Consider the following 72,089-nt stretch of genomic DNA (forward strand, 5'->3'; position numbering starts at 1 on the left):
AGATTTTCTGTTTGTGATCGCAGACTGTGGAGTTTAATGCTAGCATGTGATTACGTTCCTGCGAAAAAAATAGATAAAGCGCAGACCTGTCATCCCCTCCCCTTTTCTTCCATATGACGTGCAATCCAATAATTATGCCGTATCACTGGTGTGTAATGCCATATCCCTTTCAGTCCCGAATTTTTCGTAGCGTAGAAAAAAAAAATTTTCAGTGCTCCTTTCTAGCTAAGAGGCTATTGAAAAGCATGCGAGAAAATAAGGGAGACCGTAGGTGCAATGGTTTTCACGGGAGAATGATGTCCAGTATGCTGGACACTAGGATTCATTTGTTCCACTTATGGGTACACACATTCTGCTTTCTTCCTTGAAAAAATGTTGCTGTTGTTCCTGTCACAAGTTAATTGTCTTTTAAAACATAAAAATGGTTTGTTTTGACTTGAGAAAAAGAAAAAAATTATCGTTAACTGTCGTGCATAGCGATCAGCACCACGAAGGGGTAAGAAGCTAGGAGGCAACGCGCTGAGCGTCCACAAGCCAACGTCCTCCGACGCCGCTGCCTCCTCGTGCTCCAGGCTCTTGATAGAATTCCCACCGTGCTCCTGGTTCAATTTTTATGACTGGGTTTCAAGATTTACAAGTGACGTCCTTCCTAGTTTCTTTTCTCTCCTCCATGTTTAGCACAATGAGCGCCAATTGCATCCCGGTGTCCAGTGCACTGGACATGAATACAATCTCGCATTGCGAGCAAACTTCTGATTACAAAAGCTACCTTTTTGCAACATTGTTTCAAGAGGGCATAAATCAGCTCGCACGATTTAAGTTACTTGAATTGCGCGAAGATAACTCCTCAAATAATTTTCTATGCTTGAGCACACCATGCGCGCGCGTTTCCTCTTGATTGACACCACTACTCTGATGCGCCCCCATAAGAAAATGGGGCTGAAGAAGGAACTACATTCAAAAAGATATTTCTCGCCTCTTACACAAGCTGTCAAAGTGGTTTCGGCTTCGATTGTGGGTTTGCTTGCTTTTCTGCTCCGCTTTTTTTGTTATGTCCAGTACACTGGTCACTGGGTCGGAAAGGGATATCAACTGCATGTGCAATCTATCTTACTCTGTGTAATCTAACTTCAATGCCACTGGTCCCAAATGTGCGCGCATGAATATTTGTCGACACAAAGCTCTTCCCCGTAGGGTAAATTATTAGTTCAGGGCCCCATTGGCTCGCCCCACTCCACTTGCCCGCTGGCTCAGCCAACGCTGCTACTGCGTCTCTGAGCTGGTCAGCGCAGTCTCCCAGGAGGAATGTGAGGGTTAATGAATAGGGGTTAGCCCGGTGGATGTGGACATTCCCAGGTGCAATGATTCACTAAGCGCTTCGCTCTACAGTAGGGGCAGTATGAAGGATGTTGTGAGGGGTGGAAGAGATGATGTATGATAAAGCAGGGAAATGCATCATTCTGAAGCTGCCGCCACGCAACAGCTTCCTATCGGTTGGGTGATTTGTGTGGTGATGGGAATAATATAAGGCCTTGTCTCTAATGAAGCATTTAAGTGTAGTTGAATGGTTATGTTGGTGCGTCTTCCGCGTGGGATAGCTCTTCCGATGGCGCCTGGTTTGTGAGCTCTCGAGGTACCGCATTAGAACGTTCATAGCCATGCAGAAAGGCGTGTTCAGGTGTCTAGACGATACACAGCCTTGTAACAATGTACGATACTGTGTGTGTAGGGTGTGACTGTTGCTTTCGCTATGTTCCTGCAGGCGGCGATTTGTTGGTCCAGTGCCGGTATTCCTGAAAAGTGTATGATGGCGAGGAAGGTAACAGCCGCCTCCGCCGTGCCACTGTCCACAGCGCCAAAATGCTTACAGAGACAATATTTTCCACTACGACGAGACACATGGCCCATTTCTCTGGATACCGTGCCACATCTGTGTATGGGAATGGTGCATTAGATGTGCCGTCGCCTAGGACTCGCATTACAGCTTGAACTCATGCCCTTCTGGCTTTACTTCGGTCAGGGTGCATATTTCGAGCAGTTGGTACTACTTAACTTTTGTTTTTTCTAATGTCAAGTGTAAGAGTGTTCGGTTCTTGTTGCGGTTTGTTTGGCATGCTGTATCCCACCGAGAAAATATGAGACAAACCTAGATTCCCACTGGAGGCGTTCGATTTGGCTGTTACGATGTTCTTCAACTAGTTCTCGTATGGTGTTGTGGACTCTAAGTCGTATAAAGAGCTGAGTTGATGCGTAATGAGGCAGTCCCAGAGCCGCCTTTAGTGCTTTGTGGATAACGGTGTCCATCTGGTTTGTCTCGATTTTAGTAATGTTATGGTACGGCAGGTCCGGTTGTTATGAGAGCTGGCACTAATCGGAGCATATGTTTTCCGAGAAGTGCTTGTCGGTGGTTCGTAATGCGCCTAATCATATCAGTTACATGGCCGATTTGTTGGCGCGGTGGTTGGAATGTATGTATGGTCTTGCCATTGCGTTATATGTGAAGGCCTAGTATGCGGAGCCTATCCCTTACAAAAATATGTTTAGATAGTCTATATAAAGTTTGTAGACATCAGTCTATAAAATTAATTGACGTTCTATAGCTGAGTTCTTTAGACTGGTCTATAGACAGTCTATGGAATAGTGGCCACACTCGTTTTTATAGACCAGTCTACAAGAAAGTCTAAGTCTATAGATTGGCTATAGAAGGTCTGTAGATTAATAAAAATTCATGCGTTTAAACCGATGTCTGCAGAAAGTCTATAAACAAAAGTCTATAGGCTCATATAAATGTACCTTGGTTTACTTTTGTCTATAAAATATCCACAGACAAATGTCTGTAGATTATCCATAGGCTATTCCTATGACCCAGTATATCCGCGATGCGCAGCGCCTATAGGGGCGCCACTGAAAGCCGCGTAGCGGCGGCCGTTGGAACCGCTCGCGGGTCGCGTAGCAGACGCCTCATTTGCGCGCGTGCGATTCGCCGGTTGTGCGCGTCCCAGATAATTACTTTTGCGGCAACAGTGTGCGCAAAGGAGCCGCACTTTATAATAGTGGACATGTGTCCGATGTCACAGCTGTGTGGGACGATAATGTCCCCATACGCGACAAGTCTTTGTCACAGACAATCGACAACAAGCTTCTCCTACGAAGTGGAGCTCATCGTAAGTACACCGCTTTCTTTATAACGTCCCGATCACTAACGCCTGCATGCGTTGACGCGTGAACCAATGTTTTTTCTCGACACAGTAGCTTCGTTTACGTGCCATGTGCTGATATAGTAGATTTTGAGGGAGCGCTGTCGCACCGGCGTATAGATTTCACAGGGTCGGCCACGTGAAGGGTCAGCGTTGGTAAAACTTTGAAACCAGCACGATAAACTTCTGAAAAAATAAACGATAAGCTTGTCATCATAGGTGCAGAAGCGCGCAGCGAACATTCTGCACCGATGATCGCATTCCAGTGCCATCAATAGGTAGAATGCAGCCGATTTCCTAAGCACACGTGTGATTCCATGGCGCTTTTTTAAAGGAGCCGTCACCTGCCCTACATTCTCCCGCACTGCGCTTCGCGCCATTCGTTTTTCAAGAGAGCCAAGGTATCGCGTCTTATCAGTAATAACAACCTCATGTGAATTGTAGTGTCTACAATGCAGGCGAGGCGACCAAGTGTAAACGTAGTAGCATTCGCTGAAAACGTAGCGACAAAAAAGAAGAAATAAAAACACGGTAATCGTTCTAACACTGCCGTAAATAAAGCGCGATTGCTTAGCTTCTACGTCGTAGAGCCGCAATCCACCGCCGCCGTCGCTTTCGCTCATGAAATAGCACCGGAAACCTGTAGATGTGCGTTCCTGGCCATTTTTTGTGTGTGTTTGAGCAGCCGACAACGCAGCAGTTATTTTTCGACATCGCTGAGCCCCGCCAGAATCGTTAAATCACGATGAAAAACACATCCAGCCGTGCACTCGCGTATAGACGCTCGCGGGAACACTGCTCGCCGGGCCCCGCGAGCGCGTCCGAGGCGTGGCGGCAGATGGCGTCGTCGGCGCTTTGCGCATCGCCTATAGAGTGTCTACGGACTTATTACCTCACAAATATACTGTGGTCTACAGATTGCCTAGAGGCAGTTCCTGTAGATTAGTGATGTATAAATTCATCACAATAAATTCTGGAAAAGAAAACGAGGCAAAGCACACAGAAAAGAATGACAAGCACAAGCACTGACTTACAACAGTTTTAATCAGAAAAAAAATACAAAAATATAAAAACTTACGACAAAGCATGCGCGAAAAATAAATGCAGACCCATTTTTGCATACAATTTAACGAAGCTACTTCTCCGTTAATAGAACTTTTACTAGACAGACGATGTATTGTTCATCAAACAAAGAAAATATGGAGTGGCAGGACCAATATTTGCCCCAATTTTTCTCACACAGATACAGCAACAAGGAGAGCATGCACTCGCTTAACAAGTTTAATTGAACTGAAGCTGACATCCACCAACGATAATTTACATATACGCGGTGTGCTACTTCGAATGAATTAAATTTGTAGTTGTATGTGTGTACTTACTGTTACTACCAGTTCAAAACGTGTTTCAGACAAATGAATTGCCTTAGTGTGAGCCTCGTGCACAAACCTAATGAACGAGCGAATGGGAATTTTTTCGAGGGCCTCGTTTCTTTGTTAGACACAACCAAATTAATCGAACAGACAATTAAGCCAGGGAACGCATAGCGGACATTAATTGTCGTCTTTAAAGGGGCACTGAAGAGCAAAACAATTTTTCTCATATTAGTAAATTACTCTTTCACGATACCAAAACCACCACGCTTGCTGCGTGAAGATGCTTAGTAAGCACGAAAATACGCAAAAACAAAATGTGGGTGGCGACGCCACTTTGAAGTTTCCACACCATACGCCGTGACGTTCCATGTTTTGACGGCGCCTACTAGAGACTACGTAGCTCCTAATCGGTAAAAATGAAGTACATTGTCCTCTGAGGAGGCCAGAGACTTGACATACCAAGTTTAGGGTAATTTTATTGAGCAAATGGCGCCAAAATAAGATAAATACACTTTGAAATCAGTGACGTCACGCGGGAAGATTTCGCGGGATTTCGCGGGAAATGAAACTTTGACCTTCGTTTTCTCCTCTATTAATATACCTATGGTGGCGAAATTAACGACATTAGAGTTCTCAGAGCCCAAATTATCGATGTAAACAGATTCATTGCTTCTCTTTGGTGTCCCTTTAATTGTAGTGTAGTAATAATGGCGTAAGTTGAAATTGATTACAGTGGACGAATTCTCACCCTTTCCGTCGGTGGGATCTGAATCCACAACCTTCTAGTTACACGTCTGGCACTTCCCCGATTACTCGTTGGGTACTTATGTATTTGTTATTCCTAGGAGTCTCAGCCAGCACCGCACGTAGCCCAGGTGGCGAGTTTGGGACATTCATTTTTGACAGAAGGCATCACGTGGTACTTCATCTTAGCACCACGTAATAATAATATTATCTGGGGTTTAACGTCCCAAAACCACGATATGATTATGAGAGACGCCGTACTAGAGGGCTCCGGAAATTTGGACCACCTGGGATTCTTTAACGTGCACCTAAATCAAAGTACACGGGCCTCAAACATTTTCGCCTCCATCGAAAATGCAGCCGCCGCGGCCGAGATTCGATCCCGCGACCTTCGGATCAGCAGTCGAGCGCCATAACCACTAGACCGCCGCGGCGGGGTCTTAGCACCACATAAAGCTTACCAATAAACCATCGCATGCTAACTTGATGCTTTAAGTCTACCGGGGCGACGCCCTCGCTGAATCTACGAAAGATCTTTCGTAGATCGAAAGATCTTTCGATCGAAAAGATCCCCTTCGAAGGGGATCTTTTCGATCGTTTTGGCTGTGTATAAAAAAGAAACGAGGCCCTCCAAAAATCCCCTTTTTAACGCGGTAGCGTTAGAGAGCTCGTGTCGCAGAAATTCCGCTGTCGGCGTCGGCACCGTTGGTTGTGAGCGAAAAATCATCCGTGAGCGAAAAATCGAGAAAGTAGCAAATAAAATAAACGATAAGATCTCCGGTCCCAATGAGGATCGAACCCGGGCCGTTCGCGTGGCAAGCAGGTGTCTTACCACAAAGCCACGATGTTACTTGCAGCGGCTTCGGAAAAAAACACTACATAAATGCCATGTAGTCAAAGGAGTCTCGACGCATTTTGTTCGGCAGGAGTCACGACGAAAACGAGCCCATTCGGCGATTTGTAGGCGCATTCGCGAGGCCATCAAACTACGTCGAAAAACGCTGGGATAGTGCAGCCATCGCCGCTAAATACACACACGAACTTTGAAACAGCTCTAAAAATGGACAACTATGTCCATCTAGCGGAAAACATATCAAGCCAACGCAGCAAACGCTAGATAATGTGCTGCCATCTGTGAGGCATTGTGAGAAATATGTCTCGACTTTTCATGGCATCCGAGAGGGCCGGCGCGCGGCGTGTATCTCGGAGGCCATGTGACTCTTGCTTTAGATCGAAAGTCTGTAAAATTCGCGCGCGTGCGTGCGTGTGTGTGTGTAACAATACACATTAATAAGTATGCACTTAGTGGTTGAAGTGTGCACTAGGGGCCGGATTTCGCTATCGCGTTCAACTCTTAAAGGCGAAGCTTAAGGGTCCCCCAATTTTTTTTTCTTTCATTCACCGCGAAGTCCTTGCCCCGGCTGACTTATGCCTCAAGTTCGCATGCGACGTTTTATCGGTCAGCTGCCGCCTCATGGAAAGATCGCGTGCCACGTGACAAACTCTGGCAAAGAAGAGTGTTCCACACTCACCGCCTTGAGTACGAATGGCACTGGCTAACACTCCAAGGGACTACACATACATAAATGCCCAGCAAAGCGTACGGCGAAGCGCTTTCCGTCGTATCTCAATCGGTTGAGCATCGGGCGTTTAGATACCATCAACGCAAAGGGCGATTTTCCGTTCACTTTATTCCATTTCAATTTCGGCCATTATTACTACACTACAGTTAAAGCCAACAATTAAAGTGCGCTATGCTTTCCCTTGGCTAATCGATTGATTTGGTTGTGTCTGTACACACCCAAGAGCTACGATCCGCGACAGACAGACTAAAATCTTTAATACAGAACTATTACGTCCATTCTTTGCAAAAACGAGCGCCGCACCGTAGACGGCGACGCAGCTACAAACACATAGCCTCTGAGCAGCATGGCGTATGCATGACCGCGCCGTGTGTGTACATGTGTCTCTCTATCTGCACACCCGTCTACTTTTATAAAGTTGATTTGCACGTTAGTTAACTATAACCATGCTTATAACAATAATTGATGGGGTTAATCATCCAAAAACCACGATTATGAGCGACGCCGTAGTGGAGGGCTCCAGAAATTTTGACCACCCGGGGTTCTTTATACGTGCACCTAAATCTAAGAACACGGGCCTTAAGCACTTCGCGAGCCCTCAAGCAAAGCGACCGCCGCGGCCGGGATTCGATCTCCGCGACCTGTGGGTCAGCAGTCGAGCACCTTAACAACTATATATTTAGACCACCGTGGCGGGTAACTATGCTTATTGAACGATAACGTCTGTTGCATTTCCACCATAGAAAGGGTACGGGGCGACCACTAATGTTTAAAAGCAGACTCAATTTTATAGTGACAAGGCATGTGCACGTCATTTCATGCAAGGATGCCGCAATGCATACAGTCAAGGAAGAAGGGCGAAACAACACAAGGCCTGCATAACACAAGCATAGCATCGCGCAATGCAACGCGTATTCTTCAGGCTGTTTTTAGCTCTAATCGACGCACACGGCAACGGCTCCGCGGAAGCGTATAACGAACACCACAGAAGGCAGAGACACTAGTACAAGGCATACTTTCGTATCAAACACTTCCTCTTGCACACCATCTCTATTATGGCAGCTCGCCGCTCGGGCAATCTTGCATACACAAAGCCGTCATACACAGTCACGCGATTTGGCAACGTTCTTGAACTCACCGAAGAGCGATATTCGCTGTGGCGACAGTCTCTTCAAAAGGCGCGCGCTTGTGATCTTGTTCAAAGCTTCGCGCTCGTTGGGGCTACGACAACACATGGCCGTCAACGATTCCATGTCAAACAACGATGCGTCCGTCCCGACACGCGGTGTAAGTACGTGTCCATTCCACGACTTCCAGCGACGATACCGGCACGTAATATTAATCAACGTGGTGAAAATACATGCGCGCAACAAACTTAATTCGGCATTACACACTGCGCTGCAAGAACTTCTTTTACAACGACCCTCAAATGCGTCAACTGCCTGAACGGGCTTAAACGTCAGTGCGCCTGCGCGCCCCCTGGTTTGAACTGATTGGCTCTCGCTCAGCGAGCGATTTGAAACTGAGTTGCAGCTGCGCGCCCTCTTCCGTTCGTTTGCCGCACCGGTTCTCGCTTTTCTCCCCTTCCTTATCGTGTTCGCTCGCGCGCCTTCGCGATTCAAGGCGAAACCCAATATGCGGAAAAATTCACGCCACAGCGACGAGCGATGCTATGAGCGACGAAACGAGCCGTTCGCGCGACGTGTTGGGTGGTCGATTTCGCGCGATCGCTCGCTTTTTCAGATTTGGAATCCGTCGCATGTCCGTCGCTCGTCGCCCGGAAGTGCTGTGCTCAAGCAGCCAATAGCAAAACACCGGAATAAGATGCATCAGTGACGTAACAAGCACCTGAAAGAAAACAATCAGTTGCTGCTGCAAAAGATTGGCCACTTGGAACAGTACTCCCGCCTCAACAATTTGGAAATAAGAGGTGTTCCAACAACGCAAGGAGAAAACTGCAGAAATATTGTCGAGCTTCTCGGCGACAAAGTTGGTTGCGATCTTAAACCCGAGGACATCGACAGTACACACAGAGTACCAACGCGTGACGCAAGCAACAAGAACATAATTGTTCGCTTCTGCTCGCGCGACAAGCGCACCGAGTTTCTGCGGAAGGCTCGTAAATCACGCCCAAAGACGGATTTGCTCGGTTTTTCAGGAGCGCAAGAAAAGCCAATCTACGTTAATGAGCACCTGACGTCTGACAATAAGCGGCTGTTTTCCAAAGCTCTTGCTCTCAAAAAACAAATGAAGTGGGCTTTTCTGTGGACTGACAGTTGTGCTATCAAGGCAAGGCAAACTCTGGATAGTGTGGTGCACAGAATTTCCTGTGACGCTGATCTGCATGTATTCAACGCTTAGGCGCGAAATAACGTTAACCTTTGAAAAAAAAAACGAAAATGTCTTATTTGCTTCCGAGTGATTTTAATAATATTCCTCCGCAGAGCTGGGGTTTTTCTTTGATACATTTCAATGCTCGTAGCCTTTCTAAGAACCATGACAGTATTAGCGCTCTACTAGCTTCTCTGAAGCATCAGTTCTCTGTTATCTGCTGTTCTGAAACTTGGCTGTCACCAAGTCACGGTGACTTGTATGGCTTTCCTGGTTATAACAGCGAATATTGTCACCGAAGTAATGATCCTCATGGTGGTTCAGCCATTTTTTTATCAAATAATATTCAGTATAAGAGGCGCTATGATTTAAATATAAATGTTGTGAAATGTGAATCTGTTTGGCTGCAGCTTGATTTGCCGGGACTTTGTCACAATCAACGAAAAACTATTCTTGCCGCTGTCTGTCGGTCACCTTCCTCTGAGTCATCTGGTTTTTGCAATGCTCTTCACGATTTGCTTGGTAAACTTGCCGCTGAGCGCAAAAATGTAATAATTACGGGTGATGTGAACCTTAATTTACTCGATTGCTCTAGCCATTCAACCCTTGAGTATACGACTTCTATTTATAGTTTTGGGCTTCAATCGCTGATATCTGTACCGACACGCTGTACTGATGATGGCTCACAGTCATTAATAGATCACATCCTCACAAACATCGATGACGTAAGTCATGCTGGTGTAATTGAGAGTGAGATAACTGACCACTTTCCTGTATTCTTATATTTTAATAAGGTCATCCCTCACAGCAATGTAATTCGTCAAAGGTATCGGTTTGATTCGGACAAGTACTGCAAGCTCATTGGTGATGTAGATTGGTCCACTGTTTATGCCGCAAACGATCCTGATGTGGCCTTGACCCGGTTCTACGACGCTATTTATTCTGCAGTTGAGCATTCAACCATATTGCAATCGTTTAACAGACGTTACTTTGCCCCACGTTGCCCTTGGTTGTCTGATTCACTGATACGATCGCTTCGCAAAAAAGAGAACTTATATAAAAAGACGAAACGTCAGCCATTTAATGAGCGCTTAAAATTGCGCTATAAAACTTAATCCAGCACGTTGGCTACGCTTTTAAAAAAAGCTAAACAAAATTATTATGAACGGCAACTACAGTATTGTCAAAATGATACCAGAAAAAAGTGGCAGCTTTTAAAAAATTTCTAAATTCTACCCGGTCGCGCAGCAAAGTGACCTCTATTCGTGTCGACGACGTCACCCTCACTGCAGCTAGCGATGTAGCTGACGCCTTTAATGTACACTTTTCAACTAGCTATACCAATGCCCCTTCCTCTGACTATGTACCTCCTTTTTCTCACAGTCCTCAATCGATGTTTCTTTTTCCTACTTGCGCTTCCGAAATTTGTTCAGTTATTGCAGGATTAAAAGCTACCGCAGCTCGCTTAGACAATGTCCACTCAAAACACATTAAACTTGTAAGTTCTATCGTTTCCCCTATCTTAAGCCATATTTGTAACCGCTGCTTCAAAAACGGCGTTTTCCCAGATAAATTAAAAGTTGCAAAGGTAGTGCCAGTATTTAAAAAAGGTGATCCACTCAGCATCGGCAACTACAGGCCTATTTCAGTCCTTCCCTTCCTAGATAAAATTTTGGAAAAACTAATTGAAATAAGGCTGTCCAAATATTTAAGTAAATTTAACATACTTTCTCCTTGTCAGTTTGGTTTTAGGGCTGGTCTTTCTACCGATACTGCAATTGCGTGTTTCACTGACAAAATTAGATCATTCATTGATAATGGTAACGTCGCAGGTTCTATCTTTGTCGACTTCTCTAAAGCGTTCGACAGTATTGACCATTTCATCCTTTTTCGTAAACTAGAGTACTACGGTATAACTGGTCCCATACTAACGCTATTACAGAACTTTCTCCTTAATAGGTTTCAGGTGGTCTCGGTTAATAACTTTACATCCAGTCCTACCCCCATTAACAGAGGTGTTCCTCAAGGTTCAATTTTGGGCCCCTTATTATTTTTGCTGTATATAAATGATTTACCGCGTTGTCTTAACTATTCTTCATGTTTACTTTACGCTGATGACACGACTCTTTTTTCGCATCACTCCGATTCTGCGACTCTCGTGTCCAGACTTCAAGGTGACCTCAATTCACTTGTTGAGTGGTGTAACAATAACAAATTATTGATTAATCCTTCCAAAACTTGTTTTATGCTTTTTCACTCGCCGAACAAAAAATTACCATTCATTCCCCACCTCTTTGTAGACTCGGTAGTCATTCCTTTGAGCGGTCATACGTCATTTTTAGGAGTCATAGTCGATACACATTTGAAATTTCACGAACACATAATTATGTTTGTAAAAAGATTTCATATGGAATAAGGGCATTGGTCATGTCACGAATGTGTTTTAGCATCGAAACTCTGAAGGCATTGTATTATGCATTCATACACAGCCATCTCAGTTATTGCATCACATCATGGGGTAATTCATATTCAGTGCACATTTGGCCATTAAAGGTACTGCAAAAGCAAGCAATACGACTCATAACTTTCGCTTCACCTCAAACGCCATCACATCCTATTTTTTCTCAGCTTCATATACTACCCGTCTCCGAACTCTATGTTTATAACGTATGTGTATTATTTTTTAAGGTTTTTCACCGCACTCTCATTATAGACATATTTCCTACTGTCTTGTTGTGCAACTCCAATAGAACAAGATTCGCGGTCGCTAATAACCTTTTGTTGCCTAAAGTTCGCACTAACTATGGAAAAATGAGCATCGTTTTTTCATCAATTTCATTATGGAATTCATTATCGCGTGATTTGAAAGATAGTATGCACATTCATGTATTTAAAGGAAAATTGAAAAAGTGTTTATTCAGTGTATAATGGATGTACATATCTAATTTTGTGAAGTTGGTTTGTGTGTAGTTTGACTATTTATAATGTTCTTCTTACTAGTAACACTTATAACAAGCAGTTCTTCGCTTTTCTTAGTTTAGTTTTCCATTGTATTCACAAAGGAGGTCCCGCCTGCGGTGTGTAACCTTGGGACCTCCTCCTGCATATTTACCTGCATGTACTATATTTTTGACAAGGCTAATCAATTTGATTTGATTTGATTTGCCGCCACTTTCTTATCAACGCACATCAACAACAACGTTCATCAACATGACCAACGGCGACGAGCGCAATGTTGACGTTGTTGAACGCGAACGCTAGGACCCGCGCCGTCTGTGACGCGGCTTGGCAGCACGTAGCAGCAGTGACGGGATCGAAAAAAATGCTGCAAGACAATGATAAACATTTTATGCACCGTTATGCAACAAAACATCGTATTTTACATTGTATACCGCTGAGAACGGGCCACTTTTGGTACGAGTAAACGCCGTCATGCCAGCAACAGTGGAGATCGCTCGCCGAGGGCGTCGCGTGAATGGGGTTTGCCCATCCAAGCGACCGCTTGCGCGAAGACGATCTACGTCGCGTCGCTCGTCGCTGTCGCGTGCATTTTTACGTATATGGGGTTTGGCCTTCACGGCAGTGCCTGAACGAAAAAGCAACTTCTTAGTGGGGAGGCCGCTTCTGAGCGATTCTTCAATTGTATTTCCAGTGCTTGCTATTTAAACATACCGTTCGTGGACCATTCGTGTACAGGATATGTAACGAACGGTCCGTTTTTACTACTATCTGTAACAGCTGTTGCCCTCACGGCCGTGTCTGTGTGTATGATCACAAGCATGTGGAAAACTTGAGCCTTTGACAGCAAGTGTCCGCAGTGCCGAGTGATATCTCTTTGAAATTTGCACCGAGCCAGTGTCACCATCGATGCCTCGCCCTTAGGGCGATTCAGTTGCAAGTTCTTTCCTATTGATGTTCCCTGTTAATTTAAATAATATATTCTAAGCGGGAGATGTAAGCAAGTGCATACACACATTATCAATTTGAAATCGCTTACTGAAACACGATTTAATATTACATTGCACGTCGTCGTAATGAAAACAGAAAAATGCATATTTGTTGAAGAACATCTTAATTAACATATTACCTTCTGAAAATGTCGTGAAAATACAAATATAATGAGCTAGCGAAAGGGCCACAGCTAATTCGCGAAATATTTTTAACAAAGTTGGTTTCTGGGCACAGTGCTTCGTATATGAAAAGAATGGCGAAATACTGTATATTGAATAGTAACAAAAATGAAAGCACTGCAGTGGGCCCTGCTATTTGTGTCTTGAAAAAGAGCTGTTGTACTCTGTTCACTGTTTGCCCATCGTCCCGCTTCAAAGCTGCGATTTCCAGTGTTCCACGAAATACATTGCCCTTTGCATTGTAGCAACGAAGGCGGAAAGTACCACACATTCCTTGCAGTACATCCAGTCGGTGAGCCATAGAGTGCGACATACTCACTGGAAACATCTTTAGTTCTAATGTGAGCATGCGAGTTACGAGGGGAAATATATATGTGCCATGTGCGCCAGAATGTGTTAATTAGATATACAAAAACGCATTCCTGCTCAATTTCGCGTTGTGGTTCAATTAATTAATGAGCCCCCTTAGTTCTTTTTTAACATACCTTACAGCTAGGGCCCAATGGGGCAATAAGGAGTGCATGCTTATATGTTATATAAACAAAAAGGTAGCAAAATTGCGTAAAGTACACACGTCTGATAAAATTTCAATGGAAAACCTTATTTTCAGCAAAAAATTTAATAACTCCACTTTAGCTTCTGTCTTTCGACAGTCTATAGACTGGGATTTGACAATAGGAAATAACATCAATTTATCAACTTTTGTTTATAGACAATCTATACACTGGGATTAGACAAAAAACAAACTTCATCAACTTAACTTTTGTCTATAGAATCTATATAGACTAACAATAGAAAAAAAGAGCCATACGCTTTTTAAAAACTTTTTTTTATAGACAATCTATAAAACGCAAGTAGACAAAAGATGACACGCATTTATAAACTTTTGTCTATAGATTGTCAAAAGATTTTCTTTAGGCAAAATATTAAATCTACATAAAAACGAACTCGTCTACAAGAAGTCTACAGACACTCTATAGACTGTCTAAATCTATTTTTGTAAGGGATGTACCCTTGGAATGATGTTTCCATTCAGATTCACGGTAACGTCTGCCGGTTTGTCGGTCTTTTTTTGTTGTTTCAACAACAGCAGCAGTTCTCCGGCTAAGGCATACACTTGAACCACATTTACAGCTTCCTGTAGCGCCTCTTGAATGGCGCCGCCCCACCCCTTTCTTACCCAGATTGTGACGTCATCGGCGTAGTGCGCATGCTCCACGTTCGGATTTTTTTCTAGGAGCGGTGGTAGCTTTGTCATGGTCACGTTAAACATAGTAGACGCGAGAACTGAGCCTAGCGGAATATCTCTGCCGGAAAGCGTTATAGTGCCTGACAAAATTTTACCAATGCGCCACTCCTGCCGTGCGGTCTGATAAAAACGCTCGGATGTAATTGTAGGTGTTTTTACCGGTTTGGGAGAAAGAAGGCCAGGTTGTTTAAAATGAGGTCATGGGAGACGTTGTTGAATGCCGCCTTAAGGTCCAAGGCCGAAATTTCTGGCGTTTGAGCCACACTTCGGCCATCTACAACATATTCCTTAAGTTGTAGCAGTACGTATTCTTGTGACAAATTTGTGCGGTAAACGAATAGGGTCGTAGTAACGAAGTTCTTCGCCTCTAGGTAATCTTGTAGACGCATAAGAACGACGTGTTAGAAGAGTTTTCCGACACACGAAGTCAGGGATATTAGTATCAGACCTTCGTCTGAGAACTGGAATTATCGTTTACGATAGGGGATCCCGAGCGTTACCTTGTTAAAGAATAAAGCTTTTTGAGACAACGCAGCGCATGCCCGTTAATTTTTCCGAATGAATGTTTCCCATAAGCCTTATCAGCATGCTTCTCTTCGTGAAGCATTCATACAGCCACAACGAGTTATTAGATGCGAGGCATCTCTTGCTCGCGACTATGTCCCTCGGCGTCGGCCTGGTAGTCCGCACTCACACTACGAATGCGCAACTCTCCTCCTTCCCTCTCTCCAACAGCTGCGCATTACTCTCTCCACTTCTCTACCAGCACCTGCTTGCGCTTCTCCTGCGTTCTCGCTTCTGCTCTCGCGGCGCATGCGCTACTCTCCTTATCTAGGCTCCTATCATTCAAGTGGTGGAGCGCTGCACGCGTTCAGTCCAGCGCTTCCTTCGGTTGACTCCTCTGAAATGCGGGCTCGACATCCCGAAATTCTCTCCTGCGCAGCGCCGCGATGAGCCCCAGCGCATGCGCGTCCCCTCCCCTTCTCTCTCCTCTCCCACGCTGCTCCCCTATCGCGCGCCTGTAGACCGCGTTCCTCGCTCGCCCTGTGAGAATTAGCGGCCATGTTAGAGGGAAGACACGACGCGCGTAGTGTTCCTCTTCGCGTTCCACGACGCGAGGTCGGTAGCATGCCCAACGAACGCGAAGGGAACGCGATCGTGCAAGTGTTCCGGCTTCGCATCGCCTCATGGTCCGCTTTAGCGGGAGATGGTGTAATTGTTTGTCCCTGTATTGACCATCCATATATATAGGCAAAATCATATTTTGTAAGTCTTGTCATTATGCGGTTCGCGCAAGGAGCTGCTTCCATCTAATAACATTAGAGCAACGCCATTTATGAACTAGGTAATTCCCCTCACTTGCGTGCGTAGACCCTCGTCCTGCTTGATGCGTATATGCAATTAGAATGGTGAAGTTGTCAGACCATTAGAATGGTGAAGTTGTCAGAATTTGAGCGTGTCAAAATTGTCAGCACATGGGCAGCAGACCAATCACGTCAGTATTCCTTCACAAGTATTAGAATTCGAACAGAGAACGCTACGCTTTTCTTATCAGATAACTTGCTTAGCCATTAAGCATTTGTGAGCTCATTAGTCGCAATGGTGCACGGTTATATAATAACGTTTGCAATGCTTTTCTGCAAGTTTTTGGATTTGTAATGCAGGCGCAGTACGTCGTCGCTTCCCTAAAAAAGTTCTCAATTTCATCCTAAGATGTATTCGTCTATGTCTTGTTGCGTGGTGCGCGCATTGTTTGCGGAGTTACATTCACTGATACGAGCATTTAGTGCGAACTTTGTGAGAGTAGGTCATCCTTGGTATTCATTTCATGTTATATGTGTATAAATTCTATGTGCATGAGGAATGGAACCTAGGAAATAAAATTGATAGGTGTAACATGAAGTGACAAGAAGAGTGCAGATTGAGTGACGGAATAAAGGCGTCCATACTTTAGAAATGCCCACCGCACGAGCATTCATTCACAACTAAAACTTGTACTACATCACAACAAAGTATACACAGACCCCTCCTCGCGTAACACCTTCGCGAATAAACACGTGTGCAGACGTCTTAAGTCGAAATTATGAACAACAAAGGGGTATGGTCAGGGAATGCAGCGAGTAGGCGAAATAACCGCTGTTCATTAAGAGTAACATACTTGACTCCAAGCGATCCAACGGCACCAGTGGGACAGAAATGCAGGTGGGAAGATGCGATACAGAATGTTGCGGGATAGACGTTGGGGGATTAGCCGCAGGACCGAGCCAATGCCTCTAGTGGCGTAGTGAGGCCTGATGATGGTGACTGGTGCTAGCAACATCAAGAGGTGGCCTGTTTCAAGGCCTCACTCTTCTGCATGGACATTTTGAGATAATTTGAAAATGGGAACATTATGACAGCAATGACACTATTCTGTTGGGCAGCAGACTACATAAATTTGCACATGCGAATTTAGGTAGGCTGTGCTCTCGCAGGCAGATGTAGCGGCTTCAGTTTGGTAAGCGTTCACTCACCTTTCTTTTTAGAGTGTTCACTCCCGCCTGTAATGTAAATACAAGCAACAAATTGAATACTTCTCCACTGTGCTCAAAGATTACAGCGCTTGGTTCTTTGGCCCAAGTAGCTCTAATAGAACTTAAATACAGCCTTTAGTCATGCAATTTCGTGTTTCAGAACAGACACATTTAATGTCCACAGAAGTGCACGCTACAGCATAACTGAGCCTAAACACATTTTCGCAGCGTTACGGTGGGCGTATGGAGATGAAAACACTTAGGCCGGTGCATGCGGCGTTTTTTTTTTACTTTATTCGTTCATGTCAGGAGATCCAACATAAGAAAACATTCCTATAACAGCCAAAGGTGGCAGTGCCCTTATGTCTTACTTAAGCTAACCTACGTATTGTTGAGACGAGGAATTTCACAAATCTCCAGGATCGTTTCCATGGCGTCAAGAACAAGGAAGTTGATTTTGTTGCTCTTGCAGGGTATGTGGAATACAGTACTGCTGCCATCGTATTCCAACCAAGAAATACCGTCTGAATTGGCAGAGCTCACAAAAATATGCAAGCTCAAATAAATCTCGTAATCGCGCACGGTTACTCAACATATATCAGAAGCGGTCTGCCAGATTTTCCCCACCCTCGCAGTTTGTCAAGCGAGCCTATAGCCGTCGCTAAATCAGAGTTTCAGCCCATGCCACGACTCGGCAATATTCGCCCCTCATCCATTGTTTAGGCATCGTCGCGATACCTTTTAGCAAATCTGGAAATGAATAACTGATGTTCTCCGTCTAGCGTCCGTCACAATATCGTTGTTCTGTTGAATAATTAAAACTCATATTTCTCAACTGCGACCCTACAGTCGCTGAACGATCATGCTCGTTTGATTTCTATTTTTTTCTCTCTTTCCAGATGGCATGTATGCAGAACTAAAGCGCGTAATGTCGCATGAACGACAAACACACTTTTCAGTTAACGCGTAAAGGATGACACGCCGTATTTACAGACGTCTCTCCACAAGAGGACACGTCGGCCAGCCTGTTTCAGGCCTTTATTGTCATTCATACAACATTTTTAGTACGTTATGTTTTCATCTATTGGCTTCCACCCTTACAGCTCTGTCGTATCACGTTGACTTGCGCGCACATGGTTGCGTGCAGCCGCATCGCATGTATGGTGCATATCAGGGCTGGGCAGTATCACGATACAAGAGTGTCGCGATAGTATTTCAGAGATACTTTTGCGTATCTGTATTTTTGCATCGAGATACATTTGAAAAATGTATTTGTATCTCAGTAGTGAAATACATTTACGATGTATCGCCTGTATCGCGATACTATGCAGGACACGCGTATCTCGTTACATTGCTTTTTGTGTCGGAAATGAGTTGAGGCGTGTTTCCAATGGGCGAATGGCGTTTTTTTTTTCTTTTTTTGCGCCAAGACAAGCAAAGGCGCGCTGCCGGTCGCCGACAGATAGGGCGGCGATGGTTTCCCCTCAAGCACAGAATGGTCCATGTGGTAAAGCGCGCGACGCTGCAGACGGCAGAATCGCGGGGGCAGTGTTGTCGGCCTCTGCCGACGAAAGTCGCTGTCTCAAGGTCAGTGCAGCACGCCTAATTTTTTTCTGGTGGCAAGCGATTACTTCGCGACCCCCCGCGCGGATACCGTCTTGGAACAGGCTTTGCAATGCTTCGCGTTCGTTCAGTTCTCAAAGCGGCGGCACTTCCAAAAGCAGTTCCCGTAGTCGCGGCGGAAGTGACTAGAAGATGGCTATCTCTGACGCGCTTTCAGCCACCTCTCCAATGTCAGCGTGCGTTCCTAATTGATTACAAGCGTGAAACTCTCTTTTGTGGTAGCAGGCTCCCCCACCGCCGGAGCCGACTTCGCCTGTTGCGGCTTTCTGAAATGGGTGCTGGTAGCGTCGGTGGTGGTGACAGCTTCATTGAAGCCGACAGGGTCAGACGACTGAGGATTCCGAAGATGGGGACAGCCTTCGGATTCTCAACGGTCAGAACAACCCAAGTCAGGGCGGAAGTGTTTCGGTATCTAGATGACCCGAGAAGAGATATCGCCACGCTGCAGGGCAATCCGGCTATGAAGGCGATATTTATTCACTATAACACGAATTTGTGCTCGCCTTCCGCGCTAGACAGACTTTTTTTCTTTCGTGAGTCTTGTGCTGAGGCCGAACCGGCACTGTTAGAAGACAGCCTATTTGAGAAGCCTACATAGCATCCTTCTCAGCATAGCAGATCTTCAAAATAAATGTGTGCTTTTTCTCAATTCACTGGTGTTTATTAGTGATTCGAGTGATTTGCTTAAAGTGTGCTATTTCTAGCATAGCTTAGTTTGTTCGCCAAGTATGTCGACTTCGGTGTCTAATCGTTGTTACTGTTGCTGTGAAATAGTGTATTTTTATTGCAATTGATACTTGTAATTATGTCATTATTACTAATTATGTACTTTGTCCACCCCCCTCCCTGCAATGTCTTAATGGCGTTGAGGGTACTGTAATAAATAAATAAATGAACTGAACGCTTCGATGCGCTGTAACTTTAATTACAACAGTATGCTGCACTAATAAGTGTCTTTGCGTAGTATGAGCACCCTTGAAATAAAAAAGGTATTCCAGTATCTGTATCGCTGCAACTGTATTCCGGAATACTTTTTTCGTCCTATTGCAAAAGTATCTCCGAAATATCCCGTTACGTTAAAGGCAAATGTATCTCAGTATCGGTATTTTAGGCGTCCAGTTCATGTATTTCGATATCTGTATTCCGGAATACTTTTCTGAGTATCTCTGCCCAGCCCTGGTGCATATCAGTCGATACCAGAAAATGTGCAAAAAGGAATAAATCGCATGGCTTTTCCTTGCCCAGCATCTGTAAATTGCCATGCATGATTACGCTCTGTATTCCAGCGTGCCATCGACACGACATGGTATCACAATTGGCAGAAACATCACGATCCACGCGTGGCGGTTTGTCTATTTGTTTGACCGTGGCTGGTGTGGTGGGCATTTCTCTCGTCGCTGCGTACCTGTCTGTCCACCTCGCTGGCAAAGCCATCTCCGTGAAAGTTACACTTTGACAGGCGGTCAGAGTTGCCGAAATAGTAGCAGGACGTCAACGACTATCAATACGACACATGCCTGCAAGAAAAGACCAAAAAGTACGAGCACGTACGCTACTGCATAGGTTGCGAATAAGAGCTCCGAAAACTTGGTCAAGCTTTCCTTTCCCCTAAGAATATTTAAGCTACGGTATCGTGTAAAGAAGTTGTCTGCTCAGTGTGCGGAAACCAGCATTGCAGTTTACAAAAACAGCGGTTTCAACTATTGGCAGAAACGCCCGCTGAGACGGTTGTAAAGTTAATAACCGCTGCACATGGCATGAGGGTTCGATGTGCCTCTGATTCATCCGCCACATGCTTGATACGAGAAAGATTCGTAGTGTAGGCTGCAGATACCAGGCTCTCAGAATCACTCCACGTGTATTCGAGTCTAAAAAAAGTCCTGGCAAAGGCTCAACGGAAGGAGACTGTCGATGAACAACTGCAAAGCTGCGCTTAACCAAGGCTATATCAGAAGTCGAGGCTCTGTCTCATCATCACATCACCCCATTCTTAGCAAGTTTCCTGGTAGCGCACGTGAAAGACAGGACAAAAATATATAGGCACACATAGGCACACGGAGGGCTGTGTGTGTCTATGCGTGTTTATATATTTTTTTGTCCTGCCGTTTACGTGCGCTCCAAGGAAAGTTACTGAAGATGTGCTACCAACCAGCACGAATCACTTCCCTCGTGAACTCCTTAGATGTCTTGTGCACATAAATCTGCAGCGATCTGAGTAACCTGCGACCATTGTTATTCTGAGAAATAACTGTTGCAGCCGGAGAGAAACGTTCGTTTTCTTCTCTTGCAAAGCTTTGGAACACTTCCGTAACACTTTCTTGTATTTGCCCTCCTTCGCCCATGGTTTATAGTATATTACCTTTGTTTTTTCTATACCTTGTATGTTGCAAATAAAAAGAAAGATGTGCTGTTACTCTCACTTGTGCACACGCAGTTTTATTGCTATTTAAGCAACAGCAAGTAAAGACGCAACGATTGAAAATTTGCCCATCATCCATTGCCAAAATCCACAATTATGGTCTCTCCCGTCAGAATGTTGGACATTTCAGTGCACAAGGAGAGGACTGCTTGGCGACATAATGTCCCCTCCCAACCATGTGAGGAGCCGTAATCCTTAAGATTCATTTCACACCTTGTACCAGCACAGACAGAAAAGGCGAGCGTAGCATTGCGCTCCCTAGCCTGTGCCCATATTTATTGCACGGTTATTTGAAGTGTTGCTGGGAATTTATAGGTTTTCGTTAATTACTGACAAGTGTTGCAGATTGGGCACATTGGTGCATCATGATATCGTTTTGCTATAGCGCCGCTCAATTCGAGCGTGAAAGAAAGAAAAATAGCAGGGAAAGAAAAGACAGGCAAAATGATGAGCGGAAAACATCCAACTTGTCTTTCTTCCGTAACCCTGTAGCACATTAAATGGCTCGTTTACGACACACGTAACAGCGCACACATGACCAAAAAACCAATTAAATATGTGGCGCAACATACGTAAGCAAAAAAAAGTGTAGTAAAACCACGATAAAACCTTCCAATTTGCAAGCATACATAAGCACTTCACGGAACACATGTTGTACGCCCGAAAAAAATGGAGTTTTTTCACATAAAGATGCAGGTGGCGCACGTACGCACAGCTTCAAAGTCTGTGCAATACAATTCGCTTCTGTAACCTGACGTGTCTACGAAATATAATTGCGGCCTCGAATGACACAACTTTCAAACACTGGAGTTCATCGAGAAGTCTTACAATGCATAGCCAAGAAACTGCCAGAAGAAACCCTGTTTTTTACATTGTAACAATGCTACAAATGTAACATTGTAGCACAGCTACAATGGAGCAGCAATGTAGCACCAAAAGAGCAGGGAGAAATAAAGAAAACAAAAGCGAAGAAAACCGAGAGAGAGACAATAAAAAAAGACAGAGAAATACATCGGCAGAAAGGGATAGATAGTGAAAGAAAGCGGAAGCGAGAAATGAGGATAGAAAAAAAGGGGAAGACTGCAAAAGAAATATCGAATGAGCGAGAACAGAAGTAAATGTATAAAGAGACAAAGACAGGAAAAAGAAATAAGGAAACACGAAGAAGATATTGAAGAAATAAAGAAAAATAGATGTCGAAATAAACAGAAAAATAAAGAGAAACAAGTCATGCCGCCCATCTCCGTATTTCCTTGAGGCTGGAACGACTAGTGCGAAGCTCACTTTTTTATTGTTAAAAATTGCTTACAGGTCTGTCTGAGTCAACTCTGGTCATGGTGGATATCTGCAGGAGAAGGTGACAAAGTACGGCCATCACTGACGTAAATATTGTTGAAAACGCGGTGCTTCTTGATTTAACAGGAAACGTAGGGAAACAGCTCATATAGGAATTTTGAGGTTATAACTCCTTGGGATAAGGATGGCATCCGGAAGGTCATTCTGCCTAGTGAAGAAGAGCACGGTAACGCGTGTGTGATGCAGGCATGCAGTTTCAGTCCCTGTTCCCTTAGCACACCAATGTGCTCCCACATATTATTTTCAGCCATACGCTCACCGGGAATTCGCTGCAAGTTTCATTGTCCTAATTTCGCAGTAAAGTTTGTTTTCTGCGTGTAATTGCAAGGTGCAAGGTGTTGGTTGCATACTTTAAAGGTTTTGAAATTCCTGCCATCATTAGACATTTTAATTTATCTATTGACATTTAAACCTTTAAAAAGCAACCACTTTTTGAACACTCAACCAGCCAACTGTATGCTGAATTTTTATGTCGTTGTTACTTGCCGGACATAGCTGCTCACCGAATGCCGGTGCGAAAAGCAATGGAAGCAGAATAAAAAGTGCTGCTCGCATGACAGATAAATTTACTTGCTTAAACTACGGTCCTTACAGCTGGAAGAGTTTAGGTTCTACATATGAACACATACATCGAAAAACGCGCGCACACATGTGCGCATGTATACCCGTTTATTCTGGCCAGCACTGACATTTTTTCATCGGTATTCCCTTGATGGCAATTCTCGCACATTATGAAGCTTATCTTGATGCACATACTGATGGGCTCATATGGTTTGAACTGTTTTGTCACATTCCACAAAGGTAAACGCATCAGGAAGGTTTTCTTTAAATGCTATCAGGGTGCAGCATCAGGGCCTGTTAGCGCCGAGCAGTATCCGAATGCGTATCCTAATGCCTTCATCACTAGGTACGACTTTTATGCCAAAGACAAGCGGCGCATTCTATTGGAAAGTAGAGTCGTTAAATTCATAAAATGGTTCTAATGATGACCATATTTCAAATATGGTTCCCAATAATCTAAGAACAAGCTTAAAAGAAGCTTTTGCACATTATTCATGAACATAGTATCGACGAAACTTAAGGCTGTGCCAGGCTTTTTAAAATTGTTTTGTTTAGGAATGGATCCAACCCATAAGTAAGCTACGAACCTCCCAAATAATTGCACCGTCCGCACAGAGCGGTAAGGTCTCGAAAACCTGGTGGAGCGCTAAGATCGCAAGAGTAATATCTCTAGATATGTTTTTTAATGTGCAGAGCGCTCACTCGTGGAGTACCGTGCAACGTAGATTCTGCCCTATCGAAGATGGCAGCATGTGTTCTTTTTGCGAGCTTCGCACAACACGAGAACCGACGGCGGACGGTGCAGTAGCTGCTACGTGCATGGACTTTAGGCTAGAGGGTTGCTGCGCCTGTTACGTCACTGGCATGCACAGCAAAAGCCAATGGCCGGTGTTCAAGAGGATATAGTTCACAGTAGCGTGGATACAGCGGATACTGCATGATGCAGTGGCTTATGATATCGTGAAAAGCAGATATACGAGCTGGAGGAAAGTATGAAGACATTGTTGCAATTATACAGCTCTGACATGGCTCCATTTGAATAAAGCGTAATAATATCTGGGGTGTAACGTCCCATAATTACGATATGATTATGACAGACGCCGTTGTGGAGGTCTCCGGTAATATCGACCACCTGAAGTTCCCAAACCTGCACCCAAATCTAAGTAAACGGGCCTAAAACATTTTTGCATCCATAGAAAATGCAGCCGCCACAGTCGGGATTCAATGCCGCGAACTTCGGGTCAGCAGTCGAATGCCATAACTACTAGACCACCGTGGCGGTTATTGAATAAAGCGCGCAAACGGGAAGTGATATCGCCAGCCGATTGCGTAAAGGATTTTGCGCCTGCGGGAAATAAATAGAGCCGAATTGATACCTGGGCATTTGAGAATAATTGAGCACATGTTAACGCTTTTGACGCTCTGACGGAAATAAAACAAGGCCAATGTCTTAGAACCGCGATAATAAATTTCTGAATATGCGAGTGAAGGCGTTCAACGAGCACATTTTTTTTGCAGGGAAAGCATGCAACAAGCACATTTCATTGCGGGTGGTGAGCAGTTGCGGGAAGACGTGTCATTCCGAAAGCCTTGAAGAGTTTGTTGAATACACCAAGTGGAAATGAAGACCACTAATGGCGACAATTTTAAAAGTGCGGCCGAAAGTTACAGTCCAAGAAGGCACGAGAAACTATATAAGTGTTAGTGTTATATCAGGGATCGTTTAGCCTCTTGTCAGCATGCGGGGCGTTATGTGCATGTCCTAATGCAGCAGTAGACCTTATTGAGGTTGAAGGCGAGGGAGTCGAAGTACATGGAGTTCGCTGCATCTCTAGCTGAGGCAAGAAAAACGGATTTAAATCACGGGCATCGTTTCGACGATTCCTGGATGCGATAAATGACGCACGGCATCATGAAACCGTCACCAATGGTCGTCCGAAACGAATGCAGGTTCGTGCCAGTAATGTATCGCAAACGACCCACGTAGCATCTTCAGTCACACCTATTTATTTGAATGGGAGGCTGGCCGAGGAATTTTCCACATTAAGATAGCGAGTGCCGCTGCGCTGGTGACCAGTGAGTAGGTTGAAATCGATGATTGCAGGGTGTGGCAGTGGCCGGCAAACTGCATTGACGCGGCACAGACCACTAGAAGGAATGTTGTCGGTGCCCTTAGTCCGACGGGATGTTGGGAAACGAAAATTTAGCGAAGGTGAATTCCCTAAAAGGTGAGTAACATAAGCGAAGTGAGTCATTGTATGTGCCAGTGGCTGGTGGTCTTTCAAGGCATGTAAATAGACTGGCCTTTGGGGAAATGTGCAATAGTGCGTTAACTAACATAAACGGCGAGTCTTACGCGACAATACAGCTGTGCCGGATCGGCGTGGGTGTGAGCTGCTGGGAGAAAAAAGAATACCACAATTCATGAGATGTTTTGGTGCAACGCTAAATCCCGGTGCTTGGAGCGTTTGTAAAAATGACCGTACTTGCATTTGCTGCTGTTTGTATGAGCAGCGTCGCGACGGCAAGAACAGACTTGGACAATAAAGAAGCAAAGCTGATGCACATACTGATATTGGAGCGAAGCAGGGCATCGTATGGACTCGCGAGACGCGCACGATCGGTAATTAATAGCACAGGAACCCAAAAAGAAACGCAGAATTCTTGCCGTTTCGTCGTTGCAATGTGTTGCGGACCATTCTCGTTGACGTTAATGTTGGACTTGAATGATCAAATTTCATTTGGATTGAATTCATGCCGAAGAAACTCTAACTTATCTGGATCTGTTTCATAGTAGCGTTTATGAGAATACTACAAAGAAAGTGAGAAGACAACAAGCTCAATCGTATGGGCCTGTACAGTCTTTATTATACTGCGTAGTAAGGGGGAAGATAAAGTATGGCCGTCGTATCACCAGTATCGTTCCGTATTGCCCGTCGTTAAGCGTTTGTTGTAGTCGCTATCGCTGCGCAATAAAAACTGCCGTGGTATATTCTGCCTCAACGTGTTCCGAATCCGTGAGCTATGGAAAAGATGTGGTATTGCTATCTCGTGGTAGTCCTATGGTTGTCTTGCAGGTAATTCATTCATTGAATCAGTTTTATTATTACATAACAAGATAATTACAATGCATAAAATATACAGACGAGGGTCTCAAAGTACTAGACTACGACGGGATCCTCGATGATGGCAACATATAAATATTACTACGATTAGCTGCCGTTTGAACAATAAAACCTGTATAAAGCAAGAAACATACTAGGATAAAAAACAAGAACGTTCAATAAATACGGCATATAGAAAATAATACATACAGTTCATAGAAACTCAAATGCAGTACAACTACAAAGAAGGCACATGATTTAAGTGCTTTTTAACGAACTATTGAATTTTATTAACGAAACTATATATTCAAGTGCTATGCGTAAATTGAACCATTATCAGATCGCACATAATTTTGAAGATTATTTACCGTAATCATTATTAACCTTAAGATGCAGAAAGTTATTGTTAGCCGCAAACGTGCTAGTTTAAGTGTTTACTAACAGTTCAGGATCAATGAAGGTAATCGAAATTTAAATTGTTCTTTGTTTATGGAGCCACGTAATTTGATTAAACGGAAGCAGAGTATAACGAGGCGAAAACAGCACACGCTTGACGATGTCGGACAGAGGAAACACAGGGCGCCGGCGTCTTCCCTCTGTCCGTCCTCGTCAAGTGTGCGCAGCTTTCGCGTCGTTATCTTCAACCGACTAGCTCGGGATGTGTTATTACGAAACAGATTGTTAACGGCGTAGATGTTGTAGCAACGAAGATAGTGAGCGTCGCTACTTTCGCGAGAACTGTTACAAATAATGCGAAATCCTCGATTTTGTAGATGCTGAGGGATAAATGATGACATTGATAAGTATTACCGCATGATGCGGTTCCATAACTCACATGACAATGCATGAAAGTGATCTAAAGATAAACAATATGGACGGCATGTGCACCAAAATGCTAAAAATGACAAAGCCTGTTATTTCTCACATTCTAGCAGCTGTTTTTCAGTAATCAAGTGATTACGGAAGCGCACCAGATGCCTGAAAAATTGCCCATATCACTCCTATTTCTAAACCAGGTGACCCCTCTATGCTTTGTAACTATAGACCAATTTCCCTAACAAGCATACCGTGTAAACCTTTGGAGCACATTATATCATCTGCAATCATGACATATCTAACCACTAACAACTTCTTCTTACCAAGTCAGCATGGTTTCCGCCGTGGCCCTTCATGCGAAACTCAACTATTTGAACTAATAACCGATATCCACGAAGCCATACACAATAAAGCAGTCATTGATGCTCTATTTATAGACTTTGCGAAAGCCTTTGACAAGCCTTTGAAAGCCATAACCACCTAAATATGAAACTCAACGCCCTGAACATCAACCCTAAGATCTCTAATTGGATTGCCAATTTCTCGTCTGATCGCTACCAGTCTGTTTTTGTTAATAATCCTTTCTCTCCATTAATAAAGGTAAAATCAGGTGTTCCGCAAGGTACCGTACCCGGGCCAATCTTATTCTTAATTTACGTCAACGATATAGCTAACCGCCTGTCATCCCCAATCAGACTTTGCAGACGATTGTGTCATTTACAGACAAATTAATAACCACACCGATGTCAGTACATTGCAGTCGGACATTAACCAAATCACCCGCTGGTGCTATCAATGGCAAATGGAAGTTAATGTCTCAAAAACGAAGGAAATTCAATTTACGAGAACTACCAACCCCGAGCTCCATTCTTACATGATAACAATATGGTAGTTGAAAACGTGTCCACAATAAAGTACTTAGGCGTCCATCTTACACACAGCCTCACATGGAATGCTCATGTTGTTGCAATAACTAGTAAGACTTCAAGAGCCCTAGGATTCATTAAACGTAACGTGCACTCTGCCAAGCAGTCCACCAAACTTCTCGCATACATATCTTTAGTTCGCTCAAAAATGGAATACGCCGCCCTTATTTGGAATCCTAACCAGCAATACCTAATTCATAAACTTGAGGCCATCCAAAACAAAGCAGCCCGCTTTATCACAGGAAAATATTCATGTGTCTATAGCATAACAGCGATTAAAACGTTATTGAAATTACCTGCGTTGCGTAGGCTTATCGCGATATTGTCTCATTTCCACAGACTTTATTTCAGTGATTCATCGTTCTTACAGTCACAGATTAAACCATCTCATCGCATTTTTCCACTCCTGGATCATGCATGCAAAATGCAACCCATGTTTGCGCGTACTAACCTCCTTCGTGACTCACCACTGTTTCTTGCAATTTATCATTGTAATAAACTACCAAGTGATGTTATAAGTGTGCGCGATCACTACAGCAAAATAAAGGAGATGTGGAATATCGAAGTGTAAAATTTTGTAGCTAGCTTTTGTTTAGTTTAGTTACAATATTACCTGTATTATTGCATACCTTGTTTCATGCCTTACTGAGTGCTACATTGTATTACCATGTTTTGTTGGTATGCAGATTTCTTATACTTTTTGGATTTTCCTTTTTTTTCGTGTTCTGTGTAAATATTTCCTTTGTAAACATAACCCTACAGCATTGTAACTACCCCCCCCATGTAATGCCCCCATGAGCCCTTGGGTATATGAATAAATAAATAAATGAATGTGCCTGATGAGAAATTATGAGTGAGCCTTAACCTGTTTGCGAACGCTGCCTTTTTCTAATGTGAGCAATATGATGAGCGAAATTAGGGTAGCATCGGGGTGAATGCGAGGAAATTATACACTATCACTAATAATAATGAAATGCGAGTCATTTGTGACGCCTAGTAATGAGGTTGAGTTGATTGACCTGAGTTGATTTAAAAATGAGAAATAGTGCGTTATTCGGATTATTATGTCAATAATTTTCGTCCATGCAGTTCATCTGCTTATTTTATGACCTTTTGGAGGCTTGATTTATAAAAGAGTGTATAGCCGATTCGGCTGACTACGAAGGCATCTACCAATCGTAATGTCCACTTTCGCGCATCTAATTTATCTTGCGAGCAATGTGGTCCAAGAGAATTCTAATCGCCTAATAATTCTGGTGTCCTTCGGAGGGTTATGCGACATGTTTACCGTTTTCGGGACTAGTGTCCCCGTATTCCAAGGAGGCTGCTTGCCTGATTGTGTATCTGACATACTCGTCCTTACCCAAAAACGAAGTCTGTCATACACCAAGTGTTGGTATATGATCTACCATCGCAAGCCTACAAATTAAATACGCGGGTTTCTGGTTGCTCACAATAGAGAAGTAGGGAAGCACTTGCATGACATCGCATGTCATGAGCGCTGCGAGAAGCTCTTTGTCTACTAAGATGCTGAACCAACTCGCTCAAGAAGCCACTCTTCTGGAGAAGCTCTTCTGGAATACATGAAACGCACTGTGATAATTGTCCAAGATGAAGGGGCACTAAATGGGTCACCGTGCGATTAGGCTTTAAGGGGAAAGCCTTTGATGTCTCATACTCTCGGCGTCCGTCCGTCCGTCCGTGCCCTCAAACGGTGCCAGCTGTGGCCTCTCCCCCTGACACTCTTTCAGCAATCACGTGATGGCAGAGCGGCGCATAGGAACAGTTGCAGCGCCACAGTTTTGGCCTCTCCCCCTTACACTCTTTCAGCAATCACGTGATGGTAGAGCGGTGGTGTCCGGCTGTCCGTCCGTCCGTGGCCCCTCACCCTCTCTCAGCAATCGCGTGATGACGCAGCGGCACGCGCGGCAACACTCCTTTCTCAGACGTCTCGTTGCAGCAGTCAAGTTAGTCGGATGCATCCCAAGGGGCCCAGTAATGACTCCACGGCAAGCGGTTCCGAGAAGCGCCCCAAGAACGTGGATTCCCACGATATCATGGCATAGCCAGTCGTATGGCCATAGGCTTTCGCCGAACACACTTTTCAATTTGCAAAATTTCCTTCGTTTTTTTTCTGCAAGTTTCCGTGATTGATAATTACCGCGATTTGCCCGGGCATAGATGTCGCGCGTAGTGCCGTCGACGTAATAGAAATATGAGGACAAACAATTCTGGAGTGTCTAAAGCATATGTGAACACCTTTCTCAGTGTAATTCAGTAGTAATTGTTCTATCGGATGGTGCATTGACATTCACCATTACTGTGTTTTGTCATTCTGCAACAGCTCGAACCGTGTAACTGCGCCACCTGAGTCATCATTAGAATGTGCCACACAACCTCGTGTACTGTTGAGCAGGACCATGCCTGTGACGCGTGCCATGGCATACGTTCGAGAAAGTGGAGTCTACCTCTCTTATTCAACTGAATGAGACGATAACCCAACATGCGTGCCTATGACAAAAAAATTAACATCCATATCGCGAGCTATTTCAAATAGTACCTGCTGCACGGTATGTCGAGAAGCAAGTGCTGCCTGCTTTATCAAGAGAGATAAATATACGCAGACACCCGAGTTTTGAATGCAGAAACCATGATGTACAATTAGGCTGTTCCAGAGAGCAGCGTGTTTCGTGGGCTAAGCAGCAGCAACTTATACACCTGCAAAGTTCATACGTCTCGAAAATAGACAACGGCTTCATTGCTAGAGTATTCTATGGCTTTCCACTGTCAGTTTTTCTATTTTCGTCATTTTATTCCGCTCGCACACATGAGTCACCAGAAAGCGTTTTCGCGATAATCGAATGCTGACCCACCGCACAGGAACCTTTAGATGCTGGAAGCACTTTTCACAGCCTGAGATAATTACAATGTTCGAATAGCCGGTTTAGAGGGCTAAAAGAGTTCAATAAACGTCACTGGCGCTTTTGACTAAAATGCTTATGTTATATTTGTATATGTTAACGCGATAACGCTTTCAAGATAGCCTTTAGCAGAAATTCCCTTGATAGCGTCGGCATCATTGTAGGCGTCGTTGGTATTTAGCGCAATACCGGCGTTGTCCTTCAGCGAAAAATGGGCGTAGATGCAAATAATAAACACCATCATAGGCTGAGCCAGAATGGAACCCAGACAAAATTCATTTCTGAGTCTTGTAAAACTCCATAAATTATGACCACATATTTCAAGAAATACCTTAAAACCATCCTGTTCTAGGTCAATCCCATGGTGTGGGTGTGAGCCACAAGTTCAAGCCTCTACTCTACCCTATTCATTTGCAATAGGCATTCTGAGAGAGCTTAAAGGGCCAATGTCGCGTGTATGCTATTCGTCTTCAGTATGTACGGCCGATGTGCAAACCGAGAATCGAACCCTGGCTAGTAAATGAGAAGGCGATCCGAAAGCTGAGCGTTCTACTCTTGTAGTATAACGCTCACGCGTACTCCAAGTTTTAACGCGGTAGCGTTAGAGAGCTCATGTCGCAGAAATTCCGATGTCGGCGTCGGCACCGTTGGTTGTGAGCGAAAAATCATCCGTGAGCGAAAAATCGAGAAAGTAGCAAATAAAATAAACGATAAAAACTTCGGTCCCAATGAGGATCGAACCCGGGCCGTTCGCGTGGCAAGCAGGTGTCTTACCACAAAGCCACGATGTTGCTTGCAGCTGCTTCGGACAAAAACACTACATAAATGTCATGTAGTGAAAGGAGTCTCGACGCATTTTGTTCGGCAGGTGTCACGACGAAAACGAGCCCATACGGTAGGCGCATTCGCGAGGCCATCAAACTACGTCGAAAAACGCCGGGATAGTGCAGCCATCGCCGCTAAATACACACACGAACTTTCAAACAGCTCTAAAAATGGACAACTATGTCCATCTAGAGGAAAACATATCAAGCAAACGCAGCAAACGCTAGATAATGTGCTGCCATCTGTGAGGCATTGTGAGAAATATGTCTCGACTTTTCATGGCATCCGAGAGGGCCGGCGCGCGGCGTATACCTTGGAGGCCATGCGACTCTTGCTTTAGATCGAAAGCCTGTAAAATTCGCGCGCGTGTGTGCGTGTGTGTGTGTAACAATACACGTTAATAAGTATGCACTTAGTGGTTGAAGTGCGCACTAGGGGCCGGATTTCGCTATCGCGTTCAACTCTTAAAGGCGAAGCTTAAGGGTCCCCCAATTTTTGAAGTGAAGATTGACGTACGTGATTTGTGAAACCGGTTAGGTTCGCTGAATTCCTCCTCACACACAGCTGGTGAGCACCTAACAAAGCATAAGTAAATAAAGATAAACTTTCTCTTAGGTGCCATGGTTTTAACCTGGGAAAGCGAGCGCCTTCACCACTAGGCGACGCGTCAGTGTTCGCCCAACGTGAACTGAACTTGAGCATACCATTGCGTTCTACCGACGATGCGAAGAAAACAATTAGGAAGCCATAGACTTTCCATGGCGGCTTCAATGAAATATGTCGTGTTGGAGGACTGAAAGCAAGCAACCTATAAAGGAAGAAAGAAAAAAAGACAGAAAGAAAGAAAGAAAGAAGGAAAGAAAGAAAGAAAGAAAGAAAGAAAGAAAGAAAGAAATAAAGAAAGAAAGGCATTATCTTAGGCACGCACATGCCAAGCTTTGCACTTCGCCATTTTCCAGATAGGGCAATGTTTGCTGATTCTTTAACTGGCTTTGGCTCCGCGCGCGTGGTACGACCCGAACTTTGCAGATGGGTACAATTTCGAGCACGCGTTTCAAATCGCCAAACATTCATCATTCCACTGACAGGAGAATACGGTTGACCAGAGGGCAGCGCTATGGTCCAAAAATAATAGTGCGGCTTATTTAAAAGTCATCAATGCTCAAAGCAAAATATCACAAGGTACGCAACGCGACCCCTTAAATTTCTGTCTTTGTGCGTCAGCTCACAGTGTGATAGCTTGAAAAGATTCAGCCGCTTATGATATTTAAGCTACGTTTTGAATCTGAACACTGAAGACCAGTTTTTACCGTCTTCAAATCTAAGCATCATTATATATAGAGCTGCGTATGAAATGTTCTTAGCACATAGTTCGTTATAAGTAACTGTGAAAAAAAGTTCTTTTAGAACTCGGCGTCACGTTCTGTTTCACAAAATCAAGTACCGGGACATGTATTTTTAGAGACGGGTGATACATTAAACATTCGACGCAGTCTCGCTGCTTTAATGAAGATACAGCTCTGCGTTTGTTTTTACATCGTTTGTCGCTGTTCTGTGCAGTCTAGCCACATGTTCAACAGAGAGGTGAAGTCTTCCGTACAACCGGCATGACATTCGTACAACCATCAAGAAATACTTAATCATCACTCCTGCGTATGTAGCAACTGGTGTTCCACTAGCGGCCTTGCTGCACGGATGACTGCCACGATTGTGTCTAAACATAGCTAGTTTACCGGGTGAACCATTCTCTAAGCCACCACGAATGTGAAAGCGGTGCGTACGCGTCTATGACAAGGCGCGGTTCTCCGAAGCTGAAGAGATATTGCCATTGCGGACAACTTTACGCTTTTATACAATTTATACGAATCAGACATTTTTTTATACTCGGCGACAATGCGATAACATACGCGTCGACAACAAACGATGACAGTGTTTGTGGATGCCGGAGACTACACGTGCCGAGTGGTGGAGCCGACGGCGGGGGCGCGTCTATGGATGCAGGCTTCACGCGTGTACGGACAATTGCCACTACTTGGCCACTGACGGGGGCTTGCATGGAGAAATACAGTGAACTAACATTTATTCGCACGCGTCGAGAATCACGGGGGAGAAGGTTCTGGCCTCTGTCCCCATTCATCCCCCTAACCGTCGGCCAGAACCCCTTGGGACTCGGCGGTGGTCAGGGCGAGACCAATGACTGCAATATTATTCGGGTTTTTTGCTGGGTAATAAGGTCTCCCAGGATTCTACATCCTATTCGGATCGTTGCAGGAAGGGCAAGTCCAGAAGATGTGGCAAAACATAATTGATCACTGATCGCATATGCATATTGGCGGCGGTGTCTAAACTGAATTGAAAGTGTATTTCCTATAGAAATCTAAACAAAACGGAAATTCGTGGAGAGGTGGGAGCCCAGTTGCCGAAACGCTGGCGTCAGTGTCACCACCACATCTAATTTTGTCACCTTATTGCTATAGACAAATTAGGTGCAAGAAAACCACATCGCTCTTTGGTGCGGCTCTGTCCTCATCAATGGAGTGTGGTTTAGTGAACCCTGTCCTCCGGAGCAACCTGCATCGTAACAGACTACTTGATGCGCAGGTGAAATTGCTCAGCAAGCAAATTTGGCTTCGTCTGCAAGATAGTGAAACAAAGGTGCCTCATACCGAGAGCGTAACAGTGCCAGTTGAAATTACGCCCTTCACAGGTGGCAGTTGTGGTATGGAAGAATAACATCGCTATACACCTGGACATGAGAGAAGCTGAAATCATCGTGATATCGCGAATTTCGTTTAGCTTCTGAACATCCAATGTATCCGTGTATGCATGTCCTTAAGTAGCTTTAGCTCTCCGATATAGACAGGATCGACGATGAAGATAGAGGGAGTATAGCTAGGCAAAACATGCTTGAAATTAGGTTTGGTTTCGCGCGGATTCCAGAATGAGTTAAATTATGCACTCCATCGTAAAGCCGCCTGCGTAGCGGTGTCAAAGTGAACAGTCGAGGGGTAGCGGTAGATGTATATTAAATGATAAGAAAAAAATACTGCCCGCTCTACATCCCATACACCATGCAGCCATCGAAGCTGATGCCCTCATTTGTCAGGGTCACCCTCGCGAACCTTTGGTGCGGCCGTCACTACTTCACCTTCTCTCGTGCGTCTTGACACTCCCTCTCTTGGTGCGCCTCCAATGTGTCCCTCCATTTCACAAATCTCACCCTGGCAAGTAAGATTGGTGCGGCGGCATGTTCTTGGCGCGGCGACGTGTTGTTGGGATAGGAACATTCCTCTAACATAACGACATGTGGCGAGACCGATATGCAGGTGAGGCGCTAACACAAGCGGGGCGAGTAACAAAGCCCAGTGACTCAATGCATGCTCCACCATTTGTAATTACTCGAGGCACTAAAGAGACGAAATTCAGTGAAATGATAAAATTGACAGAGAGAGAGAGCTAAACGACCTATAACTCGCAGCAAAGAGGCTATATCGATTATCTCTAGGTAAAAATAACAATAGGAGCGTCGTCGGAGCGCGCATAAGTGAAGAACGTGTCTTGAATAAACACTCATGAAACTCTGAAATCATTGTGAAGTGTTCCCTCGGCCGGAGGCATGTGTAGAAGTTCATAAAGTGGCTTGGTATCCTGATCGAGCTCTTGTGAAGGTATGCCACAGCATCGGGTAACTGATTGTAGGCATGAAAATGGATTTTCTTAGAAGAGGCAGTCTGATGGTGCAACGCAATCGCCATGTCATTAAGAGGATGTAATTAGAGAATAACTGTTTACTGAGAGGGCGGGTGAATGAACTTCATTCAAAACTGCTCGGGCAGTCTAAGATGACGGCTCAAAGACACACACACACCCACATATCTATCTATCTACCTATATATATATATATATATATATATATATATATATATATATATATATATATATATTGTTACGTCCACAGTAAGGGTTTGGGGTTTATTTACAGAAGGCTTGGACGGCAAGACCGCACAGGACGAAGCTGCCGAGAGATCTTCTTCTTTTCCACCTCCACACACTTCGTCCTCCTCTTAGTCCGGCACATACACGGCGTAATATTTCCCCCTTCGCAGACGAAGCGCACCGCGCGTTTTAGGCATCGTCCCGCCGACTAAAAGGTTTGAGGCGAGCCACATGGGTGACCTCAGTCTTTGTAGATCGTCTCCCACTAGCTGTCAGTCGGGCTATTCTATAGTCCACTGCACTGAGGCGCTCAAGGACAACGAATGGGCCGTCGTAGTTTGCGAGGAGTTTTTGGCACAAGCCACGCTTGCGCAAAGGCTTCCATACGAGCACGAGGTCTCCCGGTTCATAAGTGACGAGCCGGTGCTTGCTGTCGTAGCGGAGCTTCGATCGATCTTGTGATGCTATGGTACGCAGGCGGGCAAGACGGCGAGCTTCTTCAGCGAGACAGAGAGTTGCGGCTAAAGAAGGATCGTCATTATCAGTGAACGAAAAGATAGTATCGAGGGTATAACGAGGGGGTCGAACATAAAGAAGAAAGAAAGGGCTGTAGCTGGTGGTCTCGTGTTGGGCAGTATTGAAGGCATACGTGATGAACGGTAAAACGTCGTCCCAGTTCTTATGGTTGGACGCCACGTACATTGACAACATATTCACCAGTGTCCGGTTTGTTCGTTCGGTAAGGCCATTCGTCTGTGGATGGTAAGGCGTCGAATGTCGAAGTTCTGAGCCACACATACGGAGGAGTTCCTCGACAACGTCTGCCGTAAACTGACGTCCGCGGTCACTTATGATGACGCGAGGAGGTCCGTGGCGGAGTATAATCGAGTGCAGAAGGAAGGAGGAGACTTGCCCAGCAGTCGCAGATGGCAGGGCGGCCGTCTCGCAGTAGCGGGTAAGATAATCGGCGCACACTACAATCCATCTGTTGCCTTTCGATGAGCACGGGAAAGGGCCCACGAGGTCAATGCCAACTTGCTCAAATGGAGCACTGGGAGGTGTCACAGGCTGTAGGAGTCCGGCTGGGGCTGTCGTGACTGATTTGTGCGCCTGGCATTGGGTACAACCGGCCACGTACTGCTCAACTGACTGGCGCATGCGTGGCCAGTAAAAGCGCTCCTGCGTACGATGGAGTGTTCGGGTCATTCCCATATGACCCGAAGTTGCGTCGTCGTGCATGGCGCGCAGAATAGAGGAACGTAGCGTAGCTGGAACCACCAGCAGGAAGCGGGAGCCCGTGGCCGAGAAGGTCTTCTTGTAAAGCAGTCCTTCACGAACGCAAAAGCGGCCCTCCGAAGTGGATGCTCGTGCGTCAGCAAATAACGGCTCCAAACTGACGTCCTTCCGCTGCTCAATTTCAAATGTGGCCTTGTCCGGGACCAGTGGTGTCACTGACGCAATGAGGTGATCGAAATTGTCGGCATCGCAAACTGTCGTATCAAGCGGCATCCGCGAAAGGCAATCGGCGTCAGCGTGTTTCCTGCCGCTCTTGTACAATACCGTAAAGTCGTACTCTTGCAAGCGTAGGGCCCAGCGTGCAAGACGGCCGGATGGATCGCGAAGGCTTTCAAGCCAGCACAAGGAATGATGATCCGTGACCACTTGGAAGGGACGACCGTACAGGTATGAGCGGAATCGCTGTACAGCGAAGACGAGTGCCAGACATTCTTGCTCAGTCACTGTGTAATTGCGTTCCGGCTTACTTAAAGTTCTACTGGCATATGCAATGACGTGTTCCTTTTCATTGCAGCGCTGTACTAGAACTGCACCTATGCCAATTCCGCTGGCGTCAGTATGAACTTCAGTCGCCGCAGACGGATCAAAGTGTCGGAGAATAGGCTGCGACGTGAGTAGGAACTTCAGTTGGTTGAAGGAAGTCTCGCAGTCGTGTGTCCATTCAAAACTGGCACCTTGACGAAGCAGGCTGGTCAAGGGGAAGGCAACGTCCGCAAAGGCAGGAATAAATCGGCGAAAATAGGAGCACAGGCCTAAGAAGCTACGAAGCTCCTTCGTTGAGCGAGGTGGTTTAAACGCTTTCACGGCCGCTGTCTTGTTTGGGTCAGGCCTGATGCCATCTTTGTTGACGAGATGTCCAAGTACCAAGGTTTGTCGCTCGCCGAAACGACACTTCTTTGCATTGAGAACCAGGCCAGCGTTTTTAATACATTCCAGAACGACGTCCACTCGTTCGTTATGTTCATGAAATGTGCGCCCGAAAATCACAATGTCATCGAGATAGCACATACAGATGTTCCATTTTAGGCCCCGCAGAATAGTATCCATGAACCTTTCGAATGTGGCGGGAGCGTTACATAACCCAAACGGCATCACGTTAAATTCATAGAGTCCGTCCGGGGTTATGAAAGCAGTTTTTTCCTTGTCCATTGGATGCATAGGAATCTGCCAGTAGCCTGAGCGTAAATCTATAGACGAAAAGTAGGACGCCGAATGTAGACAGTCCAAGGCGTCATCAATTCGTGGGAGAGGGTAAACATCTTTCTTGGTGACGGTATTCAAACGGCGGTAATCGACACAGAATCTCCAGGTACCGTCCTTCTTTTTCACAAGAATCACTGGAGCTGCCCAAGGACTCGATGATTCTTGGATGACGCCCTTCTGTAGCATTTCACGCACTTGATCGTCTATTATCTTGCGCTCGGACGGCGATACTCGGTACGGTTTTTGTCGGATTGGCTGTGCTGTTCCTGTATTTATCCTGTGGCGTGTACGAGACGCGGGGATCATAGGCGCATGGTCACTCTGTGAAAAATCGAAAACCGGCAAGTACTTTAGCAGAATGTCTAGAAGTATACGGCGCTTGTCTGGAGTCAGTGACTTGTCGACCATAGGCGAAATTTTCGAATCGTCTGAGCAAGCGTTCACTTGGTCATCACGTCGAACGTTACTGAGGACAGCTACTGTCGTCGGCGAGTATTCTTTGAAGGAAGCGAGCTTAAGTCCTCCTGGTAGCATCACTGGTTCATTTGAACAATTTATGGTCCAAAGTTTCGTACACCCTTTCCTCACTGAAACTATGCAATGGGGTACCAACGCGTTCTTCTTAATGCAACTTAAATGGAAAGGTTCCACCATCGCGTCGAAGCTGGTATCGTTGTCGTAAGTAGGCGAAGGAACTACGGGAACGCATACAGCACAGAATGCCGGGACAACGGTATCTTCGTGGACTCGGAGTGCACCGTGTTCCCTGCCCGAATTCTCCACAAGTCCATCAGGAACAGTGTCACTTATGAACACCTCGCCGTTTCTACAATCAACAGTGGCTCCACACATTCGCAGGAAATCAATGCCCAGAATTATGTCGTGCGTGCTCCGTGGAAGAATAGTGAATTCTGTCGCAAACACTTGATCACTCAGCGACACTGCCGCAGTACAAACACCAATCGGACACAACGAGTTGCCACCCACGCCACAGAATGTTGTCACTTTCTCCCACAAAAACATCACTTTGCGTCCCAACCGACCTTTGAATGCAGCACTCATGATCGACACAGTCGCACCAGTGTCCACCAAGGCCATTGTATCTACACCATCAACAGAAACGTGCACTTTGTTCTTAAACATAAACACCGGTGGAGGTATCTCTTCTTGCAGCAAGTCACCAGCGACCTCACCCCCATCGGCCGCGCTGTCTAGTTTTCCTGATGTGGTGACGAGGAGTGGCGACGGGGCGACGGAGACCGGCGCAGTCGAGGTGCTGGAGGTGGTGTCACACTTCGGTCGGAGGCAGGAGAGCGGCTGCGAAAGGGTCCCTGCCAAAAGTTGCTCTTGGGTCGTGGTTGGGTGGTCCAGCATTCCTCAAAAGGTGGGACACCAGGCTGCTGTGTCCAGGGTGGCGGCCGTTCATAGCGCGGTATTCGCGAGCGACCGCAGTACCTAGATATGTGACCGATCACACCACAGTTGTAGCAGACGGGAGCTGGGCGCAGTCGTCGCTGCCCTTCGACGTGTCCCGGCACGTTGACGTGATCATTTGTGTAAGTGCGACGCTCAACATAATCGTTCGTTGGTCGGCGGTATGGGCGTTCGGTGCGGAAGCGCTGAGGGTACAGTGATCTCTGGTAGTGCGTCGTGCTTGAGCGATGGATAGGCCGGGATTCCGCAACCTCCGCTGCATTGACGGACGGATTCTCGAAATCCCCAAGCTGCGGGGTAGCCACGTCTTGCGGGAAATAGCATCGAGAGGTGCCGGCCACTTCACGCGTCATGCTTTCATGTTTGCATAGCTCTTCCCGGACGATCTGGCGGATGGTTGTAGCGAGGTCAACAGTTGGTGTAGTTTCTATACTGGCCACCGTAGTGACATTGGCCAGACGACCAAACTTCGGCGTTATTCTGCGCTGCTTCAATGTCTCAAACGTCCGACAGTGGCGAATGACATCTGACACTGAAGTTAGGCTTTCTTTGCTTATGAGAAAGTTGTAGACATCCTCTGCAATGCCTTTCAATAAATGTCCCACCTTGTCTTCTTCGGACATGCTGGCATCTGCTTGCCTGCAGAGCCTCAAAATCTCCTCTGTATACATTGTACATGTCTCTCCGGGTAACTGAGCCCTTTGTGCAAGAGTCTGCTCAGCAAGTTTCTTTTTGGCAGCTGTGTTACTGAAACACTTCGTGATCTCCTCAACAAAGCGTTCCCACGACGTCAGAAGGTCTTCATGGTTCTCGTACCAGACGAGTGCAACATCGGTAAGGTAAAAAACCACGTGAGATAGCTGGAAGGCAGCATCCCATCTGTTATAGTGGCTTACCCGCTTGTAGTGCTTGAGCCATGCGTCCACGTCTTCGTTAGCCTTCCCGGAGAAGGGTCGTGGCTCTTTGTGATGCGGCCAAGAACTGCTGGGGGCTGGTTCCCGAGTGTCTGTGTCGTCAGGCATGATGGGCATGGAAGGAGGCAGGCCGGCGAGGCGACGACTTCGGCGAAGTCCGAAGGGTAGCGTTTCCGTCGTTGGTTGTCTTACCCCGCACCTCCACCACCTGTTACGTCCACAGTAAGGGTTTGGGGTTTATTTACAGAAGGCTTGGACGGCAAGACCGCACAGGACGAAGCTGCCGAGAGATCTTCTTCTTTTCCACCTCCACACACTTCGTCCTCCTCTTAGTCCGGCACATACACGGCGTAATAATATATAATATATATATATATATATATATATATATAATATAAGAGCCACAGCCTCCTGAGAATGTCGTGGCTCTTTCGACAACTTCATGGTAGGCGTGCCAATTTTTATTCTGCGAGGATGTTGGTATGAGTAATTAGTTTGTAATCAGTTGTGAGAAGCACTGCCAGAAGCCACTACAGTGGCTTCTGGCAGTGCTTCTTAATTATGCCATGCAGTTGGGCCCTACCTATGTACTTTGGCAATAGAATGTGCTATTTCTCTTGCCGTGTGTTTGATGCATTGATTATGGCGGAAACTGGAGGGAGTCATCCGTCAAGAATAGGCTGGTTGGCCACTAGCAGAAACATGAATGTTGCGTAACAGCGGCTAGTGGTCGCTGAACATTGAGCGATATGGATGTACTTGACAGGCTATCGCATGTCACGAGCGTTGCTCGAAACCTTTCAGAAGTGCATGACCTACCCTGCATGCTCAGACGTTGCTGCCATCCAACTGTCTCAGCGTCGATCAATTGAAGAGCCTGCGAAAATCTACCCAGGTACTCACGTTTGCTTGCCTGTAGCCACATTCGCCCAGGCATCTTAAGTTGTGTGGAGTTGAGGGCGCAATTTAATTCGCCATTGCAAATATACTGATGTGGTTTACGCTAAATAAACACAATCATTCGTAAAATTTATTACTGACAGTTTTCTGGCACGCACGTAGGGATTCACAATTTCTATTCTTTGCAATCCAGCAGTAGGTCCTGTCTGATCACTCTGGTGATGGTGATAGGTGTACCTAGTGCCAGGGGGTGCCTTAAGGTAACATAGGCATCTACCTGCCTCATATTTTTTGAAAGGCGCAAGTGCAAATTTGTGTTTAATATCATCGAAATATGAACGTCTGCATCGCTATTTCCTTGACTGCGTGAAGCTTGGCAGATGCGCGAAAAACCTTGGGCGCCAAACGTCAAGAAAACCTGTTTCTTTCATTATCCGGAAGAACCCGAGGATGACAAAGAACTTCTTATGAGTTGTGAATTCGAAAGAAAGCGCCTACAATTCAATGCCCGGGTGAGTAGGCAGCACTAGCTATATCTGAAGAATTCGTATGCCTGGAAATTGATTATATAGGTAATTTCTTACGCTTTTCTATTTGTCGCATCTGCTGCTTCTACCTTGCGTTCAGCCGATGGCGAGAGAGAATTCCTCAACAGTTCATTGCAATGCTGGTAACCTAACGAAACTTTGTAGAGGAATAACGAGTTTTTCTTCTGGAAGAAAACTTCTGCTTTGCGCTGCGGTTCGTTTTCACAGCTTGAGCGATGTGAAACCTCAGAACAACGCTGCTACTCACCCATTGCAGAAACTGCCAATGAAAGGAGGAGAAGGCACACATTAGTCCGCATGGCCGTGAGTGAAGTTTGAGCTGTGGTGTTGAAGGACTGCTTAACCAGTCATGCATGTGTGCTTTTATTTAATGGACTCACACACACACGCACATACGCAGAGACAAAGAGACAGAGCAGGAATGTAATTCTTTAAGGGCCACAAGATGCAGAATAAATAATTGCGATAACCCACAGCAGAACAATTGTCGTCAGTTATCTCTCCGCGGTATGCGTCAATGGTACGACATTCCTCAGGGGTTGTATACAGGTGAAAATTTTTTGGCAACCCCTGAGGAATGCCGGGCAGTTGGAGGAATATATATATACAAACACTTCCTTTACAATAACAATACATTGGCTGCTGCTCCCACAGAAAGAAACGTGCTCACATTCGACAAAAGAAGGGCGAAGTGGCTCCGCGCTTAAAAACAGAAAGTGACAAACATCACAAGCAGGAAAAAACACAGGAATACTGTCTACTGCCGACCATCCACAAAAGAGAACTGATTAACAGTAGCAGCAACAAAAAGACTGGAAGACTATGTAATAACAACCATCTACTAAAAAAAGCATGAGGGCGTTTGAAAACGAACACTTCTCGCCGGCATTCAATAAATGTAACGCAAAGCTCATGTTCACCTGCAAGCACAGATGTGGATATCTAGTGATTCTTGGGGATGCGGCGGCACCTGCACCTTTTGTACGAGAAAGCAGCAGGTGAACGCATGTGGCTTAAAAAAGGCCGTTCTTTTTTTTCTCAGAAGCGTTGTTCAGAACGGCTCCCGTCGGACCAAACGACAAAAGCAACTTCCAGGAAAAAGTCAGGTGGAACTTGCGTCAGGCGCCTGGAATGAGCGGAGTCATACACTTAGGCCGCGCTTTACTACAATCTGACACCCTGCGCGCCCAAAGCCGCTTTTCTTAGGCGGATGGAAGGTGTGTCGATGGCACTTACCATTTTCATTTGCCCGTGGCTGCACGACACACCCAGCAGGTGAATGGCGCCATTCGTTTCGTCATGGTGCTCATCCCATATTTGTGGAATGTGTCGACCGTTGAGTGATTGTAATAGTATTGGTATGGTATATTAAATGCGGTATTCACGAGGGTCGTGAATGCGCGTGTACAATGGAAGCCTTCGCGCAACACTGCATACCAAAATTATTATGTTGGTCAAAAAGGCAAGTAAATGCTCATAAAGGCTGCACACAATGCTTGCCACCGAACGAACGTGGGTAAAGAAAAATTAAACACGTCTCCTCGGCTATTAATATATGAATGCCAGGGAAAGCTGTTCGTATGCAAACGGCTGCATATTTTTACTCGATGGTTGTCAGTAGATAGATGTTAGTGCATAGCATTCCTAGCTTTTCGATGCTGCGGCTGTTTGTCGGTTGTTTTTTGCAGATGATTATTAGTCGAGGCTAGTATATAGTAGTCTAGTGTTTTTGTTTCTGGTCTTGTTCGTTGCTTCTTTACGTAATGCGTAAGCACTTGCCCAATCTCTTGCTGCGACTGAGAAAGTTTTTTCTGCGGGATTAGCGGCCCCTTCAGTGCGACAGTATTGAAGAGATCGCTTCGCAGAAATTCCGGTGTCGATGTCGGTGGTAAGTTGTGGGCCGTCCCATGTTGTCGTCCTATGTTGTGGGCCGTCCCATGTTGTCCTCCAGCGGTGGTCACTAGTGGGCCGTCTCATGTTGTCCGTACCTTGCGTGGCTGGCTGGCCTGCGCAGGAATCATAACCGAGTAATCAGCTCCTGTATCGACAAGTGCAGGTAGTGCACGACAGTCGACGGAACCGGCAATAGCAGCAGAAGTTCTCTTGGTGGTTACGGAAGAAGTCGTTAGTGGTAAGTTGGGGATCGCATCGAAGAAGGTTATTTGTCAGTTCCCGTGACAGTGGCCTCACTCCCGCAGGTCGCCGCACTCAGTTTACCCGGCGTGGACTCTCGCCGGTGGCACCAGCAGACTAAAAGGCTGGTGGTCGGGTACAGTTAGGGATGGGCATACGGGGTGATGGCAACCGTGACGTTCATCGTTGCGGGGCAGGAGAAAGATGACTGCTCTCCAAGTATTCGCCGATAGCGTGGACAACGGGCATCCGGGTGGAACCCGCGTAGGCCTATTCTTCAGTTGTACCTGTCGCGGCACAGGTGTCACGCTTCGTTAGAGTGGTAGCACAAAGGACGATAGCGCGGAACACGCCATACGGTTGACATCCACGGGTTAGGACGAAAGTCGGCCTGCAGAGCCGGGCGGTGGATAAACATACCTTTTCCAACATAGGCAGCACGACCCGGACAGGGGGTTAAAAGAAACGGACACAGACGAGCGCTCGTCTGTGTCCGTTCCGTTTAGTCCTCGCAAAAAGTATACCTACAGTATATTCCACGGCAGTCGGGTGATACGGAAGTAATGCAGTGGTAATTTCAATAAAAAGACACACCTTATTGAGGTTTGTTGCACACCTCCACCGCTAAGTTGAAGTTTTTGCGCTTAAAACTGCTTTCTCTCATGGTTCTTGGATGTGGGTGCGAAAAGACAACGACGAAGGGAAGAAGACAAACACTTTTCGCGCCCACATCCAAGGATCATGACAGACCAACAAGCCCGCATCGTTACCCTGCTTTCTCTCAACAGGCTAGTTAATATACCTATGGACTTAACAGGCCCGAAACAGCTTTTTTTATGACCGATGTTATGAACAACGTTTTTTTCAGCGCTCATTTCTTGGATGTTAAAGAATATGCCGGCATAAATACATAAGTTATGTATTTTTAGTTCTTTTTCAGGGACATGTAATTGCGTTCGACCTCATAAATGGCCACATTCCAAGTTAACGTTAACATTGAGAAGTTGACGCTAACTCCGATATAGTTAAATGGACCAACAACCTTCGTTCGTCAAGAATGCAGGTTACAGTAGTTATGCATCCTGACTCACGTTGACTATATATATATATATATAATATATATATATATATATATATATATATATATATATATATATATATATATATATATATATATATATATATATATATATATATATATATATTGCCGAGCGTAGTTATTTAGGTGAGGTGCTGGGCTATTTCAATATATTCGTGAGTTTCAAGCAAGCGACACTGCCAGCTGACCACTACACAGCAACTTTGAAGTGACATTTATGGGGTGTTCATTTTTGTCAGTGCAGCTAAATAGTAACAGGAAGGCCTGTAGAATTTTCGCTCGTCTCGCATAATGAATAACTACGGTGAGGTCGTTTCTCTCGTCTTCGCTGCTGCAGCTGGACGAATCACCAAAGTCAAAATTTTGGTCACCACTTTGCAGGAACCACTGATCATCGCTGTAATCGTTGCCAACACCAACAAAAGGTTACTGCAAGCCTCGTAGTCACACGAGCTGCATACGAGTCTGCTGTCGTTTTCCCAGATGCACCGTGTTTTGAACAAAACTTCCAATCATATGTTCTTCGTCGCTTAGCAAAAATCCCATAGCGTGTCTTATGCATTCACCAAGAACACTCGAAGGCTAAACCTATCCGGTGCAACTATTTAATTGTGCATTTTATATAACGCGAACGGCGGCAAACCTGAAGAGAACGCATGGCTCGCACGTCTTGAGCCAAGGAGCGCGTGGGAGATCATTCGACATTTTGTTCGACTGACTGGCTTTTCGCTCAAGGTGGCATTCCCTTGAGACATCAGGATTTTGATTGAAAAATAAGAACATCTACCCTACTATAACGATATTTCCAGTATATTTTTGCGGTTGGCCCAAAAACCTGCAAATTTTTTAGCATCTTCAGAAGCAGTTCAATTGTCATCGGCTGCAGAGTACGCCGGTAGCCGTACCGACTTACCGTGTTATCGACAGTCAAGTGTTTAGCAGCACTGCTCACTGGGGATCAATCATTGGAAATCAATCGATGAAGCAACAATTATACAAGCGCACACTACTCGTTTACTTTGTTTATTATTCATAGCAATACTTATAGTCATAGTCGAGCCTACATGAGCTAAAAGCGAGATCACACGCACCTAACTTGTACATAGCTGAAGGAGTGGAAATTCAACTGCGCCTTTTGCGGGGCCAAATAACAGGAAATTGCAAGCATACCTTTTTAAAGGTAAATGTTAATGTAATTATCCTCATTTGTGCTATCACGTGTACTTCTGCGCACATTCGAGGTACCATGCGTTGTGCAGTACCGCGAAAAGGTATCAGGAAACACACCCTCTCTTTAAAAATTTTTATCGCAAGCTTCCATCACCCATGCAAATGAGTTAATGTCTGAGCCAGATGTTTCATGTTATTCGAAGAAAAGCCAGGAAAAGCACGGGATGCGAAAAAGACGGCAGAGGCACACGACACTGGAAAGCTTCATCTTCCACTGACTCGGGCCTTTTTAGATGCGAAGTATCTTAAGGCCGAGCTCAATCCGGTGGTGTGCGGCGTGACCACCCTTACTGCGCATGCGCATACCCTCTCCACACACCTCATCTCCCTCCACTCTCTACTTTCCCTCTCCCCTTCCCCTCTCTCATTCCCCTCTCCCCTTGCCCTCTCCACTTTCACTCTCTCCCTCCACTCTCCCCTTCCCCTCTCCCCTTCCCCTCTCCACTTTCCCTCTCCCCTCCCTCTCCCCGCCCCCTTTCCACTCTTCCTCTGAAACGCGGGCTAGACATGCCGAAATTCTCTCCTGCGCAACGCCGCGATGAGCTCGAGCGCATGCGCGTCCCCTCCCCTTCTCTCTCCTCTCCTACGCTGCCCCCCTCTCGCCCGCCTGTCGACCGCGTTCCCCGCTCGCCCTGTGAGAATTAACGGCCAGGCTAGATGGAAGATACGACGCGCGTAGCGTCCCTCTTCGCGTTCCACGACGCGAGGTCGGTAGCATGCCCAACGAACGCCAACGGAACGCAATCGTGCAAGTGCTCCGGCTTCGCATCGCCTCATGGTCCCCTTTAGCGGGAGATGGTGTAATTTTTTATCTTCTAGCAGATGTATTACAGCGACTGAGACGAAAGAATTTCGCTGAGCGCTGCTAACTTTAGGGGCAGCTGATAATTATACAATTTCATATTTCGGCTGTACTTGTCAGGTGCATGTGAACAGCCTAAACGCTTGAGCTGGAATTTGTAGCAACAATATGTAGAGGCCGACGCCGTAACGATACCAAACATAGCCACACTGAAGGCTATGTTCTTGGGCAATAATTCAAGCACGAACGGAAACTTGTAGCTAACGCGAGGTAGCAGCTGGGGACGGCGCTAGCATTCATATCCACGCACTAGACCGCTCTAGACAAGTGTGATTCGGACTGTACCATTGCGACTAATAATTTCGGAAAACGTTCAAGGCTAGGGAAGGTTCATGGCTAAGAACCTAATTGCAGTCGCCTCAAGTCAATGGCCTGACAGTTCTGATACGTTCGTAATGCTGACAGAGCACGTCTTCACAACTGCGGCATGTCGATGTCAGGTATGCATGAGATACAGCGTTTGTAGTTGTGGGTGTTAGAGGGACCACCTTGCTCGTGGATGAAGTTGCGTTCCTTCAACAGGAGAAACACAATTTCATGAAGTAGTGGGCGCGTGAAGTAGTTTCCCTTCTTTTGGAGGGAAAGAACTTTATTGGTGAACTGCACAATGGAAACGCTATGCGAAAAGGCGTTCGACATTACGTGACAGGTGAAATCGTGGAACGACATGCCTGGATGAATACATCGTGGAATGAAGAAGGCTGATAAATGTTATGGAAGAGTGATAGTCTGACAGATTAACGGGTAGGAGCTAATTCTCCTGAAACACGTTAATGCTTTCACGATTTAAATGATCCTTGAGAAGTTAGAGTCGACGGTTAGAGGAACCTGGGTTAGGAATAATATTTGTCTCATCATTTGCTTGAGTGAAATGGATACCAAAACACTTCCAGGTTGAGGTTAATCCACAAAGTTTGCAAGGTAGCCATTTTTTGCATTCAGGCACCACACTTTGTAACCGAAGCGAATGGGTTTTCTGCGTATGAATTGCTTGCAGCCATGACGACAATAACATTCTATCATGCTTTCGTCGTAACTCAATTGACGCAAAGGCTGAAAGCGCTGCAGGAACTTTGCCTTCAGAAGTTTCATCAGGGGGCACAACTTTCCCAGCTTGTCCCTCAGGATGAGGCTCGTATTGTCGGCACAGTGGAGAAACCGCACAATTTGCACGAAACAGTTTCTTCGCATGGCGTTGTATATCATTTCATTACGCACGTCGGTTCCACTGTCCCAGTAGCACTTCTTTTCCGGCAAGCGGTTGTAAGCGGAAAGAACCAGCACGCGAAGAAAACACTTGATCTCCTCTTTTGTGACCTCAGGGTCCGGCAAATTCAAAAATAAACCATAGCTGTTTCATTGTTCTACCAAGAGATGTATGACACTTTCTTTAAAAAAGAGCTCAAACACTTCTACAGGCGGAAGGTTCGTGCAAACGGCGCAATTCGTGTCTGGAAATATTGCGGAACTTTTCACAAGATCATTATTCTTCCACTCGATACTTGAAGGCGACTTCGCGTCAGCGCTTTTATCTCTTGCACCTCAGGAAATATTTGATGGTTTATCGCCTTGTTGTTCCTTCCTACTCTGCTTCATCTTCATCGGAATTACATCCACCAATACAACGGCCGTCTGCAAGAACGGTTTCAGCACCTGCTCTAAGCTGCCCTACTACTGAGGTTGTCTATGAGGCCACCAGAATCCTCATCAGCGGAATGTTTGTCTCAGTAGATGGTAGCCTCCGGTGGCTCAATGTAGATAGTCGACACATCTTCATCGTCTTCTACTAGTATTCTGGTTATTTCTTCTAAAGTCAGCAACGTTGCTTGTTGGGCGAGTTGGAACGAGTCAGTCATAACGTAGTTCAGCGCAAAAAACAGGCAACAGACGAGTAAGAGGACAAGGACACAGCGCATTCTTCCAACTAAAGTTTATTGGATTGGAACGCATGCATATATACACGCAGGGAAAGCAAGAAAAGAAAAAAGAAAAAAGAAAAAAAAACAGGAAGTAAAAACCGAAAGGTGAAAAGAAGAAAAGTGCCGATAAGTCACACACGTGTGCCAACACCGCCCCCCTTCCCATGACTCGCCAAAAACAAAAAGCTCTTTGTCAGAAAGATGCAAGGAAGGCATGCTTACGCATGCGTCCCCAGATCGTTCAATTTCCTCAGCTTCCATAATTTCCCTCACCCTTTGGTCCCGACTGCGTGCAAGGACCGCAGTGTTTTCAAAGAGGGGCCTACACTCACAATCCCGCACGTGGATGCCGAGGTGCCCCGATACTGTCGTTTGGACGCTGTAGTAGTGCTCACGGAGCCTCTCGTTCAGGCAACGTCCCGTCTGACCCACGTACTTTCTACCACACGTCAGAGGGATGGCGTACACAACGCCTTGAACGCATGGAACGAACTTTCGCTTATGGTCTGTGATGCAGCCTTTTTTTTCTTTCACCCGAGAGGTCGAACTGCACAAGCCCGAAAGCTTTTCAGGGGCCGAAAAAACCACGCGAACGCCAGCACTTTCCCCGATTTTCTTAAGCCTGTGCGAGACATCATGCACATAGGGCACCACAGCTGTCTTCTTCTTATCTTGCGCCCTCCATCTCACTCTGCGCTCCTCCTTCCTCCTGGGGTCTCTGACATCCCTAAGCAGGCCTTCAGTCACAGACGACACCACGTCCTGTGTGTAACCTGCTACCCTGAGGCGGGACACCTGCTCCAGAAAGGCGTCATCCACCTTGTGGTGACACGACTTGCACAGGGCCTTCTGCAAGGCCGAGTGCGCTATTGCCCTTTTCACCAGCTTCGAGTGGCCCGACGAGAAGGGCAGCAATGGCTTCTGAGCACGAGGCTCATACCGCCAACAGGTGTGATGTCTCGAAAAAACAGCCTCAAGTCTAAAAACTTGATGGTGTCACCTTCAGGGAGCTCATACGTGGCCTCAAGGGGTTGGAGCTCGTCCTGGAAGACCTTCAAGATAGACATGGCATTCTGTTCGCAACGTGCCAAATGCGCTGTGTCCTTGTCCTCTTACTCGTCTGTTGCCTGTTTTTTGCGCTGAACTACGTTATGACTAAAGTCAACCTGGGCAGACAGTAGATTTACGTATTAGTGCCGCCGAATTACTCTCCAAGGAGCGTAAAACGAAGTAACGAAATTAAGCAAAATAAGGAACCTCAAGGCCCAGCGTGACCATATGGCAACGCGTAAAATAACACTCTTTTTCACAAAGAACACATCAAATTGTCACCATAGGTTCCTTAATACAAGTACTCTAGAGGGACACGTATATCACGTTATAGCAAAAAAGAATATTATAAAAAATCTACTTACCCGCGGGAGCGTTGCATGTCGACGCGCCGAAATGCAGAACCACTGTTTTGCGCCTTTTTGGCGGCTCTCAAATAAGCATTGAGAACTTCTGCCAGCTGGTGTCGGTAAGGGGTACCCTAAGCTAACGAAAGGCACGTTGCCTTCACGCTGGCGTGGTTTTTTTTAACCTGCATAAATTGAAACGCTTCGTGGGTATAAGTGTGACCATATGGTAACGGTGGTGACTAATGGGTTAACTAGGTGATGCAGGTTTTCTTTAGGTTGCTTCTAGGTCGTTGCTGGGCTTTAGCTAGGTGATGCTAGGTTGTTTCTACGCTGAATCTCGAAGCACAGAGCTTCGACTTAAACCACCGACAGTAACAGACACAACACTGATGTCCAAAGCGCAGAGACAGAGCCTCGCGTTGAAACCAAGCGTTCGTACGTCTCATAGATGTACGGTCACATCGGGCCCGTTCGGATTGTACGGTAGACTGCTTAGTCCCATGTGCGCTACATCGCCCTCATGCATCGGGCCAATTATGGTACGGCCAAGTGTAGAGTCTCTTTATATGACCAATATGTTCAGTGACAAGCAGTGCAATCAGTCTACATTGCTTTATATAGTCAATTAATTGTCCCGTCACTCCCTGTAACACTATGGGGAGTGACGTCGCTCCCCACAGTACATTAGGTAGTGACGCCTCTGCGATATAGTAGCAGTTTGTTGCTCGTCAGACAGCTTGCGGAAAACCAACTACGAAGACGTCAAGCTGATCATCGAGGTGTTGTGTTGATAACCTGGTCGTTGCAAAGGCAGTTGTGGTGGACACCAGATACTCATCTGGTGATCTTAGTCTCTGCCCCCTCTCAATGATGCCAAAAGGGTATAAACGGGCAATGGAACATAACGCAATTCGAGTGCCGCAGTGTTGCTTGCTGTTCCTTGCTTTGTCTCAATCATTTTGGCCCTGGCGCCGGCTACTGCCCCGTAGCTCCAGTTAGGCCTATGTAGCTTTGTTTAACATCAACGCGGTTAATTTTCTTCTGTGCCAGTGTTAACATATTACCAATGGCTCCTTGAAGCATAAGTAAACTGTGATGTTTTTTTTTCATTTTTCTCTGTTACGTAAGCTAAACGAAGTAGGTATGAATACTGTTGGAAAGCAATATAAAGCACATAGGCGTATCATGATATGTACATAAGACAGTGAAACTTAGCTGCTTGACTTTGCTGTATCCAAATGTATGCCGCAGTAAGCAAACAGAAGCCAGAAAACAAGCCGGACATCGAGCTGCGTATTGAGATGCGAAGCGACGTCTTCGTTTAATTTTAGTTGTGACCGCATCGTGGGCTTACCGCGAGCTTTCACTACAATGTCATACAATGTAACGCAACACTGAGGTTACAGAACAAACTTCACTTTTATCGAAGCAATGTGGAAGCAGAGTTCGCTGACGAGTTGCCACAATCACAAGAAGTGTTAGATTATAGCTTCTTGAGTGACATGGTTATAAAGCTGCTAGCCAGGACTTTAACCACAATATACGTTAGCCAAGCCCCGCCGTAACCACAGCTGTTAAGCAATCCTTCATATTATACATATGTTTACAAATTGTACTGCGCAGTTCCTGGATAGGCGTCGCTGAAGCTTATCCAGGAAGAGGTTTTCAACGTTTCTCTGCCGCAATGAAATTGCGAACTATGGAAAACAGTACGTTTTTCACTTGTTTAAACCACTAAAATGTGTCCTAAGGTTTCTGAATGTCTATATTTGCTGCCCCGGTATAATGTAACCATGAATCGCCTGTGGCGCACACCCTATGCTCCACGCGTGACCCGCTATGCTCCACGCGTGACTATGGGGAACGGTTTGATGATGGACGCGACAGGTGCGCCATGTTATTAAATGCGAAGCATTTCTTAGCGAATATTTGACACTTTAAGCGTTTCTATCTATCTATCTATCTATCTATCTATCTATCTATCTATCTATCTATCTATCTATCTATCTATCTAGCCGCGTATGTCTAGGTGCTCTCATGATCGCCTCCTTAGGTTGGTGTAGGCCAAAATTGACATGGGAGGGTACGAGGGCTTGACAGATATGACTACGTGGCCAAGACATGAATAAAGTCGATAGAAGATGCGTTGCATGAAATATGGACGCCATCTGGCAATACGTCGGGAAACATGAGTGCTGTGTTGCGGGCTGGTAGTCCCGACGCAGCAGCAGGCGAAGACCGGCGGTGACCAACGCGACCGGCGGGGACGCCAGCCAGCCCGAACGCGCGGTTTGGCGCGAAGCGCTGAAGCAGAAGAAACGTCCGCACTCAACGAGTACTATCCACACACTCTTTTATTTACATGTCGCCTGGGTAAAACAGGAATGCCAGAGCGGCGCCCCATGGCATTCGTACAGTGCAATACAGAACCGAAACCGAAACACAACAATGAGCTCGTGCAGAGGGCACGGAGGAAGGCAAGTTTCAGCGCAGTCGCATTTTCAGCGCAGCTTAAGAACCTAGGGTCTTTAGAATTACGTATGTATGCATTTTCTATTAAAGGAACACACCACCTAATACTAACCTAGGGAGGTTGCGCCTCAGATATGCGTAATGTTTGCTCTTTGATCTACAATGTACACAAGTATGAACCTAGTCAGCCGTTCAAGATGGCTGGCCCTTGGGCAAGTGGTTCAACTTTGGCCGAGTGGCTGAATCGAGGGACTTGCCGACAAACAGAAATACAGACAGACAGGTAGGCCAAAATTTATCCGTTTAAGTATCCCAAGACAGACTATCGTCTTTAAAAATTAGCGTCTCAGCAGGAATCAAACCCAAGCATTCTGCGTGGGAATCAGGTATTCCACGACAGAGCCACGCTAGTTCTCTAAACTGGATTGGAAAAACAGCCTATGAAGGCGTAATGTTGGTGCAACGTCGACTGTGGTTGTAGTGCTTGCCATCTAATTTTCCAAGAAAGCAATAAAGACAGCATATGTTGTAAGGTTCGGAGTAACCAGCGAACCGGGGGGAGGTCGTTGGCGCTGCATGCCCGCAATGTCGCTCGCGCAAGCATTGAGAAGGCGCCGTGGTCGCAGAACGCAGCCACCGAGGCAATGAACAATGCCAATACTACTGGACAGCAAGGTCAGTCACTGGAGGCAAGTTGACGGCGAGGGAAGACAGTCGGTGGTGGCATGCTCCCGAGTTTGCTCGGAAAGTCACCTCTCTCCTTCAGTAGAGCCCTTTTCCCGCAGGTGAGGCTGCATGGACGCTAGGAATAGCCGTACCAAGGTGGGCGAGACCATGTGACTGCAAGTGGGGAAAGTAGGTGCACAAGTGGGGAAGAAAAAGTTGCACCATCTCCCGTTAAATAGAACCATGTGTCTATGCGAAGCAGCGGAGAGATGGTTCGCTTGAGCGGGAGATGGTGTAATTTTTAGGAGCTGGCTCGCCAGGGTCTTAAGCTGGGCCAATGTCCCTCTCCGTAAGCTGCATCCGTCCATTCAAAGCGTCGGGGAACGCGAAGAGGAACGCTATGCGCGTCGGGTCTTCCCTCTAGCCTGGCCGTTAATTTTCACAGGGCGAGCGGCGAACGCGGTCGACAGGCGCGTGAGATGGGGGAGCGTAAGAGAGGAGAGAGAGAGGGGGAGGGAACGTGCATGCGCTGGTGATCATCGCGGCGTTCCACCATCTCCTGTTAATGGAAACCATGAGTGGAGAGAGGGGGAGTGGAGAGAGGTAGGGGTGTGGAGAGGGGGAGAGAGGGGGAGGTGGAGTGAAGATGGGAGAGGAGGTGTGTGGAGGGGGTCTGCGCAGTAAGGGTGATACGGACGCACACCACCGGATTGAACCCCACCATAAGATGCTTCGCACCTAAAAGCATGGCCATGGCAAGAAAGGCAGTGTGGTCTGAACGGTGTTACTGTTAGGCAGCTCTCGGGTCTCCCGAGGTTGGACGATGTCCAATGTAGCGGGCCAGTATTTTATAACTACCCTATAAATATGTAAAAGGTTTCCTGTATATAAAACTACTTGCTCCACAATCTCCAAGCCTCTGACTTGGAAGTCGCCACAACGACCGCCTCTGACGGGGCACCTCGAGTATCAAACTTCACTGGCCTGGTGGTCAGCCTGTGGCTGAATAGCGATCCACGGATCGCGGGTGAAGAACTCAACTCTAATGGTGGCAGCGGTGGAATTCCTTCAACCATCTCGTGAGGGCGAAGGGATTGAATAGGCGGTGAAGAAGAGGCGACGCTTCGTCGGCGAGTCAGGACTGCGTGTCGAGTACTCGGCACGGGCGGAGAGAAAGCAGCAGTATCGGCAAAGCAGTATGACAAGAGGACCAGGGTTCTAAGGACGCCATGACACAGCCGTACGAATCGGCTGGTCCGCATCTTCAAGTCATCCACCGGGCGCCGGCGGATCGAAGCGCAGGGCTACAGTAAAACCAGTGCGGGAGGAGGACGGGAGCTACACAGTGGTCGTCTCGAAGGGTGAGTGCTCTTCCACTTCTGCCTTGGCCTGTGCAGTGTGTTCGGATTAGGCCAGGTAGGTCTTTAAATGGAAGCACAGTTCGCCTATCTAAATCCAGAGAGACACAAGACGAGCGGTATGGGCGACTCTAGTAACAACGAGGAGGTCGGGAACGAGTCCGCCGTTCTGGAGGGGTACATGAACCATTCGGAAATGGAATTGCTCAAGATAAAAATTAAACTAAGGGAGTTGGAACTAGAAATCCCAAGAGAACAGCGTCGTTCCATGCTAAGTTCAAGCGTTAAGAAAGGGCAGGAGTACCTAAGTGAGTTACGACACTTCTAATAGGTGATTGGCCGTGTGCTGTCAAAGTTCCCGACAAAAACGGAGGTCCTGTTATAGTTTGAGGCTGCCGAGAGTGCGCTGGAGGGGTACGAAGTACCAATAGCTTGGCGGGGACAGATTATTTTTCCATTAGTCGCGGAAAAAATCCCTTTTTTGTCGGCGCGCTTGGCACCACCCCAGCATAGGGATTACGAGGTACTCAAGGACGTGGTGCTCGAGGAAATGACGCTGTCCGCGGGGAATACCTCCGCCGGTTTCAAGGGGCGAAGAAACCAGCAGCAGAAGGGTGGCAGGCGTTCGCGAACAGGCTTCAGAGCTCATTGCACTACCTGTTTTTCACCTACATGCACTAGTTGTGTAGCTGTTTTTCACCAGGAACTGACGCCTGGCATGGCCAGGCGTCAGGTCTTCTCGTTAGAACTCAAGCACACAAACAATGCGCTCTTTAAAGCCCTTGCGCATGTGCGAAGGAAATAAGCAACGCTTCAAACATGTAATGCACGCTGTTGCTTGCTTTCATCCCGCTTTGGGAGATGACACGAACGCAGAAGAAATGCTCCGTGAATAAGGTTTCCTGGTAAAACCAAGGCAAATTGAACGGCGGTACGTTTAAACACCACTCTTTAGTCATTTGTGAATATCAATATATCTAGCGTCGGCTTTAAGCGCACTAGCAAAGGACTTGCCGGCTCGCCGTAGCGCGAGTTCTTAGCGATCAGGGGCGTAAGAAAAGTATTTTGAGGTCAAATCTCGCGCTAGTGGCAACAAAATGACGTCACCTTATTACAAGATATCGCGTCATGTCACCTTTATTTTTTGTTCCATTAGAAGTGCTCCCTCCTCACACAGATGGCGCTCAGCCCCATGAGCAGCTGATAGGCCGCTATTCGGCATGACTTTGACTTGAACTCGGCATGACTTTGACCTTGCACTTTGCATGATCTCGGCATGACCTTGCACTCGAAGACGTTGTCTGGTGTTATAAAGGTTGTCTTCTCTCGGTCTCTCTCGTCGACTTCGGTTTGGCAGTAGCCGGTCTTGAGGTCCATCGAAGAAAAGTACCTCGCGTTGTGGAGTCAATGCAGGGTGCCGTCTATCTGTGGAAGATGGTACACGTCTTCTTTCACGATCTTGATCAGGCGGCGAAAATCGATGCAGAACATTCGAGCCTTATCGCTGGTGGCCGCGTTAGATCCAGAATAGAATCAGGTGTTGGCGTTTCCGAGCTCAAGCCTAACAGATGATCTTAAAATAATCTAGAACGTTCCCAAACTTTCTGCCGTGCTTTGCGCGAGGCAGTGTTACCACTTGTAAGGGGGCGGTAACGTAAAACAAAGAAATGAGTGCGTTGGGCAATATGATTATGAGGGATGCTGTAATGGAGGGCGGCGAAAATTTTGACGATCTGGGGTTCTATAACATCCACCTAAATCTAAGTACACGACCCTATAGCATTTCACCTCGAATAATATACTGCCGTCACCACCGGGATTCGATCCCGCGACTTTCGAATCAGCAGTCCATCCCTATAACGACTATACTAGAATGGCGGGTAGCCACTGATGAATCATTTAAAAGAACTTTAGTGACCGCATAATGAAATTCTACGTGTCTCAGGATGCAGTGTTTTGTGAAACTGTCACATAGGAATTTGATGCGCAACACTTTCCTATTTTCGTCAGTACATCTATCATAGAGACAAATTGGTGACTCCTTCTACGCCTCCACGTGTTGTCAAAGTGACATAGATCGTGCAGGAAATGTACGGCCCTTTCGTCGCGTTCGATTTTCCTAGTTGCACGCTTGTTAAAATGGATATCACAAGAGAGTCCGCCAATGTATTGTGCCATATCTATTATCATGAAGCACCAGACGATACACAGCTGGACAGAAAATGCGATATTTTTCAGGGATCTCGATGAAGTGAGCACGATTGTGACAGCTGTTTTCGAACCATCGCAGTCTTAAAACAATGAACAATGAAACACATTCAAAGTGCGATTTCAGTTCGTCCTTTTGGAAAAGCTGATTGACGCAAACATGCCTAGGTGCGCACAGGTATCAAAATATGTGCACTTTCCGGGATGCGTTTGAGTTAACCTTCAAAAACAAATAATATGGCTTACATCCTTCAAGTAACCGACAATGTACGTCATTATACACGTACGGAATCAGTGACCAATCAACGAAAACAGGAATGAAGAAATTGACATAGGGAACACGCCTTGCCAAAATACGTAGAGAGCTTTTGCACGCCATATTCAAGCTACCAACCAGCACTGTCTTCCCTTAGTTGTGTTTACTTTTTGATTATGAAAAAATATTTGCGCTTCTTCATAAATGGGAAAGAAATATGACGACCTAATTTGCAAGAACATAATAAAATATATCAACGGCGAGCAAGAATACGCTTCCTTTGATTGCCGAATTCGGTGTACTGACCAGAAATGCAGAGAATTGTTGCTAGCCAGAAGAAGCCACGCGCGAGCTAAAATTTCACAGCTTGACAAAAAAATGCCAGGCCTGGCACAGACACAGCGAAAGCTGGAGGAACGGCATTTCTAGATCCCGTTGTAACTCTCTTGGGGCTACTAATACAAGTAAACTAGCAAGGTATCTATTACGCTATAAATCACAATATTTGTGAAGTTGGGAAGCACCTACAGCGCCAATATTCATCATTGTGCGCAGAAGCGAGGTTCCAGCTTAACATATGTAAGGCATTATGTGCACTTTGTTTACGTGACGACTGATGACGATGAAGAATTGGGGCTCAGCCCTTTGTAATGGGTTGGAAGCTTTAAACGGCTCACCAGTTACGTAATTCGCATTATGCGACGCCCGGTCGCTATTTCACTCTCCCACCATGCAATATAACATATGTTGACGTGAGAAAGAGAGACAGAGAGAGGAAGGAAGAACTTTATTGAGACCCTGAGGAAATGGATGATGGGCTTATGGGCTTCCTTGGCAACTAATGCAAGTGCACTTGCGAGGAACCCACTACGCTATAACTCATCATAATTTCTGTGAAATAGGGAAGCAGCCACTGTGCCATTTTTCGTCATTCAACGGAGAGCCGTGGTAACCGCTAAAAACATGTAAGGCATTATGCGCACTTTGTTAGTGTTGTGCCTGATGACGAATTATTGCAGAGCCCCTTGTAATGTGTTGGAAGCATCCAACAGCCCACTCGTTGCGCAATTCGCATTGTGTGACGCCTGGTTACAGAATTCGCGTTGTGTTATGCGTGGTTGTTATTTCACTCTTCTACCACACTAAATTACACATGTTAATGGGGTTCCTTCTGGACATGAAGCCTGTATAGCGTCTTCTTGCAAGGCAGTTCCAAGCACCGGCATGGCTCTGAAGTACAACACTGGGCTCCCACGCAGGGGGCCCAGGTTCGAACCCCGTCCCATCCTGGAAATTATTTCGTTGTTTTTTTTCTTATTTCGAGCGATAGTGGTTACGGACACCGGCGGCGGCGGCAGCGGCGGACAACTACGGCGCCAAAAACGGCCGTTGAAATGATCTCATAACAGCTTTCGCTGTAACACGAATAGATTATCTCGGTGACCCCTGCGAAAGGCTACTAAAGCGCCTGAACTGTGTGTGCATTCACAATAAATGCGACCAGCACTGCAAGACGTGCGCGACTATAGAGCGGACAAACATGAGAACAAAGATAAGTGCTCGCATACTCCTATGGCTATATCGAAATTGGCAAAAAAATATCTTGACAGTACAGTGCCGTCCTTCCTATGTATCAGCGCAAGAATGCCACACTGTGAATGCTAACAACGCGAACAGATATTTGACGAAAGAATAACAGCTCATCCTGGCTGGTATGGTGTGCCGGGTTGTGCCCACAGTGTAAGCGCGCCATCTAGATTTAAATGGCGTGCATGTATCGGGTAGTTCTGCGTCAACAGCTAGCGACAAGTCATCGCACCTGCAAAATGATGGTGCTGTATCCTCGCAACACCCCCTTATGGCACGTTCGCACCGAGCGCGGATCCGGAAAGCAAAGAGGCGGATTCGGAAAGCGGACGTGGATTATCCACAACAGCGGAAAATCCACGGCCGCTTGCCCGGGTCGCTCCAGGACCGATTTTCACCGCGTGGGAAAGTTGGCCGCTTTGGCCGCAGCCAATCAGGGACCGAGAAGCGCGCGCGCAGTATTGTGTAGTGCCGCAAGATGGCGAAACGTCCGCCGTCGATTGGCTGATTGCTTCATCGCGGGCAGAAGGCAATGTGGTCGGTCTGAAGAGCCGCGCGGCCGCACTGCCTCCGCTTTGAAAGTCCGCTTGCCCGCTTGCGTACTCCGCGTTCGGTATGAACGTGCCTTTATTGTTCAGGCGAGTTTTTTTTTCTATGGCGGTCGTGTACCGGCTCAAATGACACGCTTGACGAACCACACCAACCTATCAAACATCCGCTGATATCGTGGAATGCACTGAAATAACCCGTTTCGAACCAAAAACGCTACCCCCTGCATTTCACACAATATCTTCCAACTCTGGTTTTCACCTCCTTCCTTTCATTTCTCTGAGAAAAAACAGCCGCAACGGAGTACGGCGGAGAGCAAAGCGGTCCCTATTCTCGTTCACGCACGCTGGAGGGAGTCGATAGTAAGCTTCATTCGTATACCTCCTCGCAGCATTGCTCGCCATTGTGGCTCACGCTGCCTGCGCATGCGTATACAGCGGCGCTTGCACCGACAAGTTTCAACACAAGGGAGCATTGGCTGGGCTGTAAGTTAGGATTATTTTTACGCGGCCCGCACTCACGCGCCGCCAACACTGGAGGCCGTCTATAGGCTTCCAAAGCAACGTCGAGTGGCGCCACTGCATCGAGCGGCATCGACGGCCGCAACACTACCGCCCCCGACCCCGCTTCCGCGCACGCGCAGAGCTCTCGGATTGCATCTGTGGTGCCTTCGCCGGCAGCATCTCCCCGCAACAACGCATAGCCCAGACGCGCAAGCGCCGCCCCAAACTTGAGCATGGATTCCAAATATTGATTCGGTGAAGAGTGCACGTTCACCCAAGGCCTGCTATAGCCGCGAGTTCTTTTGAATTTTGAAGCGTCCCATCTACAGGGTGTGCCTTAGCCAGGACTAAGAGTGCACAAAAAGAAAGATTAGTAAAATATGGCTCCTAAGTTTACGTCTGGTTATAGAGTTCGAACCGGTGGTGGTGGTGGTGGTGTGTGGCGTGACTACCCTTACTGCGCATGCGCATACCCTCTCCACACATCTCCTCTTCACTTCACTCAACACTTGTCTCCACTTCCCCTCTCCCCTTTCCCCATCTCCACTCACCTTCTCCCGTCCCCTCTCCACTTCCCCTCTCCGATTTCCCCCTCCACTCTCTCCCTTCTCCCCTCCCCCTCTTCCTCTGAAACGCGGTCTAGACATGCCGAAATTCTCCTGCGCAACGCCGCGATGAGCGCCAGCCCATGCACGTCCCCGCCCTCCTCTCTCTCCTCTTCTACGCTACCCCCCTCTCGCGCACCTATCGACCGCGTTCCTCGCTCGCCCTGTGAGAATTAGCGGCCAGGCTAAAGGGAAGACAAGACGCGCGTTGCGTTCCACTTGGCGTTCCACGACGCGAGGTCGGTAGCATGCCCAACGAACGCGAACGGAACGCGATCGTGCAAGTGCACCGGCTTCGCATCGCCTCATGGTCCCCTTTAGCGGGAAATTGTGTAATTTTTCTTGAGAGATCACGTCAGTATACTTTACTTGGCTTGATTGTATGTTACCTCTCGTAAAAGATATATCTCACAAAAAAAGCCCTTAAATTCCCCTTGTTTCGTTCACTAACCTAAATGATGTGTACAATGAGCGTGATATTAGGCCGGACTGGTAGCCTTTCTTAGTGAAGTGCTTGGCTTTACAACCTTTCCTCTGGAACACTTTATGAATAACGTTCCCTATAGTAGGCAACGTTATATGTTAGCCCTCGATATTTTCTCTTAAGAGTACTTTGTGGCAACAGCACGCAGAGCCACACATTGTTCGTCTCATGTGCATCACAGAAAGGGTGCTCTTTCTCCGGCACTAGCCAGGTGTCGCGGGCCTCGCCCTTTCTCCTACCCTCCTCCTTATAAGAGCGCGTGCCTCCTTGCGTCACCAGTTGTTCTTCTGGGTGTGCCGTGCTCCAGTGAAGCAAGATTGGGTAAATGGGCTCGCTGCCGTCAAACGCATGACGCCACATATCTCTGAACGCAAGCGTGGGTCACAGACACTGCATTGATCTCGACGGTCGCGACGCATGGTGCGCCGCATCAATCCGAGGGGGGGGGGGGGACGCGACGCGAAGTGCACAACGTGTCGCGACTGTCGAATGTGTGTGATCAGTGGAAAAATCAGCAACAACATCCCACCTTGCAGCTGCCGCGCAGTCTGCCCGTTCTCCCTCTGTTCACTCTTCTAGCTCCTTCCTTTCCGACAGCGTCGGTCTCCCTGCTCTCGTAACCAGTTAGTCTTCTGGGTGTGGCGTGGTACAGTGATATTGAAGAGGGGTAGAGGGCTTACTGGCCTGCAACACATGATGCTGCCGATGTCTCTTTGGACCCTATGCAACACACCAGGGAGCACGAACGCCGACGGGCAAACGCTACAATCCGACACCGAATTCAATAATGAGGGTAGCCTAGAAATTTTCTCTCTGAGAAATTTTGATGTCGAGAACAGTTTTGTTTTCCTCCTCACTGGAATTTACGATCTGTTACGTATTTGTAGCGTAGATGTGTTTATTGGAAGGCATTCGGCGACATTGCGCAATGACGACAGTAATCGTGGCGCACTGACTTCGAGCACGAGCGGTGTTCATTCACAAAGGATCCGTGGAGGACGACACATTACCCAGTTTCCAGGCTTCGCTAGAGTTGTTATTTATGTGTGATGCGTTGAATGAGCAGTGTAAGGCAGAATTCAATGCATCAAGTCATAAAAATTAAAGAAAATAAATTTGCTCGATGTGTTTTATACACTGCCAGACAGACACAGCTACGCTTAAGCATATGCTCTGGGAATGCGATGATAAAGCCAAGCGTATTATTCCCGATGCTCTCTCGGCGAGCTGGGAAGGCGCTCTGCGCAGCTCCAAGCTCGCCGACCAACTCTGGGCAGTCCACCAGGCCCGTGAAGCGGCGGAGAGGCAAGGCCTTTACGTCCCGACATGGGAGACCTGAGCCCGGGCCGTTAATCTACCGAACAAAGAATAAAGTTCTTCCTTCCATCCATCCATCCCATTTCATTTTGTCACATCGCAGAGACACGAAGATATTATCGGCGAAAAGTAATTCTTTTCCTAGGCAAGTTCAGCATCAAGGTAAGTTCTACATCGACGTTCGAGCGTAGAAGACAAACCGGCTGCTAAGTCGAAGCATCGACTCCGATCTCCAACTGCACATTTCGAGATGTCTTCGAAGAAATGACTCGTGTTGAATACGGTGAAATATATGAAGAATAATTAAATGCTCTGAAGGGCAACGGTAAGTTATCTGTTCTGCGTACTTGAGATAGCCGGTATCGACGACAGGCTGTTCATGTTCGCTCTACATTATCAAACTTTTTGACTACCAATGAAGCCGTTCCTCAAGGACCCATTCTTGGCCGACTTTTATCTTTGATTTACATGAATGAACTTCTGCAAATATTTACTAACTCTGAACCTTTTCTTTACGCTGATGACACTATCATACTAGCCTCTGACAAATCCAGTCACTCTTTGACGCTGAAATTATAGGAAGACGTAAATAGCATTTTTACCTGGTGTCATTGTAATTCCATCAGTATTAATAAAAAAACTAAGTTCATGATATTCCACTGAAATAACAATGTTCTTCCATATCAAGTCACCTTAAAACTAAATGGCATGCTCATTGCTCCTGAAAATGAATGCTCTTTCTTGGGAGTTATTCTTGACATCAACCTAAAATATTCTAACCATGTCACGGACGTAAGAAAAAAGCTAGCATTCTGTATTACAGTTTTAATCACAGCAGTGATAATTTGAACACTTGGGATTTAATCAAGTTGTATTACGCTTTCATTACCAGTCACATTAATTATTGTATCACTGCATGGGGCAATACTTACCTAACCCATTTATCTTATCTTCAACTCATTCGGAACCAAGCCATTAAAATAATAACTTACAGTTTATATCGCAGTAGTGCATGATCATTACATTACAACTTTGGCGTACTTCCTATTGCTAGGTTATTTAAATATCGCCTCACCTTTACACTATTTAAGTCCTTTATCCATCTTGTACCACCATGTGTTTTTTGTCTTGATGCTCTTAGTAAATATAACCCAACTAGGTTTCCTCAAATAAAAATTTTTTGCTACCTTCTATTCGTACTAATTATGGTCGTTACATTCCTTATTATCTTGCTTTATATATATGCAATTCATTACCATCCCACATCAAAGGATCTTCGACGACCAGTTTATTTAGAAAACAATTGTATTCTTATTTGCTTAACTACTGGATGTACATTTTTTCCTTCAATGATACTGTTTCTTGTGATATTTTTGTGTATGTATAACTGATATATTCTTGTTATATCAAACCACACGTTTTTCTTCTAATATTGCTGTTACTGCAAATTAGGTAACTTTTATTTTGCAATCTTGGATACGAGGTCCTTCTGCAGCCAAGTGCTATCGGACCTCCTTCTGTATATTTATTCTGTACGATGTTCTGTTTAAGTTCTAATATCTGAAATAAACTTGAAACATCAGAGAAGAAAGACTAATTTTTACCAGCTTGAGTTTTGCTTTCTTCGCCGTCACAAGCACGTGAAATAGTAGGCACAACTGGTAGAAACACCACTATCGCACAGAAAATAAGAACCCTCAGTATGAGTGAGCAGGAAGCGCTGTGTAACAGTGTACTCAGATGGCAGCTTCCACCCGCTTTCCCCCACTGTGAAGCACAAGAGTCTACCCATAGATCCTGCAATAGCTCTGGTTCTAGCAGATTATACTACATCTAGGAACCCCTCAAGATTAATATTTCGCGCAGAATAGTATTGTCCTTTAAATGAGCGAATCATAAGTTCACCTTGGGCTTTATATGTTTAGTGTCTGAGCTGAATGTAGCTTCTTATAAAAAGACTCAAAGCAAATCTTGCAAATGGGTCCTTGCTAAGCTCTACAAACATGTTTGGTGCATGGTTTTACTTTGAGTGTGGCTGTGAGGTGGCTGATTTCATACCCTGCTAAACCTTTTTTTTATCTCAATTATCTCGCATACCTAATGTTGGTCCTATAATATTGATAAATTTTCATGTTTTTGTGATAAATCACAGTAGGAAGTTAGCGCCAGTCCTCTCCTGTGGTTTCGCCCTCGTTTGTTGTGCATTATGTTTCTGTGTCAATTTATAAACGAACGGTCCCATCAAAAATATTTACGTCGTCATTCTACTCTAACAGTGTGTTACGCTTCACCACATGTACGTTTATTCTTGTTGTAAAAGCAGAGAATACCGCTGTCATGTATTTTTTGGCTCATTATGTAGCACCCTCATTACTTATGTTCATATTGATTACAAGGGATAGATTACGCAACACGGCGCGCTTTTATTACGAGCACTGTGTTAAAAGCTAGCGCCGTATGATGTACTCTTTGTGGGTTGGCCATGTTTTGGCTGAGCGTCAATGTTTATATAAAATTTGAATTTTCTAAGCAACCTGACCACCTTCTGCTGCTTTTAGAGTGAGATATTTGTTTCGAGGAAAGCGTAGGGCTCGGTCTTAGCAGTTGTTTCCTCTGACCTGCCAACCTACGCCTGGGAAGCGGCCAAGGAAGTTAATGAGCTATAAATGTCGACGAAAGTCAGGGAAGTGCGTGCATACAGGTGCGCCTGCTTGGCACGGCGATAGCTTTTTGCTAAATTGCTCGGTGGCTTGAAGAAAGGCCACAGCCGCTTCACCGCCACAGTAGTGCTGTTGGCGTCAGACCAACAACCTAATACAAGTCATCAGATACCTTCTTACAATAGCAGAAATCAGTTTCCGTCGTTCCCTTGGGTAGATGCACAAGTTATGTGCTCTGGAGTTTATGCATGTCAGCTGCGTCATATCTGATATTTCACAGGTGGCGGCTCTAGAGCGATGCACGTAAGCGCCGACATTTTATTCCAACGCAGCCTTTTGGTTGTCATCGCTGTATCGACGCATCGTGCAGCGCGCATCATTAAAGTCGCACGATAGATGACTGCCGCAAGAATTCGCGCGATAATTGGAATAAGGGAAAACAAGACACATGCCAAGAGACGGGGGAGCGCTCTCTTGCCTCTTCGCGTTTTTCCTGTGTCTTTTCTTTTTGGGGCCATGCAAATTAATCCCACAGCTATGAAGCCCCAACTCCCCAAACAGCAGCACTTCGTGTGTCCTAGCATTGAACAGTTTTTTCTGAACAGTGAAGAAATCTAAAATTATCTCGAATGCGTGGATTCAATACCAAGCCACCGCGGCCACATTTTGTTTGGAACGGTGCGCAAGACGACTCGTGTGACTAGGTTTAGGTATGCGGTAAAGAATGTACGCTTTCGAAATCAATGCAGACTTCAGCAATACGTCGCGCCTCAGGAATTTTGCGGTTTCCCAACTAAATCCCCATTATTACGCTAACACTGAACGAATCCCGTATAGAGTCGCACCCACCTGTAACGACACCGGGTTTAACGATATATCGGTTATTTGTTTATTCATTGCTTTCAATTTACACGCACTGGTGCACTATATTGGTAAATGAAGATGGATTAGGGAGAAAAGCCGCACAAACGCGGCTCAAGGGAAACCTCACCCCATTTAGAACAGCATCACTACATATATGTGCTTCATAACAGGAAAAAAACATAGCACACAATATTAACTCCCAAAACACATTCCAAAACACATAACATAAACACAATACAGAAGTTTGCCGAAGGGATTGGCATGGCATGTCAACCAGATAAATCAGTCATCCGCGTCTAAGAGAATTCATAGAAACAAACCAGCCATATAGCTAAGCAAGATAAGATGGTGCCGGATGGAGAGACGATGAGAATATTGGGTTTATGGTTGCAAAGACAAAAACAAGAGCATGTTAAACAATAAAATCCCCGAATGTTCAATGAAAAAATATGAATGATCCCTACTTCATAGGAACCGTTTTAACACGAAAGTAAAACGTGCCCTTACAGAAGCAGTTGAGTCTTTTCTGTATATAATTATAAGAGAGCTTGCACAATGCGTATTGAGATTTGGCAGCTATTGCACCGTTTAACGTGGATGCTCCGATGTTGACGCTTGGTGGTACATCTTCATTCCGACGACTAACGCCCATGATCAGTGATTAAACAAACCCTTGTGATAGCTCTAGTTGTTAACGGTGAGGGCACAATGCACAACATTGGCAAGGGTCGACATAGCGCGGCACGTTAAAGAGTTATTAAACAGCACGGCCGGGCTAGAGGGAAACACAACGCGAGTCGTGTCTTCCTTGAAGCCCGGCCGCGACTTTTCTCGGGGCGAGCGCGAGTGGGGAACGCGGTGTTTGACGCTACGGTGCGAGGCTGAGCCTTGGGCTAAGGTCGCCACTTTGCGGTGTGTTGTGGCGTTGACAACATGCACTTCTATTGGAAAGACGTCGATTGGGACGGACGCGTAGCAACAGCGCGTTGAAGGAGCTAATCGCGGAGGCCACGGCCATGATGCAGCACATCACTTTACCGCTTCCAGAGGACGATACCTCCCCGCCGACCAAGAGCACTGTGAAACAAAAGTGTAAAATATGAAAGGCACGTATGTAAAGCCTTCACACTGTGCGCCTATGTCATAAGCTGGTGCTCAGGCCATGAGGGTACCTCGGGCAATGAGCTGGGGCACACTTTAGCTCGTGACTTGGCCAACCGAGCGAAGAAAGGCGCTGATAAACAAGACGAACATCGCACTGCTCACTCTATACTCGAGCATCAACGTAAGGCAAGAGAGCGCTATGCCTCACCGCACAAATCACCTAAAGTATACTGTGATGATGTGGATTGTGTGGCCCGTGACGGGGCGAAGAGGGCACGACAGTTCTGCTCTGCGGTACACCTTGGAGGAGAAGACGACGAAAAGGAAGCGCGAGCGGGGCGTGCGGCTCGAGCAGTTGGAGCGCGACACGGTTGGAACGGCAGCCGCTGGTCGGCGGTTCGGGTCGCGACATCGCTTAACCAGGCGTCCGGCAGCCTTGCGGACCTGGTGAGCCTGGCTTCCTGCTTCGGGCTGCGTCACTCAACCAGGCGTCCGGCAGCCATGTGGACCTCGTGAGCCTGTTTCCCGCTCTGTGCCCGGTGCTGACACGGAGACCGGCAGCCTAGTCTGTTCCTGGCCTGAGGTCCTGGGGCCCGAGTGGTGTCACGAGGTGGCCGCGGCTCATGTTGGCCACGGGCAGCTAACCTGCGCTGCAGTGGCCTGGTGATCTACCGGCCTGCAGTGCCATCATCACCACCACCACCACCTCGCCACGGTCAAGGCAGCGTGACTATTGACTACTCAAGGAGTACCGGTGACGACCGACCTCGCCGCAGCGGCAACAGTTCATAACGGCGAGTAGGACAGTTTGTGTGCGAGGCGCGTAGGACGTTTAGGATGTAAATAAGGAATGCTGTAGTGTGTTGTGTGTGGATCGTCAGAGTTATCGATTGTGTTAAAGTCTGTTGTGTGTACAGAATCACCTGACTGCCGGTTGAATTATTTCGGATCCTGGGCCCACATTACACCATCACGTATACAAAGCTTTAGACAAACTCAGGTTAACACCTATCCACATTTGGAAATGTTTCATCGCATGAGCCCCTATATCAAAATCAATGTCCGTGGTGCGAGTCGAGACCGATGCTGTCGGAGCAAATCTATCAAGACATAGTCACCTCTGATACTCGCGATTCTGGGAGAACCTTTGGGAGGCCTTCCTCGCCCAAACTGACTTGAACAACCAAAGGGGCCTCCTAGATAAAGCCGGGCGAGCAGCCGCGGCCACTGGTGTCCTGGAATGGGGAACCCAGCCTTGACATTCCCCTCTCCAATTTTTAGGGGCGTAGCTCCTCTTAGTCTAACCTTGTCCCATGTCAGGCGTAACCGCGGCATTATCTCCCGAACACTATAATAAATGGAGCTGTCCCATAGAGATGCATGCAACCTGCAGTTGGGTGACGATATACTAGATGGCGCTGTCCCATAGAGATAGAAAAAAATAATTGAAAAAAAAAACAATAAAAACAAATAAAAAATAAAAAATAGAAAATAAAAAAACAAAGAGTAAAAATAAGAACTTAAAAATATAAACTTAAAGAATAGAAAAATAAAAAAAAGAACGAAATACGGAAAAAGGAAAAATAATCAAAGTGGCCTATCGCTTTGATTACTGCTGGGCGAAACCACTGAGCATTTCATGGTCTACACATGATTGCTTCAGGAGCTTCGCCCAAGCTCTTCATCATTCACCCGTGGATATGCTGTAATTTTACAGCGAAAGCTGCTATGAGTTCACTTCTGCGGCCGTTTTTGGCGCCGTAGTTTTCCGGCGCCGCCGCCGCCGCCGGTGTCCGTAACCACTATCGCTCGAAATAAGAAAAAAAAAAACGAAATCAGAAAAAAATTCCAGCATGGAACGAGGTTCGAACCTGGGGCCCTCTGCGTCGGATCCCAGTATTCAACCTCTGAGCCATGCCGGCGCTTGAAACTGCTTTGCAAAAAGACTATATAGGTGCTTCATGTCGGGAAGGAACCACATTAACATATGCAATATAGCGTGGTAGAAGAGTAAAATAAGCACCAAGCGTCGCACAACGCGAGTTCTGTAACCAGACGTCACACAATGCGAATTGCGCAACGAGTAGGTTGTCGAATGCTTCCAACCCATTACGATGGGCTCCGCCATATTTCTTCATCGTCATCAGGCACATCATCAACAAAGCGCGCATAATGCCTTGCATGCGTTTAGCAGGTACCACGGCGCTCCGAAATATGAAGGGAAATAGCGACTGGGCGTCACCTAATGCAAATTACATAGCTGCTGGGCCGTTTAAAGCTTCCAACCCATTACAATGGGCTGAGCCATAATTCTCCATCGTCATCCGTCGTCACTTCAACAAAGTGCACATACTGCCTTACAGACGTGTAGCTGGTGCCTCGCTTCTCCGCAGATAGACGAATATTGGCTTAGTAGATGCTTCCCAACTTCACAAAAATTGTGTTTTATGGCGTAGAGGGTACCATGCTAGTGTACTTGTATTAGTAGCCCCAAGAGAGCATACAACGGGCTCTAGAAACGCCGCCCTTCTAGCTTTCGCTGTGACTGTGTTGCGGTTTCAGCGCAGGCCTGGCGTTTTTTTTTTTGTTCTCATTAGCGAGCGTACCCTCCTCCTACATTGCATTTCATATTTCGAGTGTATGAGTGCTATAACGCTATAAATTTACAGATAGGTTGGCAACTTCTACCAATAAGGCATATTTAGGTTTTGCACTGAAATAATACTCGCGCTAGAGTCGAGGATTAGACATGTCATGGACAATAGTTATATTTCTCAAACATGTTATGGGTATGAGCCACATACGGTACATTAGCGATGACACGTAGCACTTTCTTCTGCACACGAAATAATTTACTTAAGTTAAACTGTGTCGTGGTGCCCCATACTAGGTGCAGTTGTGGCGGTGGAGCGTGTATTTATGCTTACGTCGTAACCGACTACAGTTCGCGGTTATCAATGAAGGAAGAGCGCTGGGTAGATATCACACATCAGTCCTATTCTCTGGCGAAGGCAGCGACACCAGCTTTGTCTGAAAACAACAGCTTCCAAGACAAGTTTGTGAAAGTACTGAATGTGTTTAGCATGTCCGCTAAAGCAAATGGTGCAATATTTCATGTATACTTTTAAGCAGAAGCAAAGTGTCAGTCTGGTACATGATTCATGTGCCGTGCAAACCAGACTGGGAATATAAAATCTGCGAGATAGGTATTGTTACAAACTATGTTGTGCTCGGTTATATGAACTGAAGTGACAATATACCAATGCAAGAAAGTCAATATTCATTTCTTCCAAACCAAGGCACAAGATTCATATATTTATTGCTAAAACTCTGTAATAATCACGTGAACTGGAGGATACTTGTTGGGCCACTCTTTACGGCATCACCTGAAATTACCACAGTAGAGAGAGAGAGAGAGAAATGTAAAGCGGAAAGGCAGGGAGGTTAACCAGAAAACATATCTGGTTTGCTAACCTGCACTGGGGGGAAGGGGAAAAGGTAAACAGACAAGTAAGAAATACAGAATTACCGCAGTATGTTTCACAGTATGTTTCAAGGGATGTGCATGGGAGAATTATGACAGCAGGCAGCATTAGAGTAAGAAATTCGCACAGGAAAATAATTACATGCTTAGAACTGTTTTTATTGCGGCTGACAGAAATCAACGTCCATGAATGGGTAGAGAAATCTTCGGGCGCTGTTTAGGCGCCTTAGTTGTTGTTTACAATATGCGCCGTTACAATATGTTCGAAATGAGTAGCACATGATCGCTCTCTAATCACAACTCACGTATGTACAAAGCTCAGCTTGGATGGTTGTAGTGTAGATATTCAGTCCTTTCTCAACGGGCTACGATTTTCAAAGCAAACTAGAAGCATCGTATGGCCGTGTACGAAAAGTTATCCTAGTCAATGGCACTCGTACTATTTCTCTGCTCAGCTGTAGGTGACCCTATCTTTGAGGCGTTTCTTAGCAGGAGTGTAACAGAGATTGAATTGTGGACCAAATTGAAATTATGTGCAAAGGTGGAGTGCAAATCATAGATAACAATTCCTAAGATAATAACAATTCCTAACTTGAAATCGTGCGGCTCATAGGAGTTGACATAACATAGATTAATTGTCCACTACCAAGCTATCGCTAGGGTGTCATTGGCGTTTGATACGTGACCTATTGTTTAGGAGATGCAACGGCTACGTGCATCGGCAGCACGAAGAGAAGCGGTAACTGCGCGCCACGGAACAGGCAGCTGTTATCGGTTATACTATCGCCTATGCACTTCATTGTGTGGTATCAAATTTTTTTTTGCAGTGGGAAGAGAATGTGAGAGCGCTACGGTTAATTTCTGAAAATATTGCAGTTCTTGCGCATCTTTTTGACATCGCACTCTCGTCGTTCTCAAGCACGCTGCCGACGTGTCACTGAAAAAAGAGCTCTTCCGCGCTTTAAGACACCACGAGAGTCAAGCTTCCGGACACGAATCCTGATTAAGATATTAAAACCTTTAACACATCACTTGTGTTGCGCCCTACATTTGGCACATGGACTAGCTCTGGACACTGGAATAAGATAGCTAGATTTTAATAATTGGCAATGATTTAGAAAGTTCGAATAGGTAACCACCCATACGGTTTACCAGAGGTGATCAGTGCAAGCGTTGACAGCTAACGAGCGGATAGCAGACGGACATTCAGTTATTAGTTGCTATATGTCTCAGTATCGGACACGAGAAATGGACCTGAGCATTCAAGAAGTAAAGGGAAAGTACTGAGGTAGAAATACTATGACAGCAAGAACGTAGAAAAAATGGACAATGGGGGGAGAGGCTAGCCAAACAACTCGATTCTCGAATAGGCAGCGCACAGAAGGGCAACGAACACGTACACAAAAAAGACGCAAACACAGCGCTTG

Source organism: Rhipicephalus sanguineus, chromosome 11 (assembly GCF_013339695.2).
Source record: "Rhipicephalus sanguineus isolate Rsan-2018 chromosome 11, BIME_Rsan_1.4, whole genome shotgun sequence".
NCBI lineage: Eukaryota > Metazoa > Arthropoda > Arachnida > Ixodida > Ixodidae > Rhipicephalus > Rhipicephalus sanguineus.